Source organism: Elephas maximus, chromosome 7, assembly GCF_024166365.1.
Source record: "Elephas maximus indicus isolate mEleMax1 chromosome 7, mEleMax1 primary haplotype, whole genome shotgun sequence".
Taxonomy (NCBI): Eukaryota; Metazoa; Chordata; class Mammalia; order Proboscidea; family Elephantidae; genus Elephas; species Elephas maximus.
In genome coordinates this window covers 117431771-117503859 of record NC_064825.1, presented here as the reverse complement: position 1 = coordinate 117503859, position 72089 = coordinate 117431771, and the positions used below count along the sequence as shown (strand labels likewise).

At 36.6% G+C, this 72089-nt stretch overlaps 6 protein-coding genes across 6 annotated transcripts; 5 read left to right on the top strand and 1 right to left on the bottom strand.

Annotated features, from left to right (window-relative positions):
* Window positions 1-3327: 3327 nt before the first annotated feature.
* On the top strand, window positions 3328-4281 carry LOC126079720 (olfactory receptor 5AP2-like). Its single transcript, XM_049890909.1, has one exon. It carries the CDS (start codon window positions 3328-3330, stop codon window positions 4279-4281), a length of 954 nt encoding a protein of 317 aa, XP_049746866.1.
* Window positions 4282-16783: 12502 nt separating this feature from the next.
* LOC126080547 (olfactory receptor 1020-like) lies at window positions 16784-17722 on the top strand. Its single transcript, XM_049891745.1, has one exon. The coding sequence runs from the start codon at window positions 16784-16786 to the stop codon at window positions 17720-17722; it is 939 nt and encodes a 312-aa protein (XP_049747702.1).
* Window positions 17723-22718: 4996 nt separating this feature from the next.
* LOC126079348 (olfactory receptor 5M10-like) lies at window positions 22719-23666 on the top strand. Its single transcript, XM_049890295.1, has one exon. The coding sequence runs from the start codon at window positions 22719-22721 to the stop codon at window positions 23664-23666; it is 948 nt and encodes a 315-aa protein (XP_049746252.1).
* A 6339-nt stretch (window positions 23667-30005) lies between these two features.
* Window positions 30006-30953, top strand: LOC126079380 (olfactory receptor 5M1). The gene has a single exon (XM_049890361.1). It carries the CDS (start codon window positions 30006-30008, stop codon window positions 30951-30953), a length of 948 nt encoding a protein of 315 aa, XP_049746318.1.
* Window positions 30954-37485: 6532 nt separating this feature from the next.
* Window positions 37486-38457, top strand: LOC126080546 (olfactory receptor 5M10-like). The gene has a single exon (XM_049891744.1). It carries the CDS (start codon window positions 37486-37488, stop codon window positions 38455-38457), a length of 972 nt encoding a protein of 323 aa, XP_049747701.1.
* An 8586-nt stretch (window positions 38458-47043) lies between these two features.
* On the bottom strand, window positions 47044-70520 carry LOC126080545 (olfactory receptor 1030-like). The gene is given in 6 exon segments (XM_049891741.1): window positions 47044-48011; window positions 64531-64543; window positions 65017-65108; window positions 65111-65475; window positions 65477-65537; window positions 70451-70520. Coding segments are annotated over 6 exon segments (1569 nt in total).
* Window positions 70521-72089: the final 1569 nt, after the last annotated feature.

Sequence of the window (72089 nt, the reverse complement as noted above, 5' to 3'; positions counted from 1 at the left end):
ATTCCCATGTGGAAATGACAAAAGCTGAGACATAGTGAGATTTAGAGAAACACCCAAGTCACACAATCAGTGAGCCAGAGGGCCAGGATTCCAAGCTAAGACTGTCCTTGTTCTCTCTACTGCCACATGTCTCCTCCACTGAGACACTTTGTTATGCTCCAGATAGCACATTCTCTTATATGTACATGGAGTCCTTATAGAAATAGCACTAACCTTGTACTTTGTAGATTTAGTTTTTTTTTTTTTTTTAAGAGAATCAGACCACCAGCCACCAGGGGTTATTAGAGAAAAATATTTAAATTTGATTGGAAATGTTGAAGTAAAAATTCATTCTCCACTGAGCCTGGGTGTCCCAAGGGTGAAGGAGAGAACTAAGAAAGAGAAACGTGGTTTCCTTAGTTTCAGAGGGGAGAAGTGAGTAGATTACAATGAAATTACATCAGATATGCTGTCCCCAGAGACCAAAGAACAAGAAACATATCCTAATTAAAGTAAGTCAGAATGTTCACTCCAGAGTCTGCTCTGAAGCCTCTGCAGTTGGAAATAATTGCCAACAATATTACAGCTGAACTTCAGTGATATACAGGGAGTCCGTGGGTTAAGAACGAGATACAATGCATTCCTAAGTGTGTCTTTAAGCTGTATTTGTAGGTAAGTCAGAACAGGTACATTGGGTTCTTATGTAGCCTTACTTTAGTGCAAGAAAAGTCTCAAAGCCTTGTAGATGGTTTAAAAGCTGCATGTGCAGTAAGTGAAGGGGATTGTGATGAAGAATTTTGTTCCTAGTAAGGGTCAGCTGTTGGAATCCACCAGCTGCTCCTTAGGAACCCTATGGAGCAGTTCTACTCTGCCCTATAGGTTGCTATGAGTTGAAATCTACTTGATGGTAATAAGTTTTGGTTTTGGTTAGGAGTTGTACATTAATTGGAACTTACTGTTTGGGGATTTACTGTACTCTATATTTTGAAATGTGTTTCGCATTGTTATAAAAATTCTCATACTTTTCTTTAAGGAAAAGTAAAATCAGGAAAGAGGGGAATTTTACTGAATGTAGAGTAAGTCTATTACAATGGGGAAAGTGTAAAGGTTCTCTTTTTTCCTGTCTAATATGATAAAAAAAAAAAAAAATAGATGACCTTTAAAGTCCGTTCCATCTATGCCTCCTGTTTAACCTGGGGGAGTTAGAGTGAGTGTCTCATCTAAGATAAGGAATTTTGTATTTTTTTTTTTTTGCTTTGTATTTTACGGTGAATTTATACTTAAACTGGAACAAGCAAAAGAAGCAAATAGAACTCAAGCAGTTACAAAAGGTGAGGAACTGTAAGAGAATACATTTCTGTTCTTTAGAGTCATTAATTTGTGGTATTTCTCTTACAGCAGCACTAGATAACTAAGACAGCCTATCATGCTCCTATATCCTAATGGAAACTTGTTGGAGACCATATAGATGCTTCTGTATATGACAGTGTTTGTGAAAACACAACCAATTCTTGCCCACCCTTCTCCCCAGCCTTGCTCAGTAGATCCTTTATTCCCAATATTAGCAAAAGTATTTTGTTACTTTGTCCCAAATTTCAGTTTTAGACAATATCAAATATTTCCCTGCTGTGAGTCATAAATGATTTAGCACTTCTGTACTTCCCTTGGTGCAAGGTGAAGAGCTCAGCCGCTAGCCAAAAGATCAGCATTTCAAATCCACTAGCCACTCCTTGGAAACCCTGTGGGGCAGTTCTATGCTGTCCTGCAGAGTTGCTGTGAGTCACAATTAACTCCACAGCGCTCGCGTTTGGTTTTTGGGTATTCCCTGTGGCATTTGTCAGCTGCCTTTTTTTGTGTTAGGTATAAAAAAAAAATTTTTTTAATATCATTATTTTTGATGTGTTCAGCTTTATAACAGCAACATTCTCTTCTGCAGCCACGCTTTTCACAGATTTATGTGGATTCAATGTTTAGTTTATTAAGCAGTATTTTTCTATTTAGTTCTTGGTTTGCTAGATTTTATCATCAGTTATTTTAAGAAGAGCTCCTGAGTGTAATATTTTCTGACTTCCTACATCATCTTTTTTGTCTGTTTATTGTTCTGTGCTGAAATGACAACTTGTTGGGACATAACATTCTTGGGTCCTCCTGTCTAATCCAGACCTTTGCTGACATTCCACCCTTTTCTTTTGGTGTGGAATAAATTCTGGAGGAGTCAGAGGCTAGTCTGATTTTTTTCCCCCATATGGATGACTTGCTTTTTTTTTTCCTGAGATAAGTGAATAATTCTTTTTTTATTCATTGAAGTTCAAAAACCTAGTATAGATATGAAACAAAAAAACCAAACCCGCTGTCGTCGAGTTGGTTCTGACTATATAATGTGATGTAAATTGTTCTGTATTAATTATTATAATATTTGGGGACTAACCTTTTGAAAATACAGGCTTTGCACGTATACGAGATTTTTTTTTTATGCCTTGTTTTAACATTTATTACACCTTTCCAGAAGTGAATTTATATCCATTTAAACTACCTCCAATTCATTATGTTGGGTGGCAAATGTCAAGCCCTGTCGATGGTGTTTCCTGGTTCTGTTGTGATCCAGTCAACATGGATGTTGGATGGGAGTTTACACTGCCTTGACTAGTTGTATTACTTTCATCTGATATATGTCTTCTTTCTCACAGTCTAATTCTCTTAATATTAGAGGGAATTATTGAAAATTCTCAGGGTATACTGACACTTTTTTTTTCTAGATAATGACTCTGAGAAGTTAGGCTAGGATTGGAATCATGCATGGGACTCTCCTCTGTGTTTTTCGCTGTCATCAATTTTATCAGTTTTTACTACCCACTGTTCCCAGAGATTCAAGTTTTTTCCTTAACATTGTTAATTTCTTTCACTGACTTTTAATATTTTGTATTCATTTCATCAGTACCAGGAGGACTATTCAGTAGCCTGAATTAATTCTATCATATTTCTTCAGAAGTTTTGTCTATAACATATATTTACATATTAATTAATTTTTCACAAATAATAGAGTTACGTCTTAAGGATATTTCCCTGTTATTATTCAACAAATGGTTAAGGCCAGAAGGGACTTTAGTTTTTGGTTAATGTTTACTAAGTTACTTGCTTGAAAACATTAGTTAGTAGGCAGCATACATTGTAGTCAGATGCAGTTCTTTGGAATTAATGTCAAGTTTAGCACAGTTTTTAATATGCTTTTGATTTTTCACTCTTCTGATAAGGTACACATGTATACATGCCAGTGAAAAGATGTTATAGCTTGTTATGTGTTCATCCAACAAAATACAATGTTCTGTCTTCTCTCTTACCACAGCTCAAATGATAAGATATCTGACAGAGACTCAAGGTGGGAACCAAACAGAAGTCACAGATTTTATTCTCTTAGGACTCTCGGACAACTCAGATCTACAAATTATCCTTTTTATATTGTTTCTATTAATCTATATGGCTACTATGGTAGGCAATTTGGGGATGATCATGCTGATTATGATTGATTCCTGTCTCCACATTCCCATGTACTTCTTCCTCAGCAGCCTCTCCTTTGTTGATGCTTCCTACTCCTCTTCTGTGACTCCCAAGATGCTGATGAATCTTGTGACTGAGGATAAGGCCATTACTTTCAATGGATGTGCTGCCCAGTTCTACTTCTTTGGCTCCTTCCTAGGGACTGAGTGCTTCCTGTTGGCCATGATGGCATATGACCGCTACGCAGCCATTTGGAACCCCCTGCGGTACCCCATTCTCATGTCTGGGAGAATTTGCTTCATACTAGTGGCTACCTCATTCCTTGCAGGCTTTGGGAATGGAGCCATCCATACAGGGATGACTTTTAGATTGTCCTTTTGTGGATCTAATCGAATCAACCATTTCTACTGTGATACTCCACCCTTGCTTAAAATCTCTTGCTCTGACACCTACATCAATGGCATTGTCACGATGGCTTCCTCCAGTTTTAATGTCATCACCTGTGTTGTTATTGTCCTTATTTCCTACCTGTGCATCTTCATCACCATCTTGAGAATGCCCTCAGCAGAAGGCAGGTACAAAGCCTTCTCCACCTGTGCCTCCCACCTCACTGCTGTCACCATATTCTTTGGCACGATTCTTTTCATGTACTTGCGCCCAACATCTAGCTACTCAATGCAGCAGGACAAGGTTGTCTCTGTCTTTTACACCGTGGTGATCCCTATGCTGAATCCCCTCATCTACAGTTTGAAAAATAAGGATGTGAAAGAGGCCCTAAAGAAGGTCTTACAGAAAACCATGCTGTGAAGGCATGTTGAACATCTTCCTGTTACTTGCATTAAGATAGATGATTTAAAATGAGATGTCCTGCTTGTTCTCTTCATATCTGAAACATATATACATGAGCCCATCTGATGCTTCAGCACAGTAGGTGAAGGCAGTGTCTGGTAGAATGTTTAAACTTTTGGAATCCACTAGCCTGTGTTTATGTTCCAATTTCAATATTCAATTCTTGTCAACCAGCTGGATTCCAGGAAAACAGGATGGAAAAAAAAAAAGATTTGAGTGCAGGAAGAGTTACTACAGAATGTTTCCCGAAACAATACCTTCAAGGGAGAAAGGAAAGAAGGATTGGGAAGGAGCTGAATAGTGATGAATTTCAAACAAAGACTAAGCCAATTATATGTCTACTCTCCCCAAGCATCCTGGGCTCTGAAGCTAGGATGGCCTTTCAGTGATGACCAAGATTGTGATAAAAGAGTCATACATTTCCATCCACAATGATTGGTTCTGAATGTGGGCTACCTACTGGGAGGGGGCATAATATTTGGGAAGACAACCCCTTAAAGCACAGGGAAAGTCCCAGAGAGTAACTCAGCTATGAATATTTAGCTGCTGATATATCTGGCAGATGAGGAAATTTCTACCCTGAAAGGCATATCTGGGTGATTTACTACAGCATCACTATAAATAATAACAGTTATTTGACTTACATGGATGCCAAGACCATCAAATAAAATGCATGAAAGAATTTTGTCAGATATAAAAAATATGGGAACCAGAGCAATGTTCTAGGCATATCTTACAAGCTTTGTGAGTTAATTGGAATATTTTAAAGGTGGTAATCCCTGTGCTTTAACTTTTTATCTTTTCATGCTTTCAAAGTTTCACATAATTTTCAATAAACTTTTGTAAATTATCTATCTATTGCTCTTTGTAGTGGGATGGAATGTCATCAATATTGGAGCAAAGGAACAACAGCTTTCTTTGATGAGGTATATGGCAAAAGAGGTCTAAGTAATTATTTGGACATCAAGTAAATGTGTATGTGCTATTTTTTCCATTTCCACTATCCATTTCTTACTATGAGAGAGAACAATAATATTCTGCATGTTTCAAGTGAGACCATCTCTCAGCCACCTCTTCTTGAATAATTCTTTAGAGTTCACAAAGGAGAATTTAACTCTTCTCATCCACCCCATCTCCTGTAAGCTCAGGAGCAGTCCTCCCATCTCCTCATAACTTCCACCTTCACTCAAATATATCCAGAACTGTATCATGCCTGACATCCATCTTCTGTGTCCCTTTTATTCTAGCTCACCTACTGTAATATCCACTCTTTAGCTGCTTCTTACTCACCAATCTAGGAAACTTTATCATTATTCACAACACGTTCATGTGGACATTTCGCTCATGTCCCAGCTGAGATTTCAATGTCCTTATATAATCATTCACTCACAATCTCACTCAGTCCCATGGTTCCAATTTCACTCCTTTCTACTCACCTGACTACATTCCAACTTGTTGTTGTTAGGTGCTGTTGAATCTGTTCTGACTCATAGCGACCCTATGTATCCCAGAACCAAAAACCACCTGGTCCCATACCAGCCTTACAATCTTTGTTATGCTTGAGCCCATTGTTGCAGCCACTGCATCAACCCATCTCATTGAGGGTCTTCTTCTTTTCTGCTGACCCTGTACTTTACCAGGTATGATGTCCTTCTCCAGGGGCTGATCCCTCCTGACAACAGTCCAAAGTATGTAAGAAGCAGTCTCGCCATCCTTGCTTCTAAGGAGTATTCTGGTTGTACTTCTTCCAAGACAGATTTGTTCATTCTTTTGGCAGTCCAAGGTATATTCAGTGTTCTTCACCAACACCACAATTCAAAGGCGCCAATTCTTCTTCGGTCTTCCTTATTCACTGTCCAACTTTCCCATACATATGATGCAATTGAAAACACCATGACTTGGGTCAATTGCATTCCAACTTAGGTAAACTTAATTATCTCTTCACTTTGGTCCTCCACTTAAGCTGCTTAGTGCAATTAGAGGAAAGCCCTCAGCACTCCATTCTCTGTTCCTGACCTTGCCTCATATTTTATCCTACTATGTATAAACAATCAGATAAAGTTGCCACATATTACCACGTTTAAATCTTTATACATATATCCTTTCATAATGGATAATGTGTAGGACCAGCTCTTTCACATGTTTGAAGCTGTCCAAATACTTTACATCTCAAATTATATATCTGTTCTCTCCAAGCATCAATTTCTCATACTCAATTGGAATATCCTCATATGTTTCCAGTTACGGTATAGTATCATCCTTCTTAAAAATGTTCTTGACTGAAAACCCCACCTAGATGCAAACCTATTTCTATGCTCCCCTTTACAATTAATACCCTTAAAAGAATTGTCCCTACTTCCTCATGTCTCATTACTCCTCAACACACTCCAATTGTGTTAATGTACCAACACCTCATTGACACTAATCTTGTCAAGGACACAGGAGACTTCCACATCACCACATTCAAAATTACTTTCTTCCCCATTTTCACTTGATATATCAGAAGAATTTGCCACAATTGATGTTTCCATCTACTTTAAAACATCCTTCTCTAGGTTTCTCTACCACTACACTCTTCTGGTTTTCTTTCTCCCTCAACAGTCACTTTTTCCCAGTCAGCTTTTCTGGCTCTTCCTTCTCCTAATTCTGACCTCTAAATCTTGGAACCAAAGGCTTAACCCTTAACATTTGATCCTCTATCTGCATCTATGTCTCTGGTGCTACAAGAAGTCTGCAATGATTTCCAAAATTATGTCCTCAACCTTGACTTCCCATCTGAGTTCCAGATTTATATATTGAAGTGAAAATCTGGCTTCTAGGGATTTTGGACTCATGAAAGAATTAAGTAATCAGCATTCCTCACTTAGTTATCATGCTCAGACACCTATAAAATAATCAGACATTTATTTTGTACAGTTAGGCACCTTAGCATCAAATATGCATCTCATTGGGCTTAAAGTATCATTTTCTGTATTGTTACAAATGGTCTTTATTGTCATACTTCTTTAGATTATGCTTGGAGAAAAATGAGCACCCTTTATATTTTTATTTATTCATAATTCATTCAGAGCTATTCATTGAATAACTAGCAGGAAACATGAGCTGGAGATATTGCAGGGAATAAAAAAAATTATTGATCTCATGAAACTTATGTTCAGGCGGGGAAGACTATTATCTATATCAAACGTGTGTGTAAAAGTGTGTCATTCTCAGATTTGTCACATGTAAATACATATGCTTGTGTGTGTGTTTGATATGGATATGTGTGATGTTTGAAAGAAAAATAAAGTAGGCAAGGGAGTGGTAGAGTGTTGTTTCGCTATTGAAGTGGTATTAGAGAACTCTCTGTGAAAATAATATTAGAGCAAGACCTGGACAGAGAAATGGAATAATATGATATTTACTTATATGTAAGAACTGTTCAGGCATATTATTGTTGTTAGATGCCACTGAGTCAGTTTTGACTCATAGCAACCCCAAGCGCAACAGAAAAAAATTGACTGATCCTGCATTATCCTCACAATCATTGCTGTGTTTGAATCCATTGTTACAGCTACTGCATCAATCCATCGTGTTGAGGATCTTCCTCTTTTTCACTGACCTTCTCCTTTACCAAGCCTGATGTCCTTCTCCAGGTTCTGGTCCCTCCTGATAACATGTCTAAAGTACATGAGGTAAATTCTCCCCATCTGCATTTCTAGGAGCATTCTGGCTGTATGTCTTCCAAGACAGATTTGTTCATTCTTCTGGCAGTCCATGGTATATTCAGTATTCTTTGCCAACACTGTAATCCAAAGCATCAATTCTTCTTGAGTTTTCTTTATTCATCTCTAGCTTTCACATGCATATGAGGTGATTGAAAATGCCATAGCTTTGGTCAGGCACACCTTAGTCCTCAAAGTGACATCTTTGTTTTTAATGCATTAAAGTGGTTGTTTGCAGCAGGTTTGACCTATGCAAGAATACATTCTTTGATTTCTTGATTACTGCTTCCATGGACATTACTTGTGAATCTAAGTAAAATGAAATCCTTGACAACTTCAATATTTTCCTTATCATGATGTTGTTTATTGGTCCAGTTGTGAGGATTTTGGTTTTCTTTGTATTGGGGTGTAATTTATATCGAAGTCTATATAGTGAGCTGACATGAACTGGTATTTGTCATTGTGATTCAGACAGTCTCATGGTCTACTATGCTGCGAAAAACAAATTGAAGAAGAATGGCGTCACATTCATCATCAAAAAGAACATTTCAAGATTTGTCCTGAAGTATGATGTTGTCAGTGATAGGATAACATCCATTCGCCTAGCAGGAAAACCAGTTAATATGACTATTACTCGAATTTAAGCACTGATTGCTAATGTCAAAAATGAGGAAATTGAAGATTTTTACCAGCCTTTGCAGTCTGGAATTGACTGAACATGCGGTCAATATGCATTGATAATTGGTGATTGGAATGAAAAGTTGGAAATAAAAAAAGATGGATCGATAGTTGGAAAATACCACCTTGAGTACATTCCACCTGAATTTGGAGATGATCTCAAGAATATGTTTGACACATTGGATGCTAAAGAAGACCTGAAGACTCATGGGGTGACATCAAAGACATCATACATAAGGAAAGTAAAAGGTCATTAAAAAGAAAGGAAAGAAAGAAAAGACCAAAATGAATGTCAGAAGAGACTCTGAAACTTGCTAATGAGTATAGAGTAGCTAAAGCAAACCAAAGAAATGATGAAGTAAAACAGCTGAAAAGAAGATTTCAAAGGGTGGCTTGAGAAGACAAGGTAGAGTATTGTAATGAAACGTGCAAAGATTTGGAGTCAGAAAACCAAATGTGAGGAAAATGCTTGACATTTCTTGAGCTAAAAGAACTGAAGAAAAAATTGAAGCCTCTAGTTGCAATATTGAAGGATTCTATGGAGGAAAATTTTGAACCACAGAGAAGCATCAAAAAAAGATGAAAGGGATACACAGAGTCACTGTATCAAAAAGAATTGGCTGATGTTCAACCATTTTGAGAGATAGCATATGATCAAGAACCAATGGTATCAAAGAAAGAAGCCCAAGAGGCACTTAAGGTGTTGGGGGGAAAAAAAAAAAAGACTGCAGGAATTGAGGGTATACCAATTGAGATGTTTCAATAAACAAATACATGCCTGGAGATGCTCAACTATTTATACCAAGAAATTTTGAAGACAGCTACCTGGTCAGCAAACTGGAAGCGATCCATATTTGTGCCCATTCCAAATAAAGGTGATCGAACGGAATGAGGAAATTATAAAAAATATCATTAATATTACATGCCAGTAAATTTTGCTGAAGATAATTCAAAAACAGTTGCAGCAGTACATTGACACAGAATGGCAGAAATTCAAGCCAGATTCAGAAGAAGATGTAGAAAAAGGGATATCATAGCTGAAGTCAGATGGACCTTGGCCCAAATCAGAGAATACCAGAAAGATGTTTACCTGTGTTTACTGACTATTCAGAGGTATTTGCCTGTGTGGATCACAACAAATTATGGGTAACATTGTGAGGAATGGGAATTCCAGAACACTTAATTGCGCACATGAGGTACCTGTACGTAGACCAAGATGCAGGGTTTGAACAAAACAAGGAGATACTTCGTGGTTTAAAATCAGGAAAGGTGTGTGTCAGGGTTGTTTTCTTTCACCATACTTATTCAATATGTATGTTGAGCAAATAATCTGAGAAGCTGGGATATATAAAGAAGAATGAGTCATCAGGGTTGGAGGAACTCATTAACAACCTGCAATATGCAGATAACAGAACCTTGCTTGCTGAAAGTGAAGAGAAATTAAAGCACTTACTAATGAAGATCAAAGACTACAGCCTTCAGTATGGATTACACCTCAACATAAAGAAAACAAAAATCCTCCCAACTGGACCGATAAGCAACATCATGATAAATGGAGAAAAAAACGAAGCTGTCAAGGACTTCGTTTTGCTTGGATCCGCAATCAATGCTCATAGAAGCAGCAGTTAAGAAATAAAATGACTTACTGGATTAGGCAAATCTGCTACTAAAGACCTCTTTTAAGTGTTAGAAAGCAAGGATATCACTTTGAAGACTAAGGTGTGCCTGATTGAAGCTATGGTGTTTTCGACCACCTCATATGCACGCGAAAGCTGGTCAATGAATAAGGAAGACCAAAGTAGAGTTGATGTCTTTGTATTACGGTGTTTGCAAAGAATATTGAATATACCATGGACTACCAGAAGAATGAACAAGTCTGTCTTGGAAGAAGCACAGCAAGAATTCTCCTTAGAAGCATGGATTTTGAGACTGCATCTCAAAATAATTTGCACATGTTATCAGGAGCGGCCTGTCCCTGGAGAAGGATATCATGCTTGGTAAGGTAGAGAGTTCTCAGAAAAGAAGAAGACCCTGGAAGAGATGGGCTGATACACTGGCTGCAACAAAAACTCAAACATAAGAATGATTGTGAAAATGGTGCAGGAGTGGGGAAAGTTTTGGTCTATTGTACATAGTGTTACTGTGAGTTGAAGCCAACTTGAGTGCACCTAACAAAAAGAAACATCTTTCTGATACTCTCTGCTTTCAAGCAAGATCCACCAGTCATCAGCAGTGATACCCTTCCTTCTTCTGAATTCAGCTTGGATGTGTCTGGCAGTTTCCTATCAACGTACTGGTGCAACCACTTTTGAATTATCTTAAGTAAGATTTTACCTGTGTGTGATATTAATGATATTGTTCAATAATTCCCACGTTTGTTTGGATCACTTTTCTTGGGAATAGGCATAAATATGGATCTCTTCCAGTCAGTTGGCCAGGTAGCTGTCTTCCAAATTTCTTGGCAAAAACAAGTGAGCCCTTCCAGAGCTGCATCCATTTGTTGAAACATCTCAATTGATATTCTGTCAATTCCTGGAGCCTTGCTTTTCCCCAATGCCTTCAGTGCAGCTTTGACTTCTTCCTTCAACAGCATCAGTTCTTGGTCATATACTACCTTCTGAAATCATTGAACATTGATCAATTCTTTTTGATACCATGACTCTATGTATTCCATCTTTTGATGCTTCCACATGGCTCAATAGTTTTTCTGTAGAATCCTTCAATATTGCAACTTGAGGCTTGGATTGTTTTTTCAGTTCTTTCAGCTTGAGAAATGCTGAGCGTGTTCTTTCCTTTTGGCATTCCAACTCCAAGTCTTTGCACATTCCATTACAATATTTTATGCTGTCTTTTCAAGGTGCCATTTGAAATCTTCTGTTCAACTGTTTTACTTCATCATTTCTTCCATTTGCTTTCACTACTCTATGTTCAAGAGCAAGTTTTAGAGCCTCTTCTGACAGCCATTGTGAGCTTTTCTTTCTTTACTGTCTTTTTAATTAAAAAAAAAAAGTTTTATTCATTTATGATGTCCTTGATGTTATCCCACAACTGCTCTGGTTTTCGGTCATTAGTGTTCAGTGAGTCAAATCTACTCTTGAGGTGATCTCTAAATTCATGTGGGATATACTCAAGGTTGTACTTTGCCTCTCATGGACTTGTTTTTATTTTCTTCTGCTTCAGCTTCAACTTGCTTACATTTAATTCATGGTCTGTTCTGTAGTGGGCCTCTGGCCTTGTTCTGACCGATGATATTGAGCATTTCCATTGACTCTTAACACAGATGTAGTCAAATTGATTCCTGTGACATCGCTTCCAGCATCACAGCAACATGAATTCACCACAGTAGTACAAACTGACAGACAAGTGGTGTATTTCAGACATAGTCACTGTGAATAAAAAAGCTGTGAAACAGATTCTTCTTGGTTTGTTAGAGGAACACCCAAGAAAAAAATATATGTGAAACAAAGGAAGCAAGTGAGAGAAGAGAAAGAGCCACAATTAGCAAGGTGTTTGGAAAGGAGTGACAGATCACATAAGACTTTGTAGCTCATACTAAGGTTCTCAGTTTTACTTCTTCGTGTCACTCTGTAACGGCTGCTTTTCCCCAATTTCAGACTGCAAGCATCACGAAGGAATAGGCAAGATCAATTTTTATTGTCTACTCTATCCACCATTTAGGACCACGTTTGCCTCGTAAAACAAATTCACTAAATATTTGTTGAATGCGTGAATAAATAAATGAAAGAATGGAGAGCTATCTTCCTGTAGAAATAAGTAGGGATCCTATTTTAGGTGGAATTCTGAAGTTTGGAGGTGGGAGCTGGGCAATCCTGTAGCATTTAATTTCATACCATGATCAATAGAGTCTCAGGACCATAACATATTTGTTGTACTTTACCAAATGTCTATATTACTCTCCAGGGTATGTGTGGCTCACTGGGGAGAATGCAGTTCAATTATCTTAGCAGAAAATAAAGACAAGCTCTAATTGTGGATTCTCAGCATATTTCAGTCATTAGACATTTTAGTGTTTTGCAGAGACTAAATCTCAGGAGAAGGAGCAAAACCTTAACAAGGCTGATTCTATGTCTTGGATTCAGAAGCAGCACACTCTGCCCTTTGCTGAATTAATTGGCTGTGTATTTATTATGCAATAGATGATTCCTATAAGCCACTTCCATGATCATCAAAGCTGTAAATTCCACTGATGAAAGCAGAAAACTGATGCTTGTCCAGAAACCAGTAAATAAAATAAAACTAAACTAACAAACACCATTACCTCTAATGAGTATCTAATGACAAAAGGTAAGATAATTTATTTATCCTAAAGTGTTAGATGTGTAAAATTTTCAAGAGGACTCAAAAAACGTTCAATAATGAGACTAAACATTTCAAGTTGAATTTGTCTATAATACTGACATTAATGTTACCAACTAATATGGATTCAATTGTGTCTCCTCAAAATATGTGTTGAAACCCCAGCACCTGTACCTGTAAATGTGAACCTGTTTGGAAATGAGGGTTTCATTTTGCTGTGCTAGTGTGTCATGCCAGAGTAGGGTGGGTTCTAAACCTAATCACTTCTGGGTTATAAAAAGAGAAAAATATTGTCTGTCTTCCTCCATGGGGCAGAGGAAGACAGACAATAGAGACAGATGCACTTACAAGTCAAGGAATGCTAAAGATTTCTGGCAGTTACTAGAAGCTGAAATAGAATAAGAGGCTTTTTTTTTTTTTTTTCCCCCCTACAGCCACATTCTGAATTTGGCCTTCCTGTCCCTTGCACTGTGAGAAAATAAATTCCCTTTTTCAAAGCCACCCACTTGTAGTATATAAAGTTATGGCAGCACTAAGTAAGATATCAATTAAAACATGAGCACACATTTTTTTTTTTTTAGAGGAGAGAGACGTAGAAGCACTAGAAACAGTTGAAGAACAGAATACTGAACACATGTATACACATACATACATGAATATATTTATGTATTTATATGTGTGTTTGTGTGTGTGTGTAAACAGGAAAATTTAATTAATTTGATATAGACAGTGTCCCAAAATACCTGGTAAATTTAAGGCCCATTGAAGGGCATTAAACTAATTATATATTATTACATGCATAAATTAATAAATTGACCATGTTTAGCCTTCATCTTGTAGTTTAGTTGTGCTAGCTCTGTGACATTAGACAAGTTGTTTAATATCTGAGGTCAATTTTTCATTTCTACAACAAGGAGAATTCCATCTCCATTCGGTTTTGTTGTGAGTTGTCCGTGAGGGGTAATGTATACAGTGCTCTTCGGCAATGCCTTAAATGTTGTGTATTACTCTGTATATATTTCTCTGAATTTGAGTTTAAATTTTGTACATATGGTGGAAAGCAGAGTTAGAAAAGCAAAACAAACTGCGTCCCTCTTAAACATACACACACACACACACGTGCATGCATACACACACCCATATATAATCATATATAATATTTTTTCAAAAAAATTATATGCTTTTACAGATTTTTAAAAAAAGATTATTTTACAGGATGAGATTTTAGAAACAGGAAGATCTATTAAAAGACTATCACAATAATAATCTAGGTGAAAGATGATGTTGGCTTGAGTCTCAGTTTTATGAGTGGATAAGGTAGTTGGCTTATGGATAGCGATATTTTGAAGGTAGGTCAAATGGAACTTTCTGATGTACCAGGTATGGTGTGTATGAAAAAGTGAAGAAATAACAGTTTAATATTTATTTGTTTAATTAATTTCATCTGAGCAAATGAAAGTAGAGAGTTATCGACTTGAGCTGGAGGATGCTGTGGGTGTAGTAAATTTGGGGGATGCATGAGGAGTTCAGTTTTGGTCATGTTGAGTTGCTACTTAATATTCACACGGATACGTGAGTAGGCAGTTGAACTATAGATATAATGTTTGGGAAAAAGGTTAGGACTGGAGATACAAATTCAGGAGTTATAAGTATAGAGGTGGTGTTTAAAACCGTGAGACTGAGTAAGAGCACTCAGGTAAAATATGTAAATAGAAAAGACAAGGAGGTCAAGGACTGCGCTCTGAGATACTCCAACATTAAGAATCAAGGAGAAAAGGAACAACTGGCAAAGAAGGCTGAGAAGGTCCAACCCATGTGGTAGGAGGAAAACTCAGAGTCCAGTGTCCTGAAAACTAAAAGATGAAAGCTTTTCAGTGAGGAGTAAGCAATCAACTCTGCCAAATGCTATTCGTAGGTCAAGAAAGATGAAGACTGAGAATTGACCACTGAATTTAGCAACATAAAAATCAGTGATACTTTGACAAGGGCAGTGTCTTGATTATCTTGTGATGCTATTACAGAAATACCACAAGTGTCTTGGTTATCTAGTGCTGCTATAACAGAAATACCACAGGCAGATGACTTTAACAAAGAGAAATTTACTCTCTCACAGTCTAGGGAGCTAGAAGTCTGAATTCAGGGTGCCAGCTCCAAGGAAGACTTTTTCTCTCTCCTCTGGGGGGAAGGTCTTTGTCATCAGTCTTCCTCTGGTCTAGGAGCTTCTTAGGTTGGGGACCCCAAGTCCAAAGGACATGCTTCATTCTTGGTAGCATCAGACCCCCCTGTCTCTCTGCTTGTTTCTCTCCTTTGTATTTCAAAAGAGGTTGACGTAAGATACAATGTAACCTTGTAGACTGAGTGCTGTCTCACTAACGTAACTGCCTCTAACCTTGCCTCGTTCACATCATAGAGGTAGGATTTACAACACAGGAAAATCACATCAGATGACAAGGTGGTGGACAATCACACAATAGTGGCAATCATGGCCTATCCAAGTTGACACACATTTTTTAGGGACACAGTTCAATCCATAACAAGCAATTTCCCCCTGGAGTGATAGTAGTGGTAGCGTGGTTGAAGTGGGCTTAAAAGAAAACAGGAAAAACAGACTTGGATACACCAAGTATATTCCACCGTTTTGATACATTTTATTGCCAAGGGAAGTGTGAAGGAATGGTATAATAGGATAGTATAATAGGTATTAAAGACAGTATAATCAAGAGTATCTCTATTTCTATTTCTATATCTATATATATATGAAGCCCCAATGGTGCAGTAGTTAAGAGCTACAATGAACTATGGCTGCTGACCAAAAATATTGGCAGTTCAAATCCACCAGCTGCTCCTTGGAAACTCTATGAGGCAGTTCTATTCTGTCCTATAGGGTCATGACTCAGTGGCAATGGATATATATATATACATGTAAACTGGAAAAAATAACAGCATGCTGTTATGTCAATGGAAATGATCTAGTCGCACAATTATAAAATGATTCAGAATATTTGGATTGCTGGAGCATGGAGACAGAGAGAAGAAGAAGGAGAAAAAGAAAAAGAAGGAGGAGGAAGAAGGAAAGAAGGAGAAGGGAGAGAAAAAAGTGGGGATGGGAGGAGAGAAGAGAGAGTAAAGAAGGGAAGGGAGGGGAAAGTGAGAAGAATGGAGAGACAGGGAAACAGAAGGAAAGGGAAAAGAGGGAAGGAAGGAAGAGAAAAAGAGTGAAGAAAAGAGGATGAGATGAGGAGTGTGGAGGTGAAGGTAGAGTAGGGGAGGGGAGAAGAAAGAGAGGAAAGTTGGGAGGTAGGGTGGAATATGAACAAATAAAGGTCAGATTATCAAAGTCCTTTTTAAAGGGGGTGAATTGTCAACTTTTAAAAAAAGTTGACAATGAGGAATTTTAAACAATAAAGTGGAAGGGTTATTTTTGAAATCAAATTATATCATTCAGGCTAAGATGAGGAGAGAAAGGCAGCAGGAACACAGGTGTTAGAACCCCCCCCCCCACACAGGTATGTATGCATATAATCCTATTTAAACACAGTAAACTACGACTATGGAGTGTACTTAGGGACTCTTTTCCTCTTCAATAAGAAAACAAATATGTTTAATACTCATGTCCTCAGAACATCATAGATGTGATCTTAAAAGTATCCTTGTTTAAGGCAGGAAATGAACTACTTGATTTTCCTGGTATTTTTGCACTATTTGTTTTCTTGATTTCTTTCTTATCCCAGCAAAAGAACCCTCCAATCTGAGAAAAAAGTATGACCAACCATACAACCGTGACTGAATTTGTTCTCCTGGGATTCAGGGATCATCCAGAGCTACAATGTCTTCTTTTTGTGGTGTTCCTACTTATCTATGTGACCACTGTTCTTGGAAATCTCGGCATGATCCTGTTAATCAAAACTGACTCTCGTTTCCACACTCCAATGTATTTCTTCCTCAGTAACTTGTCCCTTGTTGATTTCTGCTACTCTTCTGTCATTGCCCCTAATATGCTGGTGAACTTCTGGGTGGAGAATCCAGTCATTTCATTTAATGGATGTGCCACTCAATTCTTCTTTTTTGGTTCCTTTGCTGGCATTGAGGGCTTCCTGTTGGCTGTGATGGCCTATGACCGTTATGTGGCCATTTGCGAGCCTCTACTTTACACAGTCACCATGTCCCCGCATCTCAACATCCTATTGGTGTTATTTACGTATCTTGCAGGCTTTATAAATGCTTCCATTCATACTGGCTTCACCTTCCAGCTGTCTTTCTGTGGCTCAAATGCCATCAACCACTTTTTCTGTGACATTCTGCCACTCCTTAAACTCTCTTGTTCTGACACACACATCAACGAGGTTGTCATTTTTGCTTTTGCCAGTTTTAATGAACTGAGTTGCCTCCTGACTATCCTCATTTCTTATCTCTACATCCTGGCTGCCATCTTAAGGATCCAGTCTGCTGAGGGAATACACAAAGCCTTCTCCACCTGTGCTTCCCATTTGGTAGCAGTCACCATCTTCTTTGGGACAATCCTCTTCATGTATCTGCACCCCAGCTCCAGCTACTCAATGGACCAAGACAAATTGGTGTCTGTGTTTTACACACTTATCATCCCCATGTTAAATCCTCTCATCTATAGTCTGAGAAACAAAGAGGTCAAATCTTCCTTAGGTAAAGTGTTTAAAACAAACGCTTTTTACGTGTGTTTTTAGAATCATAAAACTATGGGATTTTAGATTTAAAAATGGAACTTAGAGATAATCAAACCCACCTCCATCGACGCTGGCTCAAACCTTTATTCTGTCATGAAGCTTTATTCTGGTAAAGGAGTTGGGCCACATGTCCCAGATATGCTGGGGAATATGGTCACTCTTACAAATTTCACTCATTCCAGAGTACCTAAACTTCAGAAAATAACCAAATATCATATATCATTTCCCCGTTCATAGTTATAAATCCCAGTATAGAAATAGATGGGAGAGAGAGAGAGAGAGACTGAGTGAACAAAGGACTGATTTCAATCTTCTTCCCTGTCTGATAGCATGGCATCTTGATTGGATGGTGGTATACCTGTTAGAGGGGAGGTGATAAGGAGCAAGCTGAGTCAGAATGTAACAAGAGTACTGTGACTTGGCTGTGAGGCTGCCTTTTGTCCCTAGTGAACCAGAGACAAATTTCAAAACTAAATCCTGATGGGTTGCTGAAGTCAAGTGCTTCTAACCTGGGAAAGTAATCTAGACTGCTTAGGGAATAATGTGAACAAACTATTGCCTAAATCTAAGAGGAAAATAGAGAAAGAAAATCAAAGGCATATAGAATGGAGTGTTCTGGGGTTTAGAAAAAGTATTTTTCATAATTTCCGGAGATAAAGTTTCACGTTGTCTGACATGTGCATGTTAACCTGTGTAAGCTTGAAGCACTAGAGCAAGATGAATATCATTTCCCAAATGTCTTCATAAACATGTGTATATATTTTACTATCTGCAATTTGATTGGGCCTTGAGTTGATAGGACTGGTGTTTTCATGGCAGAGCTATCTCCCCCAAATGACTTGATTTTATTTACAGATGGTGACCACTGACATGTGAACCTAAACTGTTTTGATCTGATTGGTGTTGGATAAAATAAACTAATTGTGATTCTTGTATGTACCTTTGTCAGTGAAAACTGATTGTAGTCCAAATAGAAAAATAGCCACTTTAATGCTTTAAGGAATAATTTTGCTTTCAGTTACAGCCTATGGTTTTGGATGAACCTAAATTTTATAATATTGTCTTCCTTCATTCTATTTTTCAGACATTGCATATTAAAAACATAATTTTCTCACCCTTCTTTATTGCTTATCCAGTGATTTTGGTCCTTCTCATCATTCTTTTTCTTGCGAAGCCCTCATCCTTCGAAACACAATACACGTGCTATCTCCTCTAAGATTCCCCAGACCTTCTCCCACTCTTCCTAAAACAGGCAGTTACACACTCCCACTACTGTGACTCTGTAGATATTACAACCCCAAACAAGCTCTTAGTCACAGAAACAAATTACCTCAATACAGTGTAAGGTTTCCCCACATAGAATGAGAGTTCCTTGGAAAGAACTTTATATTCATATGACTTTACAGTAGTTGATCAATACATGTTCTAAAATCAAGAAAGAATAATACCAACCAAAGGCAAAGTGTGATGAAAGAGAAATTGCTGCTGCAGTAGCTGGAGCTGGAAGTGTTCAACAAGGACAATTTCAAAAAGCTAATCTTAGAAATGGAAAAAAGTTCTCAGATGATTGTGTGATCTGTCAGATAATGTTTTATTTTGAAAGCAACTGTTCTCTCTTTTTGGAAACTAAACAGGTTAGCAAACATGATATTTTATTATCTAATATCTTTCATTATAAACAAAATAAATGTGATTTCAACATATTCAAGGATTTTTCATCAGAAGGAGAAAATTGAATTCAAACCAACTTAGGTCTGAGATTAGGACTTGATGCCACCAGGTCTCTCTCTCTCTCTCTCCAGAACGATTGCATTGTAGAAAAAGCTGCTTCTTTTTTAGGAAAGACTGTTATTGCCTGACATGGCTCGAATGTCCATTGTGTGCGTGTGTATGTGTATATGTGCATCTGCGTGTGCGCATGTGTATATGTTGTGTGTTGACGATGTAGTCAGACATTACAAGAAGAGATCTTACTCTCCAGTAGCTACTTCAGTTCATTGTACATTTACATAGGAAAATTCAGTTCCTTGTCTGCCCACTTCTCTTCCCATTTACAAACTCATAGATAGACTGCAAATCTTTACACTGTTGTGACCTTAACAAAAATGTTATCACTAGTATTAACTTTATTAATAGATCGATTAGATGATAGATTAGACGCTATCACATATGATATAATTTAAGAGTTCCCCTTTTCAAACTTATTTGCAACACTGCCAATTATGTGTATAGAATTCTGCTGATAGAAAAATATAAATATGTCCAGTATTATCAGCACATTGATTGCAATGCTAGTCAATATTCTGTTGAAACAATTAGTATTAGATTACCTTCCACACAATGAAATGGTCATGAGTCCAACTGTTAGCATTGTTCAATTCTCTACTTTTTACCTGACTAAGGTTCAGACTACCCATTTATTCTAATATCTTTTAATAAACTAGAATGCAGAAGCCAGTTAGAATGTATGTGGTAGTTACGTATGAGTGTTTGGTTAGGCTACACTTTATTTCATTTAATTTTATTGACCTGAAAGATCAGTGTAATGGAAGAGACAGACCAGTGGAAAGCATCTCTAGTTTTTTAATTCTGTAATACATGTAACACCAACAATATTCAGAAGTTTTTTTTTTTTTTTTAATTCTACTTTCAGTCTTCCTCCTAAATCATCAATTTCATGAATAATCTTGGTTCTCAGATCTGGCTTTGCCCTGGCATGTTGATGATGGTAACTCAGTAGGGCAAATTGGTTCTAGTATAAATCTATAATAAACCCATTGCCGTAGAGTGGATATTGACGCATAGCCAACTCTGTATGACAAAGCAGAACTGCCCCATAGGGTTTCCAAGGAGCGACTGGTGAATTCAAACTGCCAACCTTTTGGTTAGCAGCCAAAAGCTTAATCACTGTGCCACCAGGGCTCCTAAATTTATAATGTTCATCCTCAAAAAAAGTCCTTCTGTTCCCCACACTATTTTAAGTCTCTTATCTCCTCAAATCTCTCGCCAGCCCTATTTTTTTACTGCTCAGTCTCATTAGATGAGCTCACCTTGGTGTTTACAGGAAATAAAACAGAAAACTGAAGTCTTCTGATGGGAATTCCCTCAACTCTTCTATACTAAAAATATAAAACTTCTCTACCCATATTTTCCTTCTTCTGTCTTGTTGAAAGTGGTGGCTAATTTATCTGCATTAAGAATCTCATGTATTAGATTGAGCTTCTTGGCACAAGTAGATTCATGACGCTATGTTGGCAGCTCTTGTCTGGAGGGAAGATGAGAACGTAGAGGGGGACAGGAGCTGGGTGAATAGACACAGGGAATACAGGGTGAAGAGGATGAGTGTGTTGTCTCATTAGGGGTACAGCAGCTAGGAGAACATAACAAGGTGTGTATAAGTTTTGCTTTGAGAGACTGCCTTGATTTGTAAACTTTCACTTAAAGCACAATTAAAAAAAAAAAAAAGAAGAATCTCACATATTCTGGTACCAAGCAAGGTACACAAATGTTAGGTAGAGATTTTGGCCTCTAAGGAGAATCTAGCTCTTCAAAATATCAAATTATGGTCATGCCCTTGAGGAACAGAGGGTATTTTAATTGGTTATTTTGAATTATTAAAAAATAAATGCTTTAGGGACAACACTGAAGAGATGTATTATAAATCTTCCCTTTTTTCCTGACAAAATGTAGTAAGTCACCTTTGCAGGTAGGTTATTTTCTACATTCATCCACTAAAAATAAATCTTCTTCTTATGCATGGTGATCAGTGTTCCACCGATGTGGAAGAGAAATATTATTTTCATTATTATTATAAATAATTATTTATTTTCTATTCATGTATTAATAAAAGTTACTTTTAGTTATTTTATGCAGAGTTGTTCTGATGCATGTAAATAAACAATGACCTGAGAGCGCAATTCTTGAAGAGTAATTATTACAGCCACATCTTATTTTTTACGAAGAGCATAGAAAGGGTGAGAATGGATAGATATGGATGCTAGGAACACATTTGAACATTATCTGTGCTTCCTTGAACATTTCCACGAGCGAGTTAGTGCACAAAAAAATGGGAACCAAGATAATGAATAATCTTCTCAGATTCTTGAACAGCTTATTGTTCAAATTTCACATTTTCTGAATAGCTACCTTATGTCATTCCTCATTGCACTTTTACCCACCTTCATTTTTCTTCACACTGCTTGCTTCTACCTGCTATTAGGTTATACATATATTTGTCTGTTTGTTTAATATCTGCCTCCTCTACTGTAATGTATGCTGCACTAAGGTGGGGGATTTGTTAATTTGTGTACTGCTGTTACTTCAGAACCTAAAACAAAAAGAAAAAAAAAATCAAGCTTTGCAGTATAAAGGGCTGAATTTACAATGAAGAGAGGACAATTCTTGATTTTGTACTTTCTTAATCCTGTATCAAGAGATAAATATCACCAATTCAATGTCCTTAAATGAAATGTGGCTGGAGATCTATGGGTTTCAATTGAAAATGCTATACTGAATATTTACCTTCTATTTTGTACAGAAAATACTAGGATATCAGACCTGGAGGAATTCAAGAGAGATACAACTTCCTTCATTTGTTCATTTCAATGATGCAAATGATCAACTGCTTTTCATATCTGATTTTTATCCCCCTTTGGCAATTTTCTTTTCCTCATAATGTTTGAAAGGAAATACCAAATGCAGAGTTCCTCATGAAGACAGGTATATATGTGTATGCACACAAATATTCGGTGTGTATATGAGAGAGAGAGAATATTTGAGGTACATGTCGAAAGAGGCAGTGAGATAGATAACACACAGACACAGGGTGAAAATAGTTCATGTAGATATTCTGCTATGATTGTTGAAAAATGAAGAGAAGTTGACCATGAAAGAATGGATCAATGAGTGAATGATAATGTGGTTGGAATAAGTGCAGAATTAGGATCAGATGGAAACCCTCTCATTCCTTACACTTTCAGTTGCAAAAGATAAGAAAATGTTCTCCCCAAACTGTACTACAGTGACCGAATTCATTCTTGTGGGACTCACAGACAACCCAGTGTTGCAGAAGATCCTGTTTGGGGTGTTTCTGGTGATCTACCTAGTCACACTGGTAGGGAACCTGTGCATGATCTTTCTGATCAGGACCAATTCCCGTCTCCAGACTCCCATGTATTTCTTCCTTGGCCACCTCTCTTTTGTAGATGTTTGCTATTCCTCCAATATTACTCCCAATATGCTGTACAACATCCTCTCAGACCAAAAGACCATCTCCTATGCTGGATGCTTCACACAGTGTCTTCTCTTCATTACCCTGGTGATCACTGAGCTTTACATCCTTGCTTCAATGGCATTGGATCGCTATGTTGCTGTTTGCAGTCCTCTCCATTACAGTACCAGGATGTCCAAGAACGTTTGTATATCTCTAGTCACAGTCCCTTATACTTATGGCTTCCTTAATGGACTCTCTCAGGCAGTTTTGACTTTTCACTTATCTTTCTGTGGCTCCCTTGAAATCAATCATTTTTATTGTGCAGACCCTCCTCTTGTACTGCTGGCTTGCTCTGACATCTATGCCAAAAAGATGGCAATGTTTATAGTTGCTGGCTTTACTCTCTTCAGCTCTCTCTTCCTCATTCTCCTGTCCTACCTTTTCATTTTTGCAGCCATCCTGAGGATGCATCCTGCTGAAGGCAGGCACAAAGCCTTCTCTGCTTGTGGTTCCCACCTGGCAACGGTCACAATATTTTATGGAACCCTCTTTTGCATGTACTTAAGGCCCCCGTCTGAGAAGTCCATAGAGGAGTCCAAAATAATTGCAGTCTTTTATACTTTTTTGAGCCCAATGCTGAACCCATTGATCTACAGCCTAAGGAACAAGGATGTGATTCATGCCATGCAGCAAGCGATCAGGGGAAATCTCTTTCGTAAAATTGCAGTTTAAGAGTCTGTTCACTTACAGTCATTATATTCCTTGGATAACACAATGACTCCTATCAAAAGATATACCTACTATTCAGTGATCATAATTTATCATCATGAACTGTCAGTGCTCACTTTACCTAGTTCCTTCTCAAAATTAACACCTTCAGGACAGAGTGGCTTAATAGAAATTTTAATATTTAGTCTAAGGATATTTTCTTTGGCAGATATCTTCTGGAATCGAGTTGGTTGGGATCCAAAAATTCTGTATAAAAATCAACATGGTTACTTACCTGGGGACAAATTTCATTACTAACTGACCTTGATGAGAACACTAGAAATTTATCTTCTCTGAATAATACAGTTCACAGAGCCATAGTGATGTTCAGGATAGGGTGACTAGTTTTGTACTTCTTTAATAAAAGATTATGAAATAATTTCTATTGCAATGTGTACTATAGAATCTTGACTCTGGATCCTAACTAATCACTGTGATCACTTTTGAAAAATTTTAAATACATGTGTCATTCAGAGGTTTAAACTTTCTGTGGGTTTTCCCCAAACTCATGTCATAGATGTCTTGAGAAACTACCTTATAGAAAAACTTGAGAAACACCATAATACTGATTATTATCCTCGACTTCAACTTCTTGTAAGTTTCCAAGAGTATAGATACAATTCAATCATCAATGTAGTATAATGGCATTCGTGGTATTTTTTTTTAGTGTAGTAGGTCTGACTTCGGGCTAACTTACAAAGTGTCGATAGGGTCTACCAAGTGGCTTCTACAGAACAAAGAATGCTTGGAGAAGTTATAAAATCTAATAGGTGTGTATGTATCTCTCTGGATGTGAAGATTCAATGTTTATTTGGTTCATAAAGCATAGTTTTCTAGATAAGGCAGGTCCCATAATTCTCAAAACTTCTATTGAGAAAAGCGGTAATAAGAAAGTTTATGTGAAGAAATATGCAATACATCCATATTATTCCATACATTATTAGTCAACTAAATAAGTGCATCATGAACCATTTACATATGTAACCCTTATTATCTTAAATATATTCTATTTCACTATTTTTTAGTCTGATTTTAACTGTCACAACTATAAAAAAAAATGTTCATAGTAACAAACTACTGTATTTTTACTGTCACATGTTTAAACTGTTTCTCAGAAAAGTCTCTCAGGTGACCCGCAGTTTTTGTAAAAAAAATTAGGCTCCATTTTTAATCTCAGTTGATTGACCAAGGCTGTACCTGTGAAAATCCTCTTTCAGAAATAGCGATTGAAAAATAGCGTAATTTCTGGGTTAATAGAATATAATATTTAAATTTCAGAGCCATTTGTAGATTTGTATATTTGTTTGTGTTTTGGCCATGGTTGTAACACAGCAAAAGAAGCTGATCTGCAGAGAGACAACAACAAAGCAGAAAGACTAGAAATGCCTGACAGAGGGTCCTGATGCTCACAGAGCTCCTGGTGGCACTTCCTTTTTGAGGACCAGCATCAGTCAGTCTGTGGGAGTTCCCTTATCGTACATTGAGTTTCCCTTTTTCTTAGCCAAAGAGTTATATTTCCATTTCTACCAACCAGATTGTTTTGCCATCAAATTTAAATCCCATTTGAAAAAAGTGTTTAGAACCTGTTAAAAAAAAACACTCTGTTTTTTACCTAAACGTATTACCTAAATAACTGAATGCTTCCTTTTCTTTTCTGCTCCTGAGAACCACCATGGCTTTTAGGAGCCACATTTACATCTGGTTTTGGAAACTCTTGAACCCAAATAGTTGACCGATTTGTAGTCTCTCTCTTTTTAAAAATTCTGTTTGTTTGCTTCCATGTATTATTTAACTTTTCATCATGCAAGTCTTTGGATGAAATCTGCCTCAAAAACTCTTTAGAGATAGGATAGAGCATAAACTGGCATGTTCTCTTTCATTAATTCATGTTATATTAATACGACCTTAATTTCCCAGAGGTGACTGGGAAGGAAGTCGTGGTTTTTGTCTGTCTGTCTGTATATATATCTTAGAGCAAGATCGACAATTTGTAAAACAATGAAAAAATACTACTGAAAATTTTAATGCAATGGCATTGAAACTATAAACCAATTTAGGAAGAATTGACATCTTGACAGAACCCTGGTGGCTCAGTGGTTAAGCATTCGGCTGCTAACCCAAATGTCCACAATCTGAATCCACCACCTCCTCCTTGAAAACCCTATAGGACAGTTCTACTCTGTCTTATAGGGTCACTATGAGTTGGCATGTATCTCTATTATTTATATGTTCTTTAATATGTCTCTACTGGGTTTTGTGACTTCAGTATCCAGCTTTTGCACATTTTTATACCGTATTGATTTGTAAGTAGATTATGTTTTTGATGTTATTGTAAATTATACTTTTAAATTTATTTTCCAATCTTATGATATTGCTTTTATGTAGTTATATAAATAATTTTTGTGTGTTGAACTTGTAATTGTGTGACCTTCCCAAATATAATCTTAATTTCTTTTTTTGTACATATTTTCAAATGATATTCTGTGTAAACTATCATGTCATCTGTGAATAACACTTTCATTTTTTTCCTTAATAATCGGTATAACTTTACTATACAGGATAGGACTTCTACTACAATGTTGGAATTGTTACAACTTTAAATTAAAAAAGAAAAGAGCAATTGAATAATCATAAAGCGCAAGCAAAAAATCTATAGGGCCAGTAAGGATATAACCAGTACTCTGACCATTGTGACCCTAGTATAGCTAAAGTCATCAGATACCCTTCTAGCTGGTATACATCAACTGATTATGACAACAAAGCAAATTGACATTGTTGAAGGAATTCAACATCTTCAAATACAATGTTACCATAAATTTCTGACAACTACTTACCAGAGATAAGATGTTGTTGTTGTTAGGTGTCATTGAGTTGGTTCCGACTCATAGATGCCCTACATACAACAGAATGAAACACTACTCGGTTCTGCACCATTCTTACAATAGCTGTTATGTAGCCACTGCATCAATCCAAAATAATACAGAATGCATAAAACTCTTCTTTAAGTTAGTATTATATGCCAGGTGAAGCCTGTGCCCTCTAATCTTATACATGGCAACATAAATGAAGATCACCTTCTTACATGTAGATGTCTGATAATGTGTTCTCATACTGAAAAGTATGGACACCCTGTCACACCAGATCTGAAAGAGCTAAGGAATTATTTTTTTTTTTGCCTTCCATTCAATTACTACTGAGCCAGTCCTTGTTCTTTTGGAAAGGACAATTTGTAAGTCTGATGATTTATTAGGATTGCTGTATATTAATGTATGTCAAGAAATACATTAATAAATAAATGTTTCAGGACATAGCTTCTTCAAGCTGAAGGTAACCATCCTGCTTACAGTCAAATCTTTAAGTATTTATTTTTACACAAGACTAGGGATTTCCGCATTAAGGAGTCAGGCAGTGAAGGATACCAACTCTATAATCCTACACGGAACTTTCATTCCTTAGAAATATTTAAGCAGTGATATTTGATATCTTAAATTTTTATTGTTTTTATTTGTGCAAGAAATCAGAATAAAATAGAAAGATTGAAACGAAGAAAGATTTTTCCACCTCAATTTGAGAAAAACGATATGCTAATGTTTAAATGTCATGACTTGGTGACAATCTACATTTTGATACTGATATACAGCTTTATCCCTTTGACTGATTACTCAGTGTATCCCATCATTTGGAGGTCTTTCAAAATTAAGGACACCTTTCCTGTCTCGAAGGAGCCCTGGTGGCGCAGTGGTTAAAGCACTAGGCTGCTAACCAAAAGCTACACTGTCGGAACTCATCAGCTGCTCTGGGGGAGAAAGATGTGGCAGCCTGCTTCCCTAAAGATTTATAGCCTTGGAAACACTATGAGGCAGTTCTACCCTGTCCTATAGGGTCACTAGGAGTTGAAGTTGACTCGAGAGCAGTGCGTTTTGTGTTTTCTGCTGTTTTTTTTTTTTTTTTTTTTAATCAGACTACATTTTGATTCTCTTATTTGTATTAATCAGGAACTATCTATATACTGGAACATACAGACCAGTGGAAGCATATTTAGCTTTCTTTATTCTCCAACAAATAGAGGGACGAACAATATTCAAATATTCTTTCCTTTCAATTCTCCTTGAAAATTCTCAATTTTGGAAATCATACATTTAATGAATGATGCTAGTTCTCAATCTTGGCTTTGATTCTTAGCATGTTGATGAAATTAACTATTGTTCCCAGGATAAATCCATAACGTCCATCCTCAGAATTACCCTCAGCACTCACCACTACCTCTACTTCCTTCCGACAGATGTGCCACTCTCCTGCTCTCCACACTGACCATTTCAAACTTTTCTTCACCTCAAATCTCTCACTGACTTCACAGCCCTATCCCTCACTCTCTTTAGATGACTTCATGTCAGGGTTTTCAGAGAAGACTGAAAATTTGGGATGGGAATTCTTTCATCTTTACTATCCTAAAAATACAAAACTTATCTACTTATAGTTTCCTTCTTATATGTTATTGAAATCAAAACCACAACAAACAAACAAACAACAAACAAATCCATTGCCCTTGAGTGGATTCCGACTCATAGTGACCATATAGGACAGAGTAGAACTGCCTCATAGGGTTTCCAAGGAGTGGGTGCTGGATTAGAACCACCCACATTTTGGTTAGCAACCAAGCTTCATCTCATTTAAAGTGGTGGTTAATTATACTCTCTGTGCTCAAGGTCTCACTCACTCATTTACCAAGCATGGTACACACATGTTTAGATAGGGATTTTGGCCTCCAATGAGTATCTAAACCGAGAAATCATCAAATGAAGGTTATGCCCCTTGAGGAACAAAGAGTATTTTAATTGCTTGTTTAGAAATATGTTTAAAATGCCTTAGGGAATATGCCTTAGAAATGCTGTATAAATCTTCTCAACTTGTTCTGACGGAATATGATAAATTAGCCTTTACAAGTAGGTCATTTCTACACTAAAAAAAAAAAAATGCATCTTGTTGTTTTGCATGGAGTTTAGTATTCTATCCATGTGGAAAAATATTATTTTCTTCATTTTACTTGACTTTTCTATTCACATATTAATATTATATTTCATATCAAAATCAATTATTATATTCAAACTGTTCTGATGTATATGTGAGAACCAAATGATCAAGGCTTTGGGTGCAATTCTTTAAGAGTAATTATTACAGACATACCTTATTTTCACAAATAATGAAAAGAGGTTGGCTAGATCTGGAAAACCAAGACCACTTTTAAACATTACTTGTACTTCTCTAAACAAACATTTTCATGAATGAGTTAGTGGCACAATAAATAAGAACCAAAAAAATCCACACTTTTCCCCAGATTCTTACATGGTTTACTTACTGGCAATATACCACCTTCTCAGAAATTCTTCTCAGAATGACTATCTGAAAGCATGCCTTACTATATTTTTGCCGAAGTTCATTTCTGCATTATTATTCTTATTTCTACATGACATGCATTATAAGTTATTGTCTATTTGTTGGATATCTGCATCTTCTACCACAATACGTGCCTTAGAAGGATAGAAAATTTCTTCACTAAAATTCCAGAAGATAAGAAATCAAGCTTTGCTGTGTAAAAGATAAATGGGTGGCTGAATTTACAAAACAGAGAATTTGTAAGTCTATGCCTTCTTAGCTATATGTAGAGAGAAAAATTTTACTAATTCAGTGTTCTCTGAATGAAATTTTACCAGATGACCACGGGTTTTAAGTCAAAATGTTATACTGGACATTTATCTTCTGTCTTGTATCTGAAAGAGTAGTGTATCAGAGCTGGAGGGACTGGAGAGACTCAGCTTCCTTCCTTTGTTGATGCATTTCATTGGATGATTGATATGATCTGCTGCTTTGTATTGGACTTTCATTCCCTTCTGCATTTTAGTTTTAACTAATGAAGTTGGAAAAAGTACCAAATGCAGAGTCTTCCCTAGAACACAGATATAAATGTGTGAGTATACATACACATGCAAGTATTTGTGTGCATGTGTGAGAGAGAGACAGAGACAGAAAGAGATAGAGAGACAGAGAATTTGAGGTACAGGGAGGAAGAGAGGCAAAGATGCCACAGATTATTTGTTGTTAGTCACTGCCAGGTAGTTTCTGAAAATTGTTTATGTAGACATTCTTATGTATTTGTTGAAAATGATAAGCATAATATAAGTATGATTGCCCCATGGATGAAAGAATAAATAAGTGAATGATAAAATAAATGGAATAAGTGCAGAATCAGAATCAGATGGAAACCTTTATATTCCAGGATGCCTTTATGCTGTAAAGGATGAGAAAATGTCCTCCCCAAACTGCACTACAGTGACCAAATTCATTCTGATGGGACTCACAGACAACCCAGTGTTGCAGAAGATCCTGTTTGGGGTATTTCTGGTGATCTACCTAGTCACACTGGTGGGGAATCTGTGCATGATTTTTCTGATCAGGACCAATTCGCATCTCCAAACTCCCATGTATTTCTTCCTTGGCCACCTCTCTTTTGTAGACATTTGCTATTCTTCCAGTATTACTCCCAATATGCTGTACAACTTCCTCTCAGACCAAAAGACCATCTCCTATGCTGGATGCTTCACACAGTGTCTTCTCTTCATTACCCTGGTGATCACTGAGCTTTACATCCTTGCTTCAATGGCATTGGATCGCTATGTTGCTGTTTGCAGTCCTCTCCATTACAGTACCAGGATGTCCAAGAACGTTTGTATCTGTCTAGTCACAGTCCCTTATACTTATGGCTTCCTTAATGGACTCTCTCAGGCAGTTTTGACTTTTCACTTATCTTTCTGTGGCTCCCTTGAAATCAATCATTTTTATTGTGCCGACCCTCCTCTTATACTGCTGGCTTGCTGTGACACCTATGTCAAAAAGATGGCAATGTTTATTGTTGCTGGGTTTACTCTCTCCAGCTCTCTCTTCATCATTCTTCTGTCCTACCTTTTCATTTTTGTGGCCATCTTGAGAATGCATTCTGCTGAAGACAGGCACAAAGCCTTCTCTGCTTGTGGTTCCCACCTGGCAACGGTCACAATATTTTATGGAACCCTCTTTTGCATGTACTTAAGGCCCCCGTCTGAGAAGTCCATAGAGGAGTCCAAAATAATTGCAGTCTTTTATACTTTTTTGAGCCCAATGCTGAACCCATGGATCTATAGCCTAAGGAACAAGGTTGTGATTCATGCCATGCAGCAAGTGATCAGGGGAAATCTCTTTCATAAAATTGCAGTTTAAGAGTCTGTTCACTTACAGTCATTAAATTCCTTGGATAACACAATGACTCCTATCAAAACATATACCTACTAATCTATGATCATAATTTATCATCATGAACTCCCAGTGATCACTTTACCTAGTTTCTTCTCAAAATTAACACCTTCAGGACAAAGTGGCTTAATAGAAATTTTAATATTTAAACTAAGGATATTTTCTTTGGCAAAGTTCTTCTGGAAATGAATTGGTTGGGATCTAAAAATTCCATATAAAAATCAACATGGTTACTTACCTGGGGACAAATTTCATTACTAACTGATCCTGATGAGAACACTAGAAATTTATCTTCTGTGAATAATATGGTCCACAAAGCTATAGTGAGGTTCTGAATAGGGTGACTAGTTTTACACTCCTTTAATAAAAGATTGTGAAGTAATTTCTATTGCAATGTGTACTATAGAATCTTGACTCTGGATCCTAACTAATCACTGTGATCACTTTTGAAAAATTTTAAATGTATGTGTCATTCAGAGGTTTAAACTTTCTGTAGGTTTTTGCCAAACCCATGTCATAGATGTCTTGAGAAACTATGTTATGGATAAACTTAAGAAGCACCATAGTACTGATTATCATCCTCAATTTTACCTGTCAACATTTTGTACGTTTCCAGGAACATAGACCCGTTCATCATCAGTACAGCATAAGGGCATTCCTGGTGTTTTTTCAAGGCAGTAGGTCTGACTGCGGGCTAATGTACAGAGAGTCAATAGAGCCTACTAACCAGCTTCTGCAGAACCAAGAATGCATGGAGAAGTTATAAAATCTCATTGGTTTGTATGTATCTCTCTGGGTGTGAAGACATAACATTTATTTTGGTTCATAAAGCATGGTTTTCTAGATAAGGGTGGTCTGGTAGTTTGAAAACTTCTCCCTAGGAAAGTGATAATAAGGAAGTCTATATAAAGAAATATATATCACACACATATTATTGTATACATTATTCATCAAATAAATAAGTACATCCTGAACCATTTTTAAATATAACCCTTATTATCTTAAATACATTGTATTTTAATATTTTGTAGTCTGATTTTAACTGTCATGACTATAAAAAATGTTCCTAGTAACCAACCACTGTATTTTTACTGTGACACATTTAAATTATTTTCCAGAAAATCTCTCAGGTGACCTGCAGTTTTTGGAAAATTAGGCTCCATTTTTAATCTCAGTTGATTGCCCAAGACTGTGCCTATGAAAATCCTCTTTCAGAAATAGCAATTCAAAAATAGACAGGGTAATTTCTGGATGAATAGAATATAATACTTAGATTTCAATGCCATTTGTCAATTTGTATATTGGTTTGTGTTTTGGCTGTGGTAGTGGGATAGCAAAAGAAGCTGCTCTGCAGAGAGACAACAATGAAACACAAAAGGCTAGAAATGCCTGGCAGAGGGTCCTGATGCTCATAGAGCTCCTGGTGGCACTTCCTTTTTGAGGACCAGCATCAGTTAGTCTGTGGGAGTTCCCTTATTGTACATTGAGTTTCCCTTTTTCTTAATCAAAGAGTTGTGCTTCCATTTCTACCAACCAGATTGCTTTGCCACCAAAATTTAAATCTCATTTAAAAAAAGTGTTTAGAATCTGTACAAAAAACACTGTTTTTTTACCTAAATGTATTACCTAAATAACTGAATGTTTCCTTTTCTTTTCTGCTCCTGAAAACCACCATGGCTTTCAGGAGCCACATTTACATCCCATCTTGGCAACTCTTGAACCCAAATAGTTGACCTTTAGGGTCACTATGAGTCAGAATTGACTTGACGGCACTGGGTTTGGTTTGGTTTTGGTTTTTGTAGTCTCTGTCTTTTTTAAAATTCTGTTTGCTTCTATTTATTATTTAATTTTTTCATTGTGCAAGTCTTTGGATGAAACCTACCTCAGAAACCCTTTAGAGATAGGATAGAACATAAATTGGCATGTTCTTTTTAGTTAATCCATGTCATATTACTACCACCTTAATTTCCCAGAGGCGACTCAGAAGGAAGTCCTGGTTTTTGTCTGTCTGTCCATATGTGTGTCGATCTGTCTATCTTAGAACAAGATTGCCAATTTGTATAACAATGAAAAAATATTACTGAAAATTTTAATGCAATGGCATTGAAACTATAAACCAATTTAGGAAGAACTGACATCTTAACAGAGCCCTGGTGGCTCAGTGGCTAAGTGTTCGGCTGCTAACTGAAAGGTCCAGAGTTTGAATCCAACAGCTGCTCCTTGGAAACCCTATGGGGCAGTTCTTCTCTGTCTTATAGGGTCACTATGAGTTGGAATCAACTTGATGGCAATGGGTTTTTTTTTTTTTTCCTTTTGGATATCTTAACAATACTATCTCAATCCATAAGTGAGACATGTGTCTCTATTATTTATAAGTTTTTTAATATTTCTCTACCAGGTTTCATGGCTTTAGTATCTAGCTTTTGCACATTTTTATATTATATTGATTTGTAAGTAGTTTATGTTTTTGATGTTATGTAAATTATACTTTTAAGTTTATTTTCCAATTGGGTAATGTTCCTTTTATGTAGTTGTATAATAATTTTTGTGTATTGAACTTGTAATTATGTGACCTTCCCAAATACAATCTTAATTTCTTTTTTTGTGTATATTTTCAAATGAAATTCGATGTAAACTATTGTGTTATCTGTGAATAACACTTTTTTTTTTCCTGAATAATGTGTATAACTTTACTACACAGGATAGGACTTCAAGTACAATGTTGGAATTGTTTCAACTTTAAACTTAAAAAAAGACCAATTGAATAATCACAAAACACAAGTGAAAAATCTACTGGGCCAGTAGGGTACATACAATACTCTGACCACTGAGACACTTGTATAACTAAAGTCATTAGATGTCCCTCTGGCTGGTATACATCAATTGATTATGACAACAAAGCAAATTGACATTAATGAAGGAATTCAACACCTTCATGTATAATTTTATCATAACTTTCTGACAACTTCTTACCAAAAATAAGATGTTGTTGTTATTAGGTGTCATCGAGTCAGTTCCAACTCATAGCAGCCCTACGTACAACAGAATGAAGAACTGCTCGGTCCTGTACTATTCTCGCAATAGTTGTTATGTAGCCACTGTGTCAATCCAAAATAAGATAGAATGCATAAAACTCTTCTTTGAGTTAGTATTATATACCAGGTAAAGCCTGTGCCCTCTGATCTTATATGTGGCAACATAAAGAAAGGTCACCTTACATGTAGGTTTCTGATAATGTGTTCTCATACTGAAAAGTATGGACACCCTGTCACTCCAGATCTGAAAGAGCTAAGGAATTATTTTCTTGCCACCCATTCAATTACTACTGAGCCAGTCCTTGTTCTTTTGGAAAAGACAATTTGTAAGTCTGGTGATTTATTAGGATTGTTGTATATTAATTTATATCAAGAAATACATTAATAAATAAATATTTCAGGACAAAGCTTCTTCAAACTGAAGGTAACCAACCTGCTTACAGTCAAATCTTTAAGTATTTATTTTTGCACAAAACTAGGGATTTCCACATTAAGGAGTCAGACAATAAAGGATACCAACTCTACAATCCTCTTTCATTCCTTAGAAATACTTAAGCAGTGATATTTGATATTTTAAATTTTTATTGTTTTTATTTGTGCAAGAAATCAGAATAAAATAGATTGAAACGAAGAAAGATCTTTCCACCTCAATTTGAGAAAAACGATATGCTGATATGCTAGTGCTTAAATGTCATGAGTTGGTGACAATCTACATTTTGAAACTGATATACAGCTTTATTCCTTTGACTGATTACTCAGTGTATCCCATCATTTGGAGGTCTTTCAAAATTAAGGACACCTTTCCTGTCTCGAAGGAGCCCTGGTGGCGCAGTGGTTAAAGCACTAGGCTGCTAACCAAAAGCTACACTGTCGGAACTCATCAGCTGCTATGGGGGAGAAAGACGTGGCAGCCTGTTTCCCTAAAGATTTATAGCCTTGGAAACACTATGAGGCAGTTCTACCCTGTCCTGTAGGGTCACTAGGAGTCAAAATCGACTTGAGAGCAGTGGGTTTTGTGTTTTCTGCTGTCTTAATCAGACTACATTATGATTCTCTTATTTGTATTAACCTGGACTATCTATATACTGGAATATACAGACTAGTGAAAGCATATCTAGCTTTCTTTATTCTCCAACAGAGGGCCAAACAATATTCAAATAGTCTTTCCTTTCAACTCTCCTTGAAAATTCTCAATTTTGGAAATCATACATTTAATGAATGATGCTAGTTCTCAATCTTGGCTTTGATTCTTAGCATGTTGATGAAATTAACTATTGTTTCCAGTATAAATCCATAATGTGCATCCTGAGAATTACCCTCAGCACTGACCACTACCTCTACTTCCTTCTGACAGATGTGCCACTCTCCTGCTCTCCACACTGACCATTTCAAACTTTTCTTCACCTCAAATCTCTCACTGACTTCACAGCCCTATCCCTCACTCTCTTTAGATGACTTCATGTCAGGGTTTTCAGAGAAAACTGAAAATTTGGGATGGGAATTCCTTCATCTTTACTATGCTAAAAATACAAAACTTACCACTTATAGTTTCCTTCTTATATCTTATTGAAATTAAAACCACAACAAACAAACAAACAACAGACAAATCCATTGCCCTTGAGTGGATTCCGACTCTTAGTGACCATATAGGACAGAGTAGATCTGTCTCATAGGGTTTCCAAGGAGTGAGTGCTGGATTGAACTGCCCACATTTTGGTTAGCAACCAAGCTCCATCTCATTTAAAGTGGTGGTTAATTATACTCTCTGTGCTCAATGTCTCACTCACTCATTTACCAAGCATGGTACACACATGTTTAGATAGGGATTTTGGGCCTCCAATGAGTATCTAAACCGAGAAATCATCAAATGAAGGTTATGCCCTTGAGGAACAAAGAGTATTTTAATTGCTTGTTTAGAAATATGTTTAAAATGCCTTAGGGAATATACCTTAGAAATGCTGTATAAATCTTCCCAACTTGTTCTGACGGAATATGATAAATTAGCCTTTACAGTTAGGTCATTTCTACATTTTTACACTAAAAAAAGCATCTTGTTCTTTTGCATGGCGATTAGTATTCCGTCTACTTGGAAAAATATTATTTTCTTCATTTCACTAGACTTTTCTGTTCAATTATTAGTGATATTATATTTCATATTAAAATCAATTATTATATTCAAACTGTTCTGATGTATATGTGAGAACCAAATGAACAAGGCCTTGGGTGCAATTCTTTAAGAGTAGTTATTACAGACATACCTTATTTTCACAAAGAATGAAAAGAGGTTGGCCAGATCTGGAAAACCAAGATCACATTTAAACATTACTTGTGCTGCCCTTCCTATAGGGTCGCTGTAAGTCGGAATCGACTGGACAGTAAAAGTTTTGGTTTGGTTTTGGCTTGTGCTTCCCTAAACAAACATTTTCATGAATGTGTTAGTGGCACAATAAATAAGAACTAAAAAAATCCACACTTTTCGCCAGATTCTTACATGGTTTATTTACTGTTAATATTCCATCTTCTTAGAAGTTCTTCTCAGAATGGCTCTATGAAAGCATGCCTTATTATATTTTTTCCAACGTTCATTTCTGCATCACTGTTCTTACTTCTACATGACGTACGTTATAAGTTATTATCTATTTGTTCAACACCTGTTTCTTCTGCCACAATAAGTGGTTTACAAGGGTTGAATATTTGTTCACTAAAATTCCAGAAGATAAGAAATCAAGCTTTGCAGTGTAAAAGATAAATGGGTGGCTTAATTTATAAAACAGAGAAGAGAATTCTTAAGTCTATGCCTTCTTAGGTATATGTAGAGAGATAAATTTAACCAATTCAATGATTTATAAAAGAAATTTACCAGATGACCATGGATTTTAAGGGACAATGTTGCAATGAACATTAATCTTCTATCTTGTATCTGAAACAGTAGTGCGTCAGAACTGGAGGGACCAGAGAGACTCAGCTTCCTTCCTTTGTTGATACATTTCATTGGATGATTGATGTGATCTGCTGCTTTGTATTGGACTTTCGTTCCCTTCTGCATTTTTTTTTTTAACTAATGAAGTTGGAAAAAGTGCCAAATACAGAGTCTTCCCTTGAACACAGATATAAATGTGTGAGTATAAATACACTTGCAATTGGTTGTGTGTGTGTGAGAGAGAGACAGAGACAGAGAGAGACAGAGAGACAGAGAAAGAGAATTTGAGGTAGAGGGAGAAAGAGAGGCAAAGAACAGATAACACAGATTATTTGTCGTTAGTTGGTGTCAAATAGTTTCTGCAAGTTGTTTATGTAGACATTCTTATGTATTTGTTGAAAATGATAAGCATAATATAAGTATGATTGCCCCATGGATGAAAGAATAAATAAGTGAATGATAAAATAAATGGAATAAGTGCAGAATCAGAACCAGATGGAAACCTTTATATTCTAGGATGCTTCTCTGTTGTAAACATGAGAAAATGTCCTCCCCAAACTGCACTACAGTGACCACATTCATTCTGTTGGGACTCACAGAAAACCCAGTGTTGGAAAAGATCCTATTTGGGGTATTTCTGGTGATCTACCTAGTCACACTGGTGGGGAATCTGTGCATGATTTTTCTGATTAGGACCAATTCGCGTCTCCAAACTCCCATGTATTTCTTCCTTGGCCACCTCTCTTTTGTAGACATTTGCTATTCTTCCAGCATTACTCCCAATATGCTATACAACTTCCTCTCAGACCAAAAGACCATCTCCTATGCTGGATGTTTCACACAGTGTCTTCTCTTCATTACCCTGGTGATCATCGAGTTTTACATCCTTGCTTCAATGGCATTGGATCGCTATGTTGCCATTTGTAGTCCTCTCCATTACACTACCAGAATGTCCAAGAACGTTTGTATATCTCTAGTCACAGTCCCTTATACTTATGGCTTCCTTAATGGACTCTCTCAGGCAGTTTTGACTTTTCACTTATCTTTTTGTGGCTTCCTTGAAATCAATCATTTTTATTGTGCAGATCCTCCTCTTATACTGCGGGCTTGCTCTGACACCTATGTCAAAAAGATGGCAATGTTTATTGTTGCTGGGTTTACTCTCTCCAGCTCTCTCTTCATCATTCTTCTGTCCTACCTTTTCATTTTTGTGGCCATCTTGAGAATGCATTCTGCTGAAGGCAGGCACAAAGACTTCTCTACTTGTGGTTCCCACCTGGCAACAATCTCCATATTTTATGGAACCCTCTTCTGCATGTACTTAAGGCCTCCATCTGAGAAGTCTGTAGAAGAGTCCAAAATAATTGCAGTCTTTTTTGCTTTTTTGAGCCCAACGCTGAACCCATTGATCTATAGCCTAAGGAACAAGGACGTGATTCATGCCATGCAGCAAGTGATCAGGGAAGTATCTTCCATAAAATTGCAGCTTAGGAGTCTGTTCTTTTCTAATCACTAAGTACTTGTGAAAACATAATGACTCCAATCAAAGGGTACATCTACTACTGTATGGTCATTATTTGTTTATCATCATGAACTCTCAGTGATCACTTTGGCTAATTTCTCTTCAAAATCAATGCCTTTAAGACAGATTGGCTTCCTAAAAACTTTAGTATTTAAACTAAAAATATTTTCTATGGCAGAGATTCTCCGAAAATGAATTGGTTTGTATTCAGTAATTCTATGAGATAATGCCTTTTCTTTCTTGGGGGTACTTTTTGTAACTAACTTACCCTTACGGAATTACTGGAAATCTACCATCTCTGAACTGTATGATCCATTGCCCCATAGTGAAGTTTGAGACAGGATGACTAGTTTTACTCTTAAAGAAAAAATAAAAAAGATGAAATAATGTCTACTACAATGTGTGCTAGAGAACATTGGCTGTAAAGCTGACTAATCATTGGATTTACTTGGAGAATATTAAATGTATGCATCAGGTATATGTTTAAAAATATGGAGGTTTTCCCCAAACCCATGTCAAGGGCATCTTGAGAAACAACATCATGAAGAAACTTGAAAAACTATAATACTGGTTATACTTAACAATTTTGAAATGGACTGTCAACACCCTCTTATAAGTTTCCAAAAGCATGCATCCAATTCAGTCATCAATGTAGTACAATGTCATTCCAGGTAATTTGCCAGAGTGGTAGTAATGATTTAGGGCTGATTTACAAAGAGTTAATAAGGTCTATCATTTGTCTTTTGCAGACCCAAGAATGAAACAGTATAAAAATGATTTGCTGTGCAAAGGCAAAGAACTAATGTTTACTTAGGTTCACAAAGTGGTCTTTGACTCGTGATTTTCTAGGCTGGTCCAGTAGTCCTCAAAACTTTTGTTGAGGAAAACAATAGTATGGTAAGCTACAGAAGAAGAGAATCAATTTATTCATATTAATGCATCCATCCATTATTAGTCCACCATGGCTGTGTATTGAATCCTATATATTTAATTCTTATTAAATTGTCCAAAATGATTTATATTGTGATATTGTGTTCTATAATTTTAGCTAACAGCATTATAAGAAATGTTCATGAAAAATCGGCTACTTATTTACTGTAAAGTGTTCAAATTATTTTTGAGGAAGTCTCCCAGATGACTTGTAGTTTTTTAACATTTGGCCCGTTCTTTAGTCTGGGTTGATTGAACAAACTATGCCTATCAAAATTCTTTTTCAGAAACAGTAACTGAAAAATAGAAAGGGCAATTTCTGGGGGGCTAGAACATAGTGTTTAATTTCAGAGCCATTTGTTTGTGTGTATATTTGTTTGGTTTTTGGCTATGGTAGTGGGGAAGCAGAAGCTGACCTGCAGAGAACAATAAGGCAGAGAGCCTAGGAATGAGAGACTAGAAGGCCCTGAAGGTGTTTGAGCTCCTGGTGCGGTGCATTTGCTTTTTGAAGATCAGCATCATTTAGTCTGTGTGGCATCACTTGTCATTTAACATGCTCCCTTTTTTGTTAAGCTAAGAGGTGTGTTTTCATTTCTAACAACCAGAATGATCTGACACTCAAATGTATAAGCCCTTTGAATATATATTTACAATCAGTGTGTAAAATATTCTATCTTTTGCCTAAATAACTGTAGGCTTCCTTTTATTTTTTATTCTTGAGAACTGCCATGGGTTTTAGGAGCCAAATTTACATCCAGTCTTGGCAACTCTCTTAACCCAAATAGTTGATCTATTTTTAGTCTCTCTCTCTTTTGCTCACTTTATTCTATTTATTTACTTCTATTATGATTTAATTTTTTCTTTGTGTAAGTCTTTGAATAAAAGCCACCTTAGAAACTCTTTAGAGATAGGGTAGAATATAAACTAAGATTAATAACAGTAGTTATAAAAAGCAAACCAAACCCAGTGCTGTTGAGTTGATTCTGACTTATAGCAAACCTAAGGAGAACTGGCCCATAGAGATTCCAAGGAGCACCTGGCAGATTCGAACTGCCAACGTCTTGGTTAGCAGCCGTAGCACTTAACCACTATGCCACCAGGGCTTCCAAAAATAGTTATAGGTGACAATTATAGTTAAGTCCTCATTTTTATATTGCTACTTATTTTGATCCTCAGAAATGAATGAATGATTTATTATCTTCATTTACTATGTTTGGAGCCTTAGGCACAGAAAGATTAAATGACTTGCCCAAAGTCACTCAGCCACAAAATAGCACACACACACAAAAAAGTCCCTTAATTCAAAATTCTCTTCTCTTCCTAATACACACTGCTGTGGTTATCAAACTCGTCAACACACCGCAAATGCTGGTTGGCATATTGGAGATTATGAACCAATGAGGTTACTGCTATAGATGAAATCCTGGTGACTATGATACTAGTGATATTTCTCCTAGTAATAACTCATGTGTATTTTCTCTGACATTTCAAGTTAACAGGATGATTCGTGTGCATAGTAAGTAGAACTCTCTTACCATTTGTCGTGGATTGTATTGTGTCCACCCCAAAGTATATGTCAACTTGGTTAAGCCATGATTCCCAGTATTGTGTGGTTGTCCTCCATTTTGTGACTGTAATTTTATGGTGAGAGGATTAGGGTGGGATTGTAACACCACCCTTACTCAGGTCAAGTCCTGATCCAAGGTAAAGGGAGTTTCCCTGGGGTATGGCCTGCACCACCTTTTATCTCTCAAGAGATAAAAGGAAAAGGAAGCAAGAAGAGAGTTGGGGACCTCATACCACCAAGAAAGCAGCATCAGGAGCATAGCACATCCTTTGGACCCAGGGTCCCTGTGCCTGAGAAGCTCCTTTACCATGGTAAGATTAAGTACAACTGCCTTCCTCCAGAGCCAACAGAGAGAAAGCTTCCCTTGGAGCAGACATCCTGAATTTGGACTTGTAAACTACTAGACTGTGAGAAAATAAATTTCTCTTTGTTAAATTCATCCACTTTTGGTATTCCTTTTATAGCAGCACTAGATGACTAAGACACTGTTCAATGCAAAAACAAGCAATTTTGAAATATGGTGAATCTATTCAGACTGCATTTTCTGAACGTATTTTCCAAATTAGAAAAGCATACATGTTCAATACAAATAAGTAGAGGATACAGACAGATATGAAGAAGTAAAATTTATTCAGTAATATGTCCTAAATCAATGACTAATTCCTATTTGAATTTTGTTTTGTTATATTTCTTCTAAATAAATTTCTACGTATACTTATGTTATTGTAATTTATAAAATAAAATTGAAAGCGTATACCATATGCACGTTTCAACACTGATTTTCTCTTGTTAGCATAATGCTTGTATATTTATGCAGACTAACAATTTTTGGTGAATATCATTTTCATTGTGGCATATTATTTCACAACTAAATCATTCTTCATTTCAATAATAAGATTAATACATACTGAATGTAGAAAAAATAAGAAAAATACAGAAGGATATAAACAATAAAAGCAATATTTACTTTTAATTTCCTACCAGTAGAGAATCGACTTGACAGCACTGGGGGTGGGGTTACCAATAGAGAGCTTCTCTTAGCATTGGGGTGCATTTTATGCCAGTTGCTTTACCTTGAAAACCATTATTCCATCTTATTAATGTACCCTATTATTTTTATGATTGACTCATGTCCCATTGTACATATCTTTGTTCTTCCTTTAGGATACATTGATAGAAGTGGAATTGCTAGTTAAATGTTTTGATCATCTTAAAGCTCCTGATAAATATTTCTGTGAATAAAATTTTCTACAGAAATCTTCTAACAGACTATGCATCTGACTAGTAATGTTTGAGAGTAATCATTTCAATGCATTTTTGTCAATGCTCAAAAATACAATTTAAAATTATTTGCTACTTTGCTGTCTTAACTGGAAATCATTAGGGAAGGATTTTCTTTTCATTTGAACATAATTGAAGAATTTAAATATACATATAACAAATAAGGGTACACATCAATTTGATTACTACCTTTCAAGCTATTTCTGGTGATTCTTGATATGACCAATATTTGTATTCTTATTTGGAAAAATTATATTGATTTTTGGTTTTGTTTTATATTTCTCCCATCCCTGCCTATATTGTTATTAATTTTTTTGTGACCATATTTTATAGGCACACCTTGAATTATTCCGGATATAGTTTTATGGTATGTTTTGATGTTGTATATAAGTGTCTTATATTTTACAGTAATTTCTTCTCACTATTTAGCAATCTTTTGTTTTTCCACTGTGTGATGTCACCTTTATTATACACCAAGTGAGTGCATTTGGGGCCTATTTCTTTTGTTTCTGTACTTATTAAACCCAATTCTTGTAATTTATGTGGATTTAAATATGCTTTAAAGTCTGTTAAAGAAATTTCTATAGGGTCCCTATGAGTCGGAATCGACTTGATGGCAGTGGGTAAAAGAGAGATTTCATATTCATTTTTCTTTTTTTTCCTCGAATTTATCTTGTTGTTGTTGTTAGGTGACATCCACTTGGTTCCAACTCATAGTGCCCCTACGTACAACAGAGTGAAACATTGCCTGGTCCTGCACCCTCCTCACAATCGTTGTTATACTTAAGCCCACTGTTGTAGCCACTGAGTCAATCTATCTCTTTGAGGGTCTTCCTCTTTTTTGCTGACCCTCTACTTTACCAAGCGTGACATCCTTCTCCAGGGACTGTTCCTTCCTGATAACATGTCCAATGTATGTGAGATGTAATCTCATTATCCTTGCTTCTAAGGAGAATTCTGGTCATACTTATTTTAGTGGAATGTAAATCAGAGGCTTCTAGCTAATCAATATTTTTAACCCAGAAATTATGAATATGATGTTTTAGTCTAGAAATTATATGTACTTGTATATATAAATCAAGTATAGTTGTATGTGGAATGCATACACATTGTGAATTATTTGAAAAATATAAGAATATATATATATATTTTAAAGTGAGTATTATTATTATAGCAGTGTCTCCAGGGATCTGATGGGGAGATATATAGAATGGAGGCCATAGCAAAGATTGTTTAGGAATGAAAGGTTAGAGCTAAGTTTGCTCTCCAGAAAGGCAGAAAGGTGCTGTTTGCCTATAAGTGAAAGAAAGGCAAGTGACCTTGGTATGTTAATGCTGTAGACTTACCTGTTTTTACACAAGCGTTTATTTTTGCATTATACCAGTGTACACATTGCAACATTTTTTCACCCAAAATCTCTAAATATAGAATCTTATCCCTAACTAGAATTCCCTTTTGCCAGCAAGTTTCCCCCCAAATAAATGACATTCCCATTCATATCCCTCAACTGTGATAGTCATTTCAAAAGCTGAAAAAAATCTGTGCTGGATGAAAATTAAAATAGATATATTCATTAAATAATCTGCAGAAAATCTCCTTGAGGTTAGTAGCAGTGGGAGAAATCACAATGGAAAAGTCATTAAAATTTGATCATAAAACTATTTAAAACTAAGAAGCCCCAACAATTTGGCATGGTATTTATCACAAATAAGATAAAGTGATAAAATTATTAAGATAGGAAAAGTTCATAGAAATCATTTATAACTCCCAAAACCAATATAAATATCAAAGGTTATAAATAGAAAATTGATAAAAATACAAAAATGCTAAAATTCATAAGCCAAAATATTTATTAGTGATTGAAAACATGAACTCGGTTACTATTTCGTATGTAACTACATTTAAGAGCGTTCAAAAAGACTGGCATTTTCGTAAATTGATGGTAACAGGGAAAACATTAGCATAGTTCTTTGGATATCAAGTTAACATGTTTTAAGAAAATTTAAAAATGTTTCTAGGGTGTTCTTCAACTATTACAGATTGAGGAAAGGCTGAAGACAGAGTCAGAAACTAAGGTGAAGATATTCATTGTAGTGTTGTTTTTATAACTGAGAAAAAGGTAACAAGTGATACATAAAAATGCAATCAGTCCTCACTTTGCATGGTACTGTGTTAACAGAAAGCTGTGCACACTGTGAATATATCCTGGCATTGTGTGGTTCTCAGTTATCACACAACTGTGCAAAGTGAGGACAGCCTGTATTTAATAACCCAGGAGGCACAGGTATCTACTAGACAAAATTGAAGCTGGCTATAAATGGTTCTCAGTTACCACACAACTGTGCAAAATGAGGACAGCCTGTATTTAAGAACCCAGGAGGCACAGTTATCTACTAGACAAAATTGAAGCTGGCTATAAATGCCTAAGAGCCCTGTAAGTATGTGATGGCTATGATCACAAAGGAGTGTGATGGTTGTGATCATAAAGAAGTATGCAGATACCAGCTGACATTTTTTATTACAATGTTATACAGCCATTAAAGTGATGTCTATGAAGTTCTCAGTTAAAGCGATCACAAGATATTTTACATAGTAATTTATGAAAAGATCAGGGTACAAAGTTATATATATTATGCTCAACTTTGTAAAATAATAGCATTGAGAAGTAAAACTTGTCCTTTATATCTCTATATGCATTTCCCATAATAAACAATTTTTGCTTTTATATGCAAGAAAGCAAACAAAAAACTGCATATCACCAGATAGTCTGTATTACAGAATTATAATAAAATATTTATTGTTATTGGCACCTTAATGTGAAAGCAGAAAAAAAAGAGGGAGTTAAAAATCTGTATTGAACTGAATGGTCATCCAAATTCCTTCTAATGCAAGCTCCTATTATCTTTTCCTAAAGATACCATGTTCCTGGACAGTTTGAAATTCTTTAGTGATAAAGAAATCTATGCTTATTTGCTTGTTAAGAGTGTGTGTAGGAGGACAGGTTAGTCAATATCAACACCTCTAGCTACAGTATCTTAATCTGGAAGACAAGTCTCGTTTTTTTTCAGAAATACACTTCTCAAGAAAAATAGTGGTGGTTTTATACATCAAAACATTCAAGAAGAAAGCCATATAAAAAAATGTAACAGGAAAACTGTGGAGATACAGCTTAATGCAATATTGAACAGAAGCATTAGTTTATACTAATGAAGATTTACCTGTAGGGAGGAAAACAAAAATAGCCTGAATATTAAAAGGAGGTGATGTACTAAAATATCTTGTATTAACATTAAGCTATACAGTTAAATAAAAGGTTATTTCAAGGAATGCCAAGCAATCTGGAATATGCTTATGCAAAAATTTGATTGTAAAACACAAAAACCAAATTTTTATGCATATTAGAGTAGCATTTATGTTAAAATAATAAGTACGTAGACAAGAAGTGGAAGGTAATATATAAAATAGTACAACAGATAGTTGTTAATAATATTGTGGAGAGAAAATCACATAAATCTTCGTAAGAAAGGAAAATTCTAAATCAGAATGGGTGTTTCCTTTTAAGAAAGGAATCTGTTTTGATTAATTAAAAAAAAATCACTGCTCAAAAAAATATAAAATATTAAAACCTTTGTTGAAATACTAGAACACATATGATTTTAAATTCAAGATAACTTGATGCAAAAATTCTCCAAAGGTTAGTGAAAAAAACATTTGAAATTAGAAATACAAGCTTCTTCACAGAAGATAATTAGCCTTCAGAAAGGGGAGCTATATAATGCATTATATGAATGTAAATAGCTTTTTTATTCAGGAAAAATATTGTTAATCACTTCACTTTGCTGATAAGAGTTGCTCAGAGATACTTAATATTGATGGCCTGAACGTGTTCAGTTTTTTCCAACTCACAACAATCCTATAGGACAGAGTAGAATTGGGCTGTAATCTTCACGGAAGAAGACTGCCACATATTTTTTCCAAAGAACCGCTGGTGGGTTCGAACCACCGACATTTTGGTTAGCAGCTGAGCGCTTAACTGTGTCAGGAAGGAGTGAATATATCATGACTTGGATCAGGCACAGCTTAGTCCTCAAAGTGACATTGGTACGCCTGATAAAAGCCATGGTATTTTCAATCTCCTCATATACATATGAAAGCTGGAAGATGAACAAGGAAAACTGAAGAAGAATTGATGCCTTTGAATTGTGATGTTGATGAAGAGTATTGAGTATACCATGGACTACCAAAAGAATGAACAAATTTATTTTGGAAAAAGTACAGCCAGAATGTACCTTAGAAGCAAGGGGGGTGAGACTTCATCTCATTTACTTTGGACATGGTAGCAGGAAGGACCAGTCATGGGAGAAGGACATCATGCTTGGTAAAGTAGAGGGTCAGCAAAAAAGAAGACCCTTGGATAGATGGATAGACTCAGTGGCTGCAACAATGGGCTCAAACATGGGAGGAATTGTGAGGATGGTGCAGGACGGGGAAGTGTTTCACTCCTTTGTGTATAAGGGTTGCTGTGAGTTGGAAATGACTCAACAGCACCTAATAACAACAACAGAGAGTGAAACTAAAAACTTACTTGCTAATTAATCAGGTAGAAATGAGTTCCTAAGTTAGACTAAAAATAGGACCCTACCTTCTGTTCTTGTGTTTTCATCAATCATCAATTCATAATTTCTATTAGATTTCAATTGATCCCGAACTATGTATACATGAAAAATATTGATAGTCCAGACAACTGGATTCAGGCTGAACCAAGGGAAGGGATAGTTTTGGTTGTTTTTGAGACTTATTGTTTATTGGGAGACAGTAGAAATGGAACTTTTCTCCCTTTTACCAAGGTTTTTCCTAAACGCTCTTCTCAAAGCTTGTTTCACATCCTTGTTCCTCAGGCTGTAGATGAAAGGGTTGAGCATGGGACTCACAAATATACAAAATACTGCCACAATTTTCCCTTGTTCAACAGACTGCTTGTTTGCCGGCCTCAGATACATGCAGAAGAGGGACCCGTAGAATATCGTGACAGCTGTCAAGTGGGAGCCACAGGTGGAGAAGGCTTTGCGCTGCCCCTCACTGGAGTGCATCCTCATAATGGTGATGAAAATGAAAATGTAAGAAATGAGGATGATGAGCAAAGAACCTGTGAGGTTAATCCGTGCAGACACAAACAAGGCAGTTTGCTTGATGTAAGTATCAGAACATGTCAACATTAGGAGGGGTGGGTCAGCACAGTAGAAATGGTTGACAGTGTTGGGTCCACAAAAGGACAGGCGAGAAGTCAATATTACCTGCATTGTGCCTACCATAGAGCCCCACAAGTAGGGGAAGGTGACCAGGCAGATGCAAACAGGTCTGGACATTCTGCTGGTGTAATGTAGGCGATTGCAGATTGCCATGTACCGGTCATAGGCCGTGGTACCGAGCATGTAGTACTCAGTAAGGAGCAGAGTCACAAACACAAAACACTGGGCAAGACACCCAGTGTAGGAAATGGTTTTCTTTAAAGATAAGAAATTAACAAGCATCTGGGGAGAGACATTAGTGGAGTAAAAAATATCCACACAGGCTAAATGGGTGAGGAAAAAGTACATGGGGGTTTGCAGTTGAGGAGTGAAGCGGATTAGTAAAATCATGGCAATGTTTCCTGTCAGGGTGATGAGGTAAATCAGGAGAAACACCACAAAAAGTATGGGCTGCAGCTCTGGCCGACTGGTCAGTCCCAGCAGGACAAACTCAGTGGCTTCAGTGTCGTTGTGTTTGGGAACTATCTTCATCTTCATGTTTTCTCATAGGAGAAGAATAATTTGCTTTAGGTAAGAGGAGAAATAAATTACATGCAACTCCAAAATGTACAAAACTTACGAGTAAACAAATTGGCTTTGAAAGATTAAAGAAAGTTGGTATTTACTTGTACACCAATGCTCACTGCAGTGCTACTCATGATAGTCAAAAGGTAGAAACAATCTAAATGTTCACCAATAGATGGATAGATGAATAAAATGAGATATATACATACAGGAAACCCTGGTGGCATAGTGGTTAAGTGCTATAGCTGCTAACCAAAGCGTTGGCAGTTCAAATCCGCCAGGCGCTCCTTGGAAACTCTATGGGGCAGTTCTACTCTGGCCTATAGGGTCGCTATGAGTTGGAATTGACTCGACGGCATTGGGATTGGGGTATACATACAATGGAATATTATTCAGACACACACAAAAAGTGAAATTCTAATATATGCTATGACATATTTGAACCTTAAAAACGTTATGCTAAGTGAATCAAGCCAGGCACAAAGGACAAATATTGTATGATCCCACTTACATGAAATCTCTAGAATAAACAAATACAGAGAAAGGAATTAGATTAGTGGTTAACAGATGAAGGAGGGAGGGGATGGGGAGTTATTACTTAATTGGGTACAGAGTTTCTGTTTGGGGTAATGGAATGTTTTGGAAATATATAGTGCTGATGGTTGCACAACATTGTGAATGTAATTAATGCTATTGAACTGTACATCTAATAATGGTTATAAAGGCAAATTTTATGTTATATATATTTTATCACAATAAAAATATGCTAAAAAAATTTTCTGCAATTTCCCTCAGAGATCGAAGGGTTTCAATAACTGCCATCATGTGGTTATGAAGTATATGCACCATACTGTACTAGCCGTTTTGTAACTCCCACTTTAATTCTGTTAAAACAAAAGGAATTTGTCTTAGCCCACCAGTTTCCTTAAATAGGCTATAGAATCTGAGTCCATTATCCTCTAGCTTGATCCCTATGAGAGCCCGATCATGACAAAAATGTTTGAGAGAATGGGGCAAATGCATGACTGTCAGTGGACTTAGCCCATCATTGCCAGGAAAGACAAGCTCCTGTAATTTGGAAGAGCACATGTGTCTTGAGAGCCATAAATCTTAAGTTTTCTGTTGCATATAACTCAGGTTCAATTTTTTCCTCATTCCTCACTTCCTCTCCAACAGCAACGAACCTCTCCCAGTCCCTTGGTGTTTTGTTCATCCCAACGCCTTTGTACCAGATTCACAATGGAAAGTCTGGGCTGTTTCTGCACCCATTATTTCCTTTTATCTTACAAATCTCTTTCTATGTCAAAATATTTCCATCTATCTCATTTTCTTTCCTACATAATTTATATTTACACAACTAAATCCATAACACTAACTTTATACTACCTGATGATGTATTAAATATGTTCCTTGTAAAACGAGGAACAAGACATAGTTTACTATCAGGCTAAGCCAGGGCAATTAGGAAAGAACAAAATAAAACTCATAAATAGTGGAAAAAAGTAGACACTGTCTTAATTTTTCAGAGAACAGTAAGTAATAATTAGGGAATCTATTTAAAAAAATACTAGAAATGAGTAAGGTTTCAGGATAGAAGGAAGTCTTGTCAGATCTACCTTCAAAATATTGCATACTCAATCTGAAAACCACTTGTCAGCACTTACCCTGCCACCACCCAGGTCTAAGACAAAATCATCTCTTGCCCAAGCTACTTCAATGGTCTCACTTGTTCCACACTTGAGATTCTCAATTCTGCAAACACCTGCCAATGATCATTTATAAACATAAATCACAACATATTACTCACGTGTTAAAATGGTTCAAGTATTTCCATCACACTTGGGCTAAAATCTAACCTTTTTACTGCATTTCACAAGGACCTATGTGATGTCTTCCCATCTACCCCTCCAAACTCATCTTCTGCTGCTTCCTCCTTCCGTCTCTCTACTCCTGCCACATTGACCTGCTAGCTGTTCCTTGCACATGCTGGGCCCATTACCATGCTAGGGCCTTTGCACTTGCTGTTCCCTTTGCCTAGAATGCTCTCCCTTCAGATTTTTAAATGACTCAATTTACCACTTCATTTAGATATCTCTTCTACTCTGAAAGGTATTACCTAACCTCTTGTCTAAGTTATCTCCTTTTCAAATTACTCTTTAATCATGAACCTTGCTTTATTTTTCCTCATATCACTTCCTGAAATTTTTATTTATATTTTCATTGTCTGTATCCTTTATTAGAATGTTATCTACATGAAAGAAGGAACTGTATTTGTGCCACAGATATTTGTCCCCAGAACTTTGTGCGACTATATTTGTGCCCAGGATTTTGCTGACTGCTTGCAGCAGAGTAAATATTCACTAAACATTTGTTGAATGAATAGATGAGTCAATGTGGTAACTTTGCCATCTCACAACACCTAAATTGTCATGGTTTGTAGATTTCTTAGCTCTGTAATGTTACCTGTGGATCCATGGATACTGAGTAAAAACTCCAGCTTTCCTGAGGAGAATGTACAGGAGGGAACACACGGTGATAACTGTGCCTGACTTGAAACCTCATAATCTATGGTTAGAACTTGCTGGCTAGACTGTTGGAAATTAGGTGGAAGTTAATAAAATAACAAACTACCATTAATCCTCTGTAAAGGCAGGAGGACATAGAAGATTCCTACCCTGTAAAGAATGACTATATTGTTTTGTCAGAGTCACATGCCCAAAAAGCTAACACTTATGTCATTGGTTATTAGCAACATTAGCTTCACCTTGGAATCATGTATGGAGCCTTTGATAACCCTGATGACTGGATCCCAGCCTAGCCCACAGGGAGAACACATCTAGGCTCTGACTTTAGATTTTATGCTTTTCTGTTGGTTTCAGAAAGAAAAGAGGGAATTATCCCGAGAGCCTCTGTCTTAGTTATCTAGGGCTGCTATAACAGAAATACCACAAGTGGATGGCTTTAACAAAGAGAAATTTATTCTCTCACAGTCTAGGAGGCTGAAAGTCTGAATTTGGGGTGTCAGCTCCAGAGGAAGGCTTTCTTTGTTGGCTCTGAGGAAAGGTCCTTGTCATCAATCTTATCCTGGTCTAGGATCTTCTCAGCTTAGGGACCCTGGGCCCAAGGGATGCACTTTGCTCCTGGTGCTCCTTTCTTGGCGGTATGAGGTCCCCGTGTCTCTCTGCTACCTTCTGTCTTTCATATCTCAAAAGAGATTGGTTTAAGACACAATCTAATCTTGTGTTCTGCCTTATCAACATAACCACCGCTAATCCCATCTCATTAACATCATAGAGATAGGCTTTACAACACAAAGGAATATCACCTCAGGTGACAAAATGGCAGACAATCAGAAAATACTAGGAATCATGGCCTAGCCAAATTGATACACATATTTTGGGGGGACAAAATTCAATCCATGACAGACTGTATGATCTCATCTCAAGTCCTCTTTCATGCAGGAAATGGAAAGAAAACTTTCTTATGAAGGGTAACACAGCCCCAGGAGTTCACTTCTGGGAAGCCATGAAGAAACACAAATTGTGAAAGTAGAACTTAAGATACAGTTATATTTCAAATGGTAAGCTGGGGTTGAGGGTAGGGCAGTGGGGTTTATGTGTTCTCATGCCTGCCTGTTAAATTTTCAGATTTTTAAAAAATGCAAGTACAGATTGATTGTATTGTATGGAATCTAAGAATCTTTTAGTTGCACATCACATAACAATCCCAAAATGGCAAAGACCTCCATCTGATGGAACCCATAATGATGGACACACCCCAAATTGTTAAGAGACATTTCCCTTCATTCAGTGCTGTTCTCTCCTTCCAAGAAAATGAGAAAATTGGAGGAATCAGTGCATTCAAAAAATTGAGTAATTAAATGTATAAAATCACTCCAGTTTAAGTAATACAATTATTGAAAAGAACCCTGGTGTACTAAGGGTAAGGAAAGATTAAAGCTCTATGTACAATGTAGGGGAAGAAACAAAACAAACCAACTTAATCCACAGAGGGTTTTTTGTCACTCTCTGGCCAAGTGGGGTACTTCAGCCCAAGATTGATAATACTACCGAGCAATGTTGGGAAGGGGAAAAAACACAGCAGAGAAAAATGCAATTCCCTTGAACAAAACCAGCGTATGTTCTGAAAGCCCTGAGTGCAGCAATGCCATCGTATTTCAGTGCAAACATGAATTGGAGACTGCAAGAGAAAACCTCTAAAGTGAGAAAGGAAAGATGTTGATATTTCATTTTTTCCTTCTCGTTGTTAATCCTACGTTAACTTACTCAAAACCCTTTAAACTCTTCTCTTAATAAGTGTATGAAATCATTAAATGTATAATGGTGTGGAAACATGTTTTCTTGAACCAAAGCCTAAGGTGCTAGGGTTGGAGAAAACCAATTTAAGTTGAAAGCGAAGTATCATACACAGACGTTTTGAATTCTGATTTCGCTAAAGCTCAATCTGTAAGCCTACTTTAAACCTGAGCTGTATTGTGGATGGCGGTTTTGTAGCTGAGGTCAGGGATGGTTGCAATGTCTGCCTGACCTTCCAATACTGACATCAAAAATCACCTGCTTTCTTTTGGCAGAGACTGTACTGGGCCTTCCTGCCTATGGTTTTGCCTTAGAATGGCACTACTAATTCCACTCTATGTTCCAAAAGAGGAAATTATAATAGGTTAAAAGATACTTCTTCTGAGTTTTGTATTTTCAAAACTCTCAGACTTACCTATGGAGGGATATTTCTTAGCCCCCTCAAAGATCCCCCAAGTGAGAGTATTTATACCTGAGTGGCTAATGTTGGGAGACTCATCCCTGAAGGATTTATCAAGAAATAACCCATGAGACATCATTAGGGCTCCTTCTGGAATTATTTACAAAAGCCACATCTTTTATGGTAGAATCCTAATGTATAAGTAATAATTAGATGCACATAGTGTCTTTCGATGGAGCACTAGGTGGTGCAGTGGCTTAAGAACTTAGCTGCTAACCAAAAGGTCAGCAGTTTAAATCCACCAGCCACTCCTTGGAAACCCTAAGGGAGGCAGTTCTACTCTGTTCTATAGGGTTGCTATGAGTTGGAATTAACTGGATGGCAATGGGTTTGGTCTTTCTTTAGTGTCTTTTGGTAAATGCAGAAATGCATGGTACAATTTTTGATATTCAGATTTATTATGGAGCAGTTAAGATATTTCATTCTTCATAATCACAAAGACTTTTCCATGATGCTACTCTTCATAGCCACATCTGGAATTGTCTTTCCTTTCTCTGAATGCCAGTCACATTTTTTTCTGCCTCTATTGAGGCATTTGCCTCCTTCTCTATCTATTCTACTGGACTGTAAATGCTCTGAGGACAGAATTACTGTCAGTTTCATCTTGATAGCCCCTGTAGAGATCAGAACAAAATTTAGGTGCTCAGTCAATGTTTAGTGAAGAGCTATTGAATGAATAATTAAACAGGGATTCTAGGTAGACTATTGTGAACCCAGTGGCCTCTCATGTTAACAGTAATTTATCTCATTTTCACTGGTGACCTGACATCATTTCTTCTCATGAGTAAAAATGTGAATGCAGGAAATCAGTGTTTAGACTCTGGTATCTATTTTCAAGATTAGTTTAAATAAAATTAATGCAAGCAGACTTATCACCATGGCATCTTCTACAAAGACTTATTTAGTGTATGATTCTTGAGCTATATTAATTTATAAAATTTTCCTTCTTTTGGTCCTATTGACATTATCCATTTGGATGCAGAGTGTGGTACTACTACCCTTGGGTCAGGTTTATATTGACATAATTTTGCATAACAATAAAATAATATAATAGTAATAAATCTTCCATTTGTCTGAGATAAAAAGCCCTAGTAGTGGAAACAATTAGGGCTTACCGTTACCCAACCCAGTGCTATCAAGTTGATTCCAACTCATAGTTCCCTCTTTCAAACTTTGCATGGGTATGAGTACTATGGATGGAATAATCTGTTGTTTATTGATTTTGTAGAGCAAAAACAATACCTTCTGAACTTTTCTGAATTTCTAAGCAGTGTTTTGTTTTTTTTTTTAATTTTTAAATTCACTGAGAAAGCTCAGTAAACTCTACGAAATAATTTGACACATTCTTCCAAGTTCTATATGTGATGTAAGAAAGAAAAAAAAAAAAAACTCAACGACAGAAAGTGATTTCCTAATTAAAAATACCCCTTAATTGCCCAGGTAATAAAGATACATTATATAACTCTGTCCAAAATGTCTGCCTTATTTAACAAACAATTTCTTTTGGGTAACTTTTCTTTATTGCTCTTTGAGCATCTTTGTTTCTCAGGCTATAGATCAAAGGGTTTAACATAGGACTCGCAACGATTAAAAAAAAAAAAAAGAACAGCTACACTTTCCCCCTCTTCTACAAATGCCTCAGAAGGGGGGCACAGATACATGCAGAACAGAGTCCCATAAAAGACAGTGGCAGCCATGAGATGGGAAATGTAGATGAAGAATGCTTTGAGCATCCCCTCAGCAAAGTGGATGCTCACGGTGGCTGTGAAGATGAAAATATAAGATATAAGGATAATTGTTAGCAAACAGGTGAGGTAGGAATCAGTCACTACAAATGTATATTTTAATGTTTGGAGCAAAAAAAAAGAAAACAGAAGAAATTGAAATGGAAAATTAACAATTAGCCCCAAAATGTCAGCAGAAGTGTAATAGTGGAAAAGAGGAACAGAAGAACAAAAAAAGAGTTCAGAAAGATAGATAATAAATAGAAAATTGAAGGATTATTGCCAATTTATTGTTATTGCTATAGTTAGGTTGTTATTGTTGTTGTTGGTTCGGACTCATAGCAACTCTATATACAACAGAACTAATCGCTGCCCAGTCCAGTACTAGCCTTACAATCATTGTTATGCTTGAGCCCATTGTTGACACAACCATTGAGTCCATGTTGTTGAAGGTCTTTCTCTTTTTTGCCTATTGTCTAGTCCACCAAGCATGATGTCCTTCTCCAGGCATTGGTCCCTCCTGATGACAAATCCATAGCATGTGATATCAATGTTACTGTTAGATAATTTCCACATCATTCTCTTGGATCACCTTTCTTTGGAGTGGGTACAAATATGGGTCTCTTTCACTCAGCTGGTTAGGTAGCCAGCTGTCTTCCAAATTTCTTGGCATAGACAAGCGAGCACTTCTAGTGCTACATTTGTCGAAACATCTTAATTGGCATTCCTTCAGTTGCCGTAGCCTTGTTTTTCACCAGTGCTTTCAGTGCACTTTGGACCTCTTCCTTCAGTACCATGGGTTCTTGATTACATGCTGCCTCCTGAAATGGTTGAATGTCAGTCAATTCTTTTTTGTACAGTGACTCTCTGTTTCTGCCATCTTCTTTTGGTACTTCCTGCATTCTTTAGCATTTTCCCCACAGAATCCTTCAATATTGCAACCGGATGCTTGAATGTTTTCTTCAGTTCTTTCAGATTGAGAAATGCTGAGTGTGTTCTTCACTTTTGGTTTTCTAACTCCAGGTTTTTGCACATTTCATTATAATACTTCATCTTCCCTAGGAGCCCTTCGAAATCTGTTCATCTCTTTTACTTTATCATTTCTTCCTTTTGCTTTAGCCACTTTATATTCAAAAGCAACTTTTGGAATCTCTTCTGACATTCATTTTTGTCTTTTCTTTCTTTCCTGTCTCTTTAATGACTTCTTTCTTTCTTCATGTGTGATGTCCTTTATGTCATTCCACAACTAGTCTGGTCTTTGGTCATTAGTGTTCAATGGGTTGAATCTATTCTTGAGATGGTTTCTAAATTCAAGTGGGATACACTCAAGGTGATAATTAGGCTCTTGTGAACTTGTTCTAATTTTTTTCAACTTCAACTTGAACTTGAATATGAGAAATTGATGGTCTGTTCCACAGTTGGACCCTAGTCTTGTTCTGACTGATATTGAGCTAGTCCATTTCTTTTCCAACAACTGTATTTGATTTAATTTCTACGTATTTCATCTAGAGAGGTCCATGTGTATAATTGCCTTTTATGTTGTTAAAAAGGTATTTGCAATGAAGAAGTCATTGGTTTTGCAAAATTCTATGATGCGATGGTCTCCAGTGTCATTTCTATCATCAAGGTCGTATTTTCCAACTACCAATCCTTCTTTGTTTCTAACTTTCGCATTCCAATTGTCAGTAATTATCAATGCATCTTGACTGAATGTTTTACCGATTTCAGACTGCAGAAGCAGTAAAAATCTTTGATTTCTTTATCTTAGGCCTTAGTGATTAGTGTGTAAATTAGCTGGTCTTACGTGTAGGTGTATGGATATTATTCTATCACTAACAACATTGTACTTCAGAATAGACCTTGAAATGTTCTCTTTGATGATGAATACAACACAATTCTTCTTCAATTTTTCCTTTCCAGCATAGTAGAACATATGATTGTCTGATTCAAAATGGCCAATTACAGTCCACTTCAGCTCACTAATGCCTAGGATATCAATGTTTATGAGTTCCATTTCACTTTTAACAATTGCCAGTTTTCCTAAATTCATACTTTGTACATTTCATATTCCTATTCTTAATGGTTGTTTGCAGCTGTTTCTTCTCACTCTGTGTTGTGCCGCATCAGCAAATGAAGGTCCTGAAAGCTTGACTCCATCTACATCATTAAGGTGACTCTAAGGAGGCAGCTCTTCCTCAGTCATCTTTTGAGTGCCTTTCAACTTGAGGGGCTCGTCTTCTGGCACTATATCAATGTTCAGCTGCTATCCATAAAGTCTTCACTGGCTAATTTTATTCAAAAGTACACCCCCAGATCCCTCTTCCTAACCTGTTTCAGCCTGGAAGCTCCATTGAAACTTGTCCCCCATGGGTGACCCTGCTGGTACTTGGATACTGGTGGCATAGCTTCCAGCATCACATTAACATAAAAGCCCACACAGTGTAATATTGGGAGGCTAATATATTATACAGTAAATATATCAATTTTTACATTAAATGTAAATTGACTAAATCCATCAATTAAAATGCAGAGATTTCTAGATTGTGAAAAAAAAGAAACAACAATGAAATTTCTATTAGACCAGGTTGAATGGTAAAATCATGTAAAATTATATAACATGAAATAGATGGACATAAAAAAAGCAGGAATAGTTATATTAATATCAAACAAAATAAACTTTATGGTGAGAAGTGTTACCAGATATTAGAGGTATGTTTCATAGTGAAAAATGATTCTGCTTAACAAGAAGACATAAAAAACCTAAATATGTCTGCACTTAATGACAGACTTTCATATTTTATAAAGCAAAAACAGATAGCAATGTAGAGAAAAATAGCCACAATAGCCATTAGAGATTTTCACACCTTTGTGTTGTTTCTGTTGTTAGGTGCTGTTCAGTCAGTTTCGGCTCATGTGCAACAGGGAAAAAAAAAAAAAAAAAAAACACTGCTCAGCCCTGAGCCACGCTAAAAATCATCGCTATGTTTGAGCTCATTTTTGAAGCCATTGTATCAATCTATCTTGCTGAAAGTCTTCTTCTCTTTCACTGTCCATCAAATTTACCAAACATGATGTCGTTCTCCAGGAATTGGTACCTCCTGTTAACATGCTAAAAGTACTTGAGATGAAGACTCTTCCTCTTTGTTTCTAAGGAACATTCTGGCTGTACTTCTTCCAAGACAGATCTGTTCATTCTTCTGGCAGTCCGTGGTATATTCAATATTCTTCGCCAACACCATAATTCAAAGGCATCAATTCTTCTTTGGTCTTCCTTATTCATTGTGTAGCTTTCACATGCATATGAGGTGATTGAAAACATCATGGTTTGGGTCAGACACACCTTAGTCCTCAAAGTGACATCTTTGCTTTTTAACACTTTAAAGAGGTCTTTTGTAGAAGATTTGCCCAATGCATTAAGTTATTTGATTTCTAAGTGCTGTGTCTGTGGGCATTGATTGTAGAACCAAGTAAAATGAAATCCTCGACAACTTCAATATTTTCTCCTTTCAACATGATGTTGCTTATTGGTCCAGTTGTGAGGATTTTTGTTTTCTTTATGTGAAGTATAATCCATAGTGAAAGCTGTGGTCTTTGATCTTTATCAGTAAGTGCTTCAAGTCCTCTTCACATTTAAGTAAGTATGGTTGTGTCATCTGCATATCACATGTTGCTAATGCATCTTTCTCCAATTCTGATATCCTGTTCTTTTTCATATAGTACAGATTCTCAGATTATTTGCTCAGCATACAGATTGAATAAGTATGATGTAAAGACACAACCTTGACACACACCTTTCCTGATTTTAAACCACACAGTATCCCCCTGTTCTGTTTGAATGCCTCTTGATCTATGTACTGGTTCCTCATGAGCCATAATTAAGTGTTCTGTAATTCCTATTCTTGGCAAACTTATCCATAATTTGTTATGAACCATACAGTCCAATGCCTTTGCATTGTCAATAAAACACAGGTAGTCATCTTTCTGGTTTTGTCAGCTTTCAGCCAATATCCATCTGACATCAGTAATGATATCCTTAGTTCCTTGTCCACTTCTGAATCTTGCTTGAATTTCTAGCAGTTTTCTGTGCATGTCCTCCTTCAATCACTTTTGAATGATCTTCAGCAAAATTTTGCTTGAAAGTGATATTAATGATATTGTTCAATAATTTTGTCATTCTTTTGGATCACTTTTCTTTGGAATTGGCACAAATATGGATCTCTTCCAGTCTGTTGTTCAGGTAGCTGTTCTCCAAATTTCTCCTTATAGACAAGTGAGCACCTCCAGTGCTGTATCTGCTTCTTGAAACATCTCAATTGATATTCAATCAATTCCTGGAGTCTTGTTTTTCAGCAATGCCTTCAGTGCAGCTTGGACTTCTTCCTTTGATTCCATTGGTTCTTGCTCATATGCTACCTCCTGAAATGGTTGAATATCAATGTATTCTTTTTGGTAATCTGTGTATTTCTTCCATCTTCTTTTGATGTTTTCTATGTCGTTCAATATTTTGCCCATAAAATCCTTTAATATTGCAACTCGAGGCTTGAATTTTTCCTTCAGTTCTTTCACCTTGAGTAACACCTACTGTGGTTGTTTTCTAACTCCATGTCTTTGCACATTTCATTATAATACTTTTCTTCATCTTCTTGAGTTGCCCTTTGAAATCTTCTCTTCAGTCTTCATTTCTTTCACTCGCTTCAGCTGCTCTATGTTCAAGAGCAACTTTCAGAGTACCTTCTGACCTCCATTTTGGCCTTTTCTTTCTTTCCTATCTTTTTAATTACCTTTTGCTTTTTTCGTGTATGATGTCCTGGATGTTAACTTTTCTGTTCTTTGGTCAGTAGCATTCAATGCAACAGTTAAGGAGCCCTGGTGACAATGGTTAAGCACTTGACTAATAACCAAATAACTTGTGGGCTTGAACCCACAAGCATCTCCATGGGAGAAAAGACCCAGCAACCTGCTCCTGTAGAGATTACATTCTCAGAAACCCTGTGGGGCAGTTCTACTCTGTCATATAGGGTTGGTATAAGTTGGAATAGACTGAATGGCATGCAACATCAACAACAACTGTAACTGTCAGAACAAGTAGACCAAAAATCAGTAAAGATATAGAGTATCTGTACAACATTACTAATGAACTTTACTTAATTGATATTTATGGAAAATGATACCCAGTAACTGCAGAACTCACACTCTCTTCAATTATGCATGGAACATTCACCACTAAAGATCACAGGCTGAGCCAGAAAACTGGTCTAAGTAAATGATAAAGATTAGAATCATAAGGAATATTTTTTTAACAGCCATGGAATTAAATTAGATATCAACAATAAAATATCTGAAAAGTCCCAAATATGTTAGTAATTAAATACACTTTAATAAATAACTCATAGGTTAAGTCATTAGGCTAAAGAAAAAAATATTACTAAGTGAATGATAACAACAAAAAAGTATGAAAATTAGTGACTTGTAGCAAAAACAGTGTTTATATGGAAAGGTATATCATTTAATATTTAGAGGAGAAAAGAAGTAAATCCCAAGTCAAAAATATAGACTTTCATTTTAAAAATCTAGAAAAGTAGATAAAAATAAACCCAAAGTTAGTTGAAGAAATTAAGAGCAGAAATCAATAAAATAGAAAACATATAAGCAGTACCAAAAAATTAAGAAAAAAATTATTCTATGAGAATTTTAGATTGATAAACACCCATCAGACTGATCAAGAAAAGAAAAAAGAGACAGACAGAAAGAAAGAGATAGAAAAGAAATTGTTCATCTCGGTAATGTTACAGCAGCTATTTAAAAACGTAGAACATTAAAAAGACAAAAAGAAAAATTTTAAACAATTTCATACCGACAAATTAATTAACATGAATGAAATGGACAAAGTCCTTAAAGACGCAAATTACTAAAGCAGGCATAAGAAAATGTAGAACATCTCAATAGCCCCATATCCACTTAAGAAATTGAATTCACAATCTAAAACTTTCCGCAAAGAAAACTCTAGGCCATGATAATTTCACTTGTGAATTCTAACAATTTCCTATTTAAGGAAGAAACAGCACTAATGTTACTCAAACTCTTTCAGAAAATGAAGATAGAAAACTTCCCAACTCATTTTATGAAAGCAGCATAATTTTAAAATTAAAACCTGTCAAAGGCATTACAAGAAAAGCAAATTACAGAGAAATTATCCCTCCTAAGCATAGATAAAAAAGAAAAAAACAATAATATTTTAACAAATCTAATCCATCAAGGGATAAAAAAGATGATTTAATATTACTAATTTGATTCAATATCAGGAATGCAAGATAAGTGTGATATATTTTATCACATTGACAGAACGTGGAGAATAAACATAAGATCGTTGTAATAGATGCAGGAAACATTTGACAAATTTCAACATCCATTCATGATGAACATTATCAGAGAAGAAAGAAAATAAGAGAAATTGCTCAACTCGAAAAAGGATAACTGTGAATATCCTTTATAATCATAGCTGAGTATGTACAGCTAACTGTCTCAGTCATCCAGTGCTGCTATAAAGAAATACCACAAGTGGATGGTTTTAAAAAAGAGAAGTTTATTCTCTCACAGTCTAGCACACTAGAAGTCAGAATTCAGGGCACTTGCTCCAGGGGAAGACTTTCTCTCTCCGTGGGCTCTGGAGGAAGATCCTTGTGATACATCAGTCTTTCCTTGGTCTGGGAGCACCTCAGCACCTCAGATCCAAAGAATGCACTCTGCTCCTGGAACTGCTTTCTTGGTGATATGAGGTCCCCACTCTCTGCTTGCTTCCCTTTTCTTTTATCTCTTGTGAGGTAAAACCTAGTACAGGCCACACCCCAGGGAAACTCCCTTTACTTTGGATCACGGTTGTGACCTGAGCAAGGGTGTTATATCCCACCCTAACCTTAATCATAGGCAGAGATTTCGATTTATAACGCATAGGAAAATCACAAAATGGAAGACAACCACACAATACTGGAAATCAAGGCCTAACTAAGTTGACACATATTTTGGGGGGACACAAATCCATAACACTAATTTTATACTACCTGATGATGTATTAAATATGTTCCTTGTAAAACGAGGAACAAGACATAGTTTACTATCAGGCTAAGCCAGGGCGATTAGGAAAGAAAAAAGTAAAACTCATAAATAGTGGAAAAAAGTAGACACTGTCTTAATTTTTCAGAGAACCCAAACAGTAAGTAATAATTAAGGAATCTATGAAAAAAAATACTAGAAATGAGTAAGGTTTCAGGATACAAGGCCCATATTCAGAACTCAATTATATATCTGTCTTAGTCATCTACTGCTGCTATAACAGAAACATCACAAGTGAATGGCTTAAAAAAAGAGGAATTTATTCTCTCAGTCCAATAGGCTACAAGTCCAAATTCAGGGTGCCAGATCCAGGGGAATGCTTTCTCTCTCTATTTACTCTGGGGGAAAGTCCTTGTCATCAATCTTCCCTTGGTCTAGGAGTTTCTCAGTCCAGGAACCCCCGGTCCAAGGGATGTGCTATCCTCCTGGTTCTGGTTTCTTGGTTGTATGAGGTCCCCATGTCTCTCTGCTCACTTCTCTCTTTTATATCTAAAAAGAGATTGGCTTCTGCTTTCTTGGTGGTATGAGGTCCCTATGTCTGTCTGCTCACTTCTCTCTTTCATATCTCGAAAGAGATTGGCTTATTCCTTGTAGATTGAGTCCTGTCTCATTAACAAGCTGCCATTAATCCCATCTCATTAGCATCATAGAGATCAGGTTTACAACACACAGAAAAATCATGTCAGATGAAAAAATGGTGGACAATCACATAATACTGGGAATCATGGCCTAGGCAAATTGATAGCATATTTTTGATGAACACAATTCAATCCATGACAATATCCTAGCAACAAATAGATATTGGATAAATAATGAAACATAAGCGTTCTCATGACCTTAGAATCACCTATTTTGATTCATTCCCAAGACCCAGTGTACTCTTCTACTTGGAAGCTATACTATTCTATGCTTATAATAAATTCCCTTCTTTCTTAGCTAGTTAAAGGGATTTTTGTTACATGTAAGAAAGAGTGAAACAGAGGGAAAGAGAGCCAGAGACCTTACTAATATAACCCAAAAAACCCTTTGCCGTCAAATCCATTTGGACTCATAGCGATCCTGTAGGACAGAGTAGAACTGCCTCACAGCTTCTAAGGAGTGCCTGGTGGATTCAAACTGCTGATCTTTTGCTTAGCAGCTGTAGCATTTAACCACTATGCCAGCAGGGTTTCCCTTTTTAATATAGTTATTTTATATTCAGCTTAGTGTATATTTATATACCCATAAAACAAACTCATTGCTGTGGAGTTGATCCCAACTCATAGTGACCCTATAGAACAGAGTAGAACTTCCCCATAGAGTTTCCAAGTTGCAGCTAGTGGATTTGAACTGTTGACCTTTTGGTTAGCAGCCTTAGCACTTAACTACCGCACCACCAGGGTTTCCATATTTATATTCATATACTATTTTATTTCAGACAGACCAATGGAATACTGTGTCATTTAAAATCAGAAAGGGTGTGAGTCAGGATTGATCCTTTCATGATAATTATTCAATCTATGCTGAGCAAATAATCCAAGAAACTGGACAGTATGAAGAAGAGTGGGGCTTCAGGATTGGAGAAAGATTCATTAACAGTATGTGATATACAGATGATACAACTTTGCTTGCTGAAAGTGAAGCACTTACTGATGAAGATCAAAGACCACAGCCTTCAGTATGGATTACACTGCAACAAAAAGAAAACAAAAATCCTCACAACTGGACCAATAAGCAACATCATGATAAATGGAGAAAATATTGAAGTTGTCAAGGATTTCATTTTCCTTGGATCTACAACCAATGCCCATGGACGCAGCAGACAAGAGATCAAGGCTCATTGCATTTCGCCAATCTGCAGCAAAAGACCTCTTTAAAGTGTTAAAAAGCAAAGGTGTCATTCTGAGGACTAAGACACTCCCAACCCAAGCTGCGGTATTTTCAATCTCCTGATATGCATGTGAAAGCTGGACTATGAATAAGGAAGACCAAAGCAGAATTGATGCCTTTGAATTGTGGTGTTCGCAAAGAATATTGAATATACCATGGACTGCCAAAAGAAAGAACAAATCTGTCTTGGAAGAAGTACAACCAGAATGCTCCTTAGAAGCACGGACGGTGAGACGACCTCTCTCATACTTTGTACATGTTATCAGGGGGACCAGTCCCTGGAGAAGGACATCATGCTTGGTAAAGTAGAAGGTCAGACAAAAAGAGGAACATTCTTAATGAGATAGATTGACACAGTGGCTGCAACAATGGGCTCAAGTATAGCAATAATTGTGAGGATGCTGCAGGACCAGACAGTGTTTCATTCTATTGTACAAAGGGTAACTATGAGTATTAACTGACTTGATAGCACCTGACAACGACAACAGTATTTCATACCTTATGAGTCAGGAATGATTCCAAGGCAAAAAGTTTTTTGTTTTTGTTTTTAATTCTGTACTGATGGAATGACAGACTTTGTCCTCCAATAAAGGAAGAAAATAGCATTTGGGTAAGAAGAAGACATTTAAGAGCTCTGGTGGTGCAGTGGTTAAAGTGCTCCGCTGTTAACTGAAATTTTGTTGGGTCGAACCTACCAACCACTCTGGGGTAGAAAGAATTTGCATTCTGCTTCTGTAAAAATTACAGCCTTGGAAACCCTATAAGGCAACTCTGTTCTCTCCTATGGGGTCACTATGAATCAGAATTGACTCACTGGCAATGGATAAGAAGACATTAGGTGTTTTGCAGAGCAGAAAACCCTGTATTTGCCCTTTAAATCACCATGATTTTGTCATCCTAACAAGTTCCAAGGTAATGGTGATGCTCCCGGTTCATGGACCATACATTGAGGAGCAAGGGCCTAGTGTTATGAGAGTATCTCATTTTTTCCCCAGACCTGAGTCTTTCACCTGAGATAGCTGAGACATATCCATGGAAAATACCAAAACTCATTCTTAAGTTGTAGAGACATTTGAGCTAATCTTTTCAAGTTATGGTTTATTGGATAGTGGAGGCATTGCCATCTTAGTGACCATATTTCACCTAAGTACATTCTCTGAGGCTTGCTTTACATCTTCGTTCTGAAGACTATGGGTCAATGGGTTAAGCACTGTACTTACAAGGGTATAAAAGACAGCTTTTATTTTGGATTCCTTAAGAGAGTCTTATCTGTTGGTGGTCTTACATACATGCAGAAGAGTGTCCCATAAAATAGGGTGACAGCCATCCTATAGGAATCACAGGTGGAGAATGCCTCATGCCTTCCCTCTGCTGATTTGATGTGGAGGATGGCAGCAATAATGAAGGCATAGGACACCAGGATGATGGTGAGGGAGTTGGAGAGGTTGAAGCCAGCTGAGATAAGCATGGTGTGTTTCTTGACGTAAGTATCAGAGCAAAACAGTTTAATGAGAGATGGATCGGCCCAGTAGAAGTGATTAATGACATTGGATTTACAGAAGGTCAAGGGAAGGTCAGGATGGCCTGGAACTGACTATCTAAGAAGGCATAGACATAAGGAAATATGGCCAAACAGATGCAGGCTTTCCTGGACATACTCACACTATAGCGCAGAGGGTTGCATATGGCCACATAGGGGTCATAGGCCATTGCTGACAGCATATAAAACTCAGTGAGAAGAAGTGCGATGAAAAGGTAACACTGGGTAAAGCACCCAGCAAAGGAAATGGTCTTCTCTGACAAGAAATTAGTCAACATCTGTGGGGTTGCATTTGAGGTGTAGCACAAGTCCACAAAGGCTAAGTTAGTGAGGAAGAAGTATGTAGGGGTGTGAAGGTGACAGTCCAGTCTGATTAACACTATCATGCCCAGGTTGCCTATGATAAACAACCAGGTACAGCATAAAGAGGAGAGGCAAGTCATTGTGGGCATCAAACAGATATTCTTAAAACAAGCACTTATTGATATTCATTGTGCTGTGTATTTAGAAATCGCAGATACAGAAGTGAACAAAACCTTAAAATCTTCCTGCCCTTCTCTATCTTATATTCGATAAGAAGTAAGTAAGTAAGAAGTAAGTAAGTAAGTTAATTAAGTGAGTAAGTAAGCAAGCAAGCAAGCAAAATGGTGCTTCGAATAACAGTATGTGGTTGGAGGAAAAATAAGGAACTGAAGTTTTGGGGAACCAACAAATAAACTAAACCCACTGCCACTGATTTGATTCCCACTCATCGTGGCCCTACAGGACACAGTAGAACTGCCCTATTGGATTTCCAAGGCTGCAATCTTTTTTTTTTTTTTTAAATTGTGCTTTAGATGACGTTTTATGGAATAGTCTCATTAAACAGTTAGAACACGTATTGTTTTATGACATTGGTTAACAGCACCACAACATGTCAACACGCTCCCTTCTCAAACTTGGGTTCCCTATTACCAGTTTTCCTGTTCCCTCCTGCCTTCTATTCCTTGCTCCTGGGGTGGTGTGCCCCTTTAATTTTGTTTTGCTTTATGGGCCTGTCCAATCTTTGGTTGAAGGGTGAACCTCAGGAGTGACTCCATTACTGAGTTGAAAGGGTGTTTGGGGCCCATACTCTTGGGGTTTCTTTAGCCTCTGTCAGGCCCACAAGTCTGGTCTTTCTTTTTGAGTTAGAATTTTGTTCCACATTTTTCTCCAGCTCTGTCTGGAACCCTCTATTGTGATCCCTGTCAGAGCAGTCAGTGGTGGTAGCCAGGTACTGTCTAGTTGTCCTGGACTCGGTCTGGTGGAGGCCTTGGTAGATGAGGCCCATTAGTCCTTTGGAATAATCTTTCCCTTGTATCTTTAGTTTTCTTCATTTTTCGTTGCTCCTGAAGAGGTGAGACCATTGGAGTATCATAGATGGTCACTCACAGGCTTTTAAGGCCCCAGATGCTACTCACCAAAGTAGAATGTAGAACATTTCCTTTATAAACTATGTTATGCCAGTTGAGCTAGCTGTTCCCTGAGATCATGGTCCCCATAGCCCTCAGCCCAGCAGTTTGGTCCCTTAGGAAGTTTGTGTGTGTCTATGGAGCTTCCATGACCTTGCAAGGCCAAAATCTTTATGGAAGCAGGCTGCCACATCTTTCTCCAGTGGAGTAGCTGGTGGGTTCCAACAACCGACCTTTCAGTTAGCAGCTGAATGCTTTAAGATCTGCATCACCAGGGCTCTGGACTACTGGAAAGGGTGTTGAAATTTTAAATGGGAACATCAGAAAAGACCTCACCAAAATGATGACTTCTTTTTTTAGCAACAAATCAAAGGAGGAAGAAAACAACCAATAAGCATATCTTGGGAAGGGTATTCTGGGAGAATAAAGAGAAGGTGCAAAAATACCATGTGCACTCATTTGTTGACAACTGCTAGTGATGTGTGAGCATGTGTGTGTGCATGTGTGTGTATGTGCATGCAGCATGCAGACTTCTATGTTCAGAGAAGAATGCCTTCAAGCAAACAAAATTTCTAGGTGGGCCTGGAGCGTATGCCCACCTCTGTCAACAGCTAACTCTCTGGGTGAACTTGGGTAACATTTAGTTCAGTAACAGCCTTTGCCAAATAAATAAATCAAATTAGATTATGACAAGCTGCTCTTGCTCTAACACCCAGGAAGCTGAAGGAGTCAAAACTTTAGTATTTAGAAAGTTAGACTTTGTGAATCTAATTTTAATCCATGATTCTAATTCTGGCTCCACCAGTTTTTAACCGTGTGATACTGGCTAGGTATTCAGCCTGCCTGGCCTCTATTTCCTGAGCTGTAAAACGGGAAATGGGTTTGAAATGAGAAGTAAAATAGCACTCTTAACTAAAGCTTTGCATACAGTAAGCATATAATGAGTGTGGTTACAAATAAAGTTAACTTTTTTCATAGATGGCTCTCTTTACTTCCTCTACTTCTTTGCCCACAGCCACTGGGGGAAAAGCACGTTCACTTGTAGAAACAAAACTCTATTCGTGTGCCCCACTGACTTGCAAGGTCAAAAAACAAAAAAAACAAAAAAAAACTGATTTTTAAGGTGGGAAAATGTGTATAATTTGTGAGCCTTAGGGTAAGAACTTAGTATAATTTTTTCTTGGTTAAATATAAAAATAGTAAAACACAAAGTCTTATTTCTGATTCTGATCGGCACTGATTTCTCATCATGTCATGAAGGAAGTTTCCTGATGTTTCTCTAAGCTGCTAAATGAAGTTGTATTTACAGCAGGATGAGGGAGGTGGGGACCTGCCCACTAAAGCAATTCTCAGAAGAACTGAGGAGTAGCAGTGATGAGTATTACATCCTGAATTGCCCTCCTTGGGTTTAATTGGAACTCTCTGGGATCAGGAAGATAATCATGTACTTTAGTCACATTTCCTATCATTTCAAATTTCCCAGTGTTTATTTCAAGAGCTCTGTGACAGGCACACAAAGAGGTTTCATCTTAAAATTTTGACAATGATCTGATTTTTATGTTTTCCTTTTATATTAGAGCAAAATGATCTATTTTTCTAAAATCCAAGCTCTTAGTGATATCCTTTCTGTGAGCACAGGCATTTTAAGTGTTGTCAGCCATAAGGAGGATTGTTAAACAGACGATGTCATTCAGCACACATCTTGCTGAGCACTTCCTATGTGTCAAGGGATTTCACAGACATAGTTTAATTGATTCCTTATAGTATCCCTTTGTGATAGGTACAGCCTTCAACTTCACTAGACAGGCTCTACGGAAGGAATGGTGGCCAACTAGCTAACCCAGGGCTCTGGGTAGTGCATATAGTTAACATGCTTGGCTGCTAACCAAAAGTTGTAGATTCAACACTACTATAAGACAACTTGGAAAAAAGACCTAGTAACCTACTTCTGAAAAACCAACTATTGAAAATCCTGTTAGCACACTGCTATTAAGACACGCATGGGTTGCCATGTTGGAATCTACTCAAGGGCAATTGGTAGTTCACCCAGTGCCATTTAGCTATTATGTGGCATGGCTATTTTCTGAACTGTAGGTGGCTATCATTCCTCAACCTATAATCATAGTTCTTCCTTCTTTCTCTCACCATTTTTAAATATTTCCTCAGCTTCCCTCCAATCACATGCTATATATAACCAGTAAGTTGTGAGACTGGAATTCAAGCAGGCTGAACAATAGTCCTTTATATCAAGTTGTTGTTGAGAGTTTAGCAAAGAAATGTGACTTGTTGACACAATACTAAACATTCTCTGAGTATCATGGTACTCATTTATTCAGTCACTGGTGTGTCAAACAAATGTTCAGGAAACATCTTCTATATGCCACTGTGTTGTCAATGTAAGAAGCATAAAGGAAAGTCAAAAGATGGTTTGTGTCCTTAATGTGTTTCTGCTTCATTATGGGAAGGATGAGGCATGCATATTTTAAGTTTCACGATCAAGTTTTAGATTGTGAGGAATTCATGAAGATCACATTGCAAGGTGATAGAGACTAGATAGAGCTTTCATGCAAACATAATGTAACATTTATAATAATGGTGAAAATGTTTGCCCTGGACTACTAAATTAGCACCACAGAACAGTGGCCCGGCAATCAGCTTCCATTAAGGTTATGTCCAGGAAAACTATATGGAGCAATTCTACTCTATACACACGGCGGTGGTATGATTCAGAATCAGCTTGATGGAAACTGGTTTGGTTGTGGTTTATTAACTCAACAAATATTTTCTGAGAACCACCTGTATCCTAGGTTTCATGATAAATACTGACTTTAAAAATGGTGAGTAATGGACCTTGTCTTGGTGGAGCTGACCACCTGGAGGAAAATATGGTCAATGAATGCAGAACAGATGGTAACTTGAAAAGCAAGTAAAACCACAGGTAGAGAATATTTGTAGTGGTGTTTACCAAAATAAGTGGGTTGATACAAGACAAAATATAGCATTCAAATATATCTATACTTTTTTTTTTTCCTTTCTCATTCTCTTAGCCACCACTACTGAAACAATGCAATTGGTCTTTGTCCTTCTGAGGAAATGATGAACATAGCCTCTGGAAGAAAAAACAGATATTTCTGTTCACTTTAAAGGAGACTTTGCTCAGAGACCCTTTAAGAAAACGCTTTAACATTCATGCTTCCAGTGGAGATGTGGCTGGTGTATTATTAAGCTATTATAACTAAGAGAGTTTTTAACTGATAACTGACAAGTTGGATCTACAATTAAGAGCCCAGAAAGAGACTGATGCATGTATGAAAATTCAATGCATAACAGAGTTTGCATTACAAATTTAATGAGAAAAAAAAGGTTATTCAATAAATGGAAAACTGGCTATGTTCATTAAGAAAATATAATTATTTGCTCTTTTGCACAATTTACACTTCCAGAAAGAATAAAGACCTAAAAGCAAAACTTATATCTATATATATAATACAAATGATGTTTTTAGACAAGATATACAAAGCCCAGATATCAATAGATGTGACCTATGTTAAAATGAACTTGTGCACCACAAAATGCGTCATACACAAAAACTAAATACAAGCTAGAAATAGGCTGAATATATTCGCACTGTATATAACATTAAAAAAAATTGATACTTAGAATATATAAGGAGCAATTACAAATCGATAAAATAAAGCACAAAATAACCCAACTGAAAAGTGGACAAAGAATATAGGAATACAACTGAAAGAAGAGAAATCTTGAATTATCATAAATACACTTAAAAAATACTTAACTTCACTTGTAATTAAAAAAAAATGTAATAAGAGATCCAAAAACTTACAAGAAAAAAATAAGAATCCATTTTGCACCCATTAGATTGGCAAACATTTTAAAAGTCTGACAATACATTGCTTTGGAAAGAATGTGGAGTAAAGTGAACTCACCCACTATTGATGAGAGTGTAAATTGGTAGAGAAATTTGTCAATAAATACAGTAAATTCAAGGTTGCCCATATTTTATGACCCAGAATTTACAGTCCTAGGTACATACATGACAGGAATTATTGCACTGGTACAGCAGCAGAATTACACAAGAATGTTTATTGCTGAATTTTTGTGTTAGTAAGGAACTGGAAAAATGCAATTATCCATTGTCTTAGTTATTTAGTGCTGTTATAAGAGAAATACCACCAGTGGGTGGCTTTAAGAAGCAGAAATTTATTTTCTCACAGAATTTAGGATGCTGGCTCTAGGGGAAGATTTTCTCTTTCTGTTGGCTCTGGAGGAAAGACCTTGTTTCTTCTGAACTTCTGCTCCTTTGTAATCTTCAAGTGCCTTAGCATATCTCTTCCCCATCTCTGTTCTGCTCACTTCTTCCATCTCTTTTATATTTCAAAAGAGGTTGACTCAAAATACACCCTACACTAATCCTGCCTCATTAACTTAAAGACAACTCATTCCCCAATAACCTGTGCATTCTACCTTGGTTTACAGCTACATGCAAAACAATTGGCATAGTGGCACTTCTGAAAATACATTTTGGAGGGAGGGCATAGTTGGCAAGCAAAAATAGAAGGCATAGGTTATTTGTGTAAAAACACATTATAACTGCAGGTATTTACAACACACATTTTGGGGGAAATGATTCAATCCATAAAGAGTAGAATGGATAAATATATTGTGACATATTTATGTACTGACATTGGAACCAGCAGTGAAAATTGCTGTTACATGAATCAAAAAAACAAACAAAAAAATGACTTGTTGCTGTGGGGTGGATTCTGACTCACAGAGACTCAATAGGACAGAGTAGAACCAATCAATAGGGATTCCAAGGAGTGGCTGGTGATTTCAAACTGCTAACCTTTTTGTTAGCAACCATAGCTTTTAAGCACCAGGGCAACATGAATCAGCATACATACATACAGCATAAATACAATAGCATTTCATATTAAATTATATTAAGTTTCAGAAGAATACAAAGAGTGATTTCACTTATCAAGTTTAAAGTCATGCAAAAAATACTCTATAATCATATGGAAACATAAATATCAAGCATATAATGTAAATCTATATAGGGATAAGAAACAAACCCATAATAGAGTCTACTTCAGGAAATGGAGAGAGAAACAAAATTAGGCAAGGATGATTCAACTTTTCCTATAATATCATTAATTTCCAAAAAAATATGAAAAAATACTAACATTATGTGAAGATTTAATAATGATTAGTCATGGTTATACAGCTGGTCTTTAAATTATTTTTGATTTTTGGTGATATGTTAGAAATAGTTCAGAAAAAAATAACAAAAAATTGACCAGTGAAACCACAAAAATAAATTTAATAACATAGGAAATAACAGCTTGATCATAGGTGGAAAAGAACTTACTTTCCTAAGAGCAAAGAAAGAAACAATAAATTGTTTGGCATATTTAAAAATAACAAAATTTTTGCACTTGAAAAATAGAACATAAAGAAGCAAAATTTAATAAGCATATATTTATTATTATTAATATATAGCAGAAAATTAATTTGTATCTTTATAAAAGAAGTGTTAAGATGAATAAGAAAAAGAAAAGAGAA

Bases quoted from the DNA above. Each gene is read 5' to 3' on its own strand.
- LOC126079720 (XM_049890909.1), top strand. From the start codon at position 3,328: ATGATAAGATATCTGACAGAGACTCAAGGTGGGAACCAAACAGAAGTC.
- LOC126080547 (XM_049891745.1), top strand. From the start codon at position 16,784: ATGACCAACCATACAACCGTGACTGAATTTGTTCTCCTGGGATTCAGG.
- LOC126079348 (XM_049890295.1), top strand. From the start codon at position 22,719: ATGTTCTCCCCAAACTGTACTACAGTGACCGAATTCATTCTTGTGGGA.
- LOC126079380 (XM_049890361.1), top strand. From the start codon at position 30,006: ATGTCCTCCCCAAACTGCACTACAGTGACCAAATTCATTCTGATGGGA.
- LOC126080546 (XM_049891744.1), top strand. From the start codon at position 37,486: ATGTCCTCCCCAAACTGCACTACAGTGACCACATTCATTCTGTTGGGA.